Here is a 70973-nt window from a genome sequence, read left to right on the forward strand (position 1 = left end):
AGCTGTGGTTTTACTAGTGTCCTCTCCCAGAAAAAGAACCAATTATGATAGTATATTGATCTGACTCCAGGTAATTCTAAATTTGAATCCAATGAACTTCATAGGGTGATGAGTTAGTTACTTATCACTTGGAAGAGACATTAATAGGAATCCAAATTTGTAACACAGTTAATGTAAGGCCTTTGTTCCAATTTCGAGCCATGAAACAACTCCCTTTTTTTCTGGAGTTTTATGTGCCCCTACCAGGTTCACTTCATTTTTCCCAGGACATCTAATCTTATTTTCCCCAGATTAAGGAATAGTATTACAAGACCTGCCTGTGTATTGAAATCCTAACTCTAGTCACCAATGCTGGAAATTCCAACTCAGGCAGGAGCTCCAAATGAGATCACCCGTGATTATTCAGGCACTCTACTTGAGGAATTGCTTACTTACTGTTTATGTGAACAGAGCAGTGTTCCAATGGTGGGAAATAAAAAGACTGAAAAAGACCTATCACTAACTCTGGCCGAAGTTATGAATGACACCACCTCTTCCCTAGATGGAATACAGATCTGTCTCAACTTACTGGCACAAGTTGTGATGGACAATTGCATTGCTAGGATTATTTGTTGGCTAATCATGGTAGCATCTGTGTCATTGCTACTACTTCTTTCTCTACTTGGATTAATGAAACAGACATGGTAGAATAAGCTATACATCACCTTAAAGAAAGCACTTCTTTGCTCAATCAGATGATTGCCATAATGATAGAACAAAAAGATCAAGAAGATATCCTGGTACAGTTTACTACAGAGACAACTGAACAATCTCCAAGTGGTGAAGATCTGGATCTCTTGCCTTCTCTGAACTGGTCAATCTTTCTCAACAAAGAGAATGATCAAAAGGGAAGTCCTTGACAGTCTTAGTGTTTGTGACTTATTTGAATAATAATTGAATCATTTTCATGTTGATTTGTTTGAGGGTGTGTGCTTGTGTAATAAAGAATTTGGGCCAAGTGTGGTGGCTCACATCTGTAATCCCAGCACTTTGGGAGGCCGAGGTGGGTGAATCACCTGAGGTCAGGAGTTCAAGACCAGCCTGACCAACACGGAGAAACCCGTCTCTATTAAAAACAGAAAATTAGCCGGGCATGGTGGTGCATGCCTGTAATCCCAGCTACTCAGGAGGCTGAGGCAGGAGAATTGCTTGAACCCGGGAGGCAGAAGTTGCAGTGCCGAGATTGTGCATTGCACTCCAGCCTGGGCAACAAGAGTGAAACTCTGTCTCAAAATAAATAAAATAAAAATAAAGAACTTGGCTGGACTTTATCCCTAGTTCCTGGGAAATAACCTCTAGATCATTGGAATTTCCTGAGGGATAGAAGTGCCTTTTACTATTCATGGTGGGCCACATCTTGTGGGGGTTCAGTCAGGATGGTGGGGAAAATTATATGATGCAAATCTTCTTGGAAGGCCTGGAGGGCTTGCTCCAGTAATAAACTTGGCTGAAGGCAGCCTTGTCCTCTTAGTTAAATAAATTAAAGTAGAAAGAAAGGAATGTGGGGAGTTTACCTAACTAGTTTGTTTATTCATGTGGTCCTAAGACTAACCTTTGATTTACAGTGGGTGCTTAAGTGCTTTCTACTTGGGAAGTCCACAGTGTCAATTACCATCTAGTGGTGTTGACTCAAGCCTCTGTCAATTAATCTTTACTGAATAAATGCAAGTCTCACTAGCTGGTCAGGGCAGCGGTCCCAACCATTGATAGCACTCTGCTTGGAGTCTGTAAGCAGCCCAGACACTCAGCTGGACTGGCAAAGCAGAGTATCTGTGTGTCAGTGTACTTTATTCATCCATTGTTGGGTCAGGGTCTGCGGGGACAGACCCCCGCATTTTCTGATAGTTTATGCTAAAGAGGTGACTCACAGTTGGTCTCCACTTTATGCTAATGAGATAGCAGGATGGCTGCTGGTCGTGCCAGAAATACCAAGCATGTAATTAGAGTTGGGGCTTTCAGCCATGTAATATCAGCCAAACCTCTAGGGAGAGGAGGGTGAGCTGGTGATTGAGTTCAACTGTGAGGTCAATGATTCAATCATTCATGATTATGTAATAAAACCCCAATAAAAACTCTGGACACCAAAACTCATATGAGCTTCCATGGTAGGCATTTCTCTGTGCATTGTCACACATCAGTGTGCCAGCAGGGTAACATGCTGCTGGGGAGACAGAAGCTTTGCATTTGGGGTACTCCTATACTCTTCCCTATGCATCTCATCCTTGGGCTGGTTCTGGTTTGTATCCTTTTTCTATAATTGTCATCATAAATATAGTGCTCTCCTGAGTTCTGATATACATTCTAGAAAGTTATCAACCTGCAGGGATCATGAGAATTCCTGAATTTGTAGCCAATTGGTTATAAGTAAAGGTAGCCTGGGAACTCCCAAATTCATGGCTGTTATCTGAAGTGAGGGCAGTCTTGTGGGCTACTGTGTCCTTAACACATGAAATTTGGCTTAACTCTGGGTAATTGTTATCAGAAGTCATCACAGTGCTACAAAATAACACTGAATTTCTATGTAACCACACACACACACACACATACACACACACACACCCTAATCTATCCCTAAAAGATGGAACAGTGCTAATCTATATTTGAATTTGAAAAATAACTACAGTAAGCAATATTACATTTTTCTAAAGAAATATTTAATTGGTAGTCTTCTAGAAAGAAGGCTTTTCATATAGTACAAAAACATGCAGTCGGAAGCACTGAGAAAACTGGGCAACACAAGAGAAGCATGAGATGTGACACGAAGCAGCTGATGGTCTGTGTAAGTCAAAAATAAAATTCTAAGCACACAACCAACTGAACTGACCCTTCCGCTTGGCCAAGAGCATTCTAAAGTAAACCTGAAACACTAGCTCAGGCCATGATGGGAATGGGTGGTCAGACATACCTCATTATACCTTCCTGTCTTTGGAATTCAGGCACAGTGGACCAGCATTAACATTAAAACAGAGACCTTAAGACTGACAAAAACAGACTCTTTGTAGCAATAAGATAACATGACAGATAACAGGCCCTGAGAGAAATCTAAGTATTTTATCCTAAAACAAATTTCTCTTAAGTCTGATAAGAAACATTTACAATCTATTCTCTCTGAAGCCTGCTACCTTCTGGCTTCACCTCACAGTAAGAACCTTGGTCTCCACAATACCTTATCTTAACCCAGACATTCCCTTTTATTGATTCCAGATCTTTGGATAAACCCACTGCCAATCAGAAAATCTTTGAATCCACCTATAACCTGGAAGGCCCTCCCTCTGTCCCTGTCCCTTTCTCACCAGCTTCAAGTTGTCCTGCCTTTCTCTATCGAACCAATGTAAATCTTACATGTATTGATGTCTTACATTCCGCTAAAATGTAAAAATGCATGAAACCAAGCTGTAGCCTGACAGCACAATTGTCTCTTCCTCTCACGTATCCTTGCCATGTTAACCATACTCGTCAGTTTGAACCCAGTGTCCTGCCCTCCAAAAATCCTTTGCACTTCCCACAAGATAAATCCTCAGTCCCGTGTTTGGTATATAATGTCCTCTTCAGGCTGCCCCAACCTGCTGCTGCTCCTGACAAGAGCCACCTTGGGCACATGCTCTCAGGATCTCCTGGGGCTGTGTCAGACTTGTTTCTTAACAGACTTAAAAGAAATCTATTTTGGCGTAAAACACTTTGATTTCTCTCAGGACTTACTGTCATGTTGTTATTGCTACAAAGAGTCTGTTTTTGTTAGTCTTAAGGTCTCTGTTTTAAGGCAAATGCTGGTCAACTGTGCCTACAGGTCACTCATATTTATCTCAGAATAAATCTCCTAAAATATTCTACCATTTGACTTTTTCCGTTGTCATCTGGTTCAGGAAATAAGAAAGTGGTAAAGTGATAAAAAATTATTTAAATAGATCAAGACAGTGATAAGATTTACCACAAGTCTAAATATTGTCCATTTTTAAAAACTTACGCAAACAAATATGTTTATATTACAAATGGTAAGATATGACTTTATATCAGTTTTCAAGAGAACACCTCTCCAAGGAAGGGAAATTAACACAGGTTTCTGACTGATTATGTAGGCTTTAGGTAGGTAGAGAAGGTGCCCCAGGCTGATAGAATGGCTAAGGTAAAGGTTTACAGGCTGAGATGTGGAAAGGCATGTCTGAGGGATGACAAGAGAGCGTTTGTGTGCAATAGAGGCTTCTGTCAGGAGCAGCAGGAGGTTGGAGTAGCCTAAAGAGGGCATTATATACCACACACGGGGGTAAGGATTTATCCTTTAGGCAGTGCAAAGGATTTTTAGAGGGCAGGACACTGGGTTCAAACTGATGAGTATGGTTAATATGGCAAGGATACATGAGAAGAGGAGACAGATTTTGGATGAAGACCAGTTACAAAATTGTGACAGATGTCTAGGTATAAAGTGATCTGGGTAGGTACAGAAAAGGGCACTGGGAAAAAAGGGAGAGATGGAGCAAGAAAATATTTGCTATTTCTGCTCCTGTAAACCTTGGCTGTCCAGGAAGAAATTTCTGTGTGATTTTTAGGCTCCAAGACTTGCATCTTGACCTCAGCTGTCCAAGTACTTCCAGATCCAGATGCCTCCTGTGCATCCTACCTGCCCTGGCCAACCTTGTGGACTCTAGACCCAGCCTGTCTGCATGGGCCCACTTTGAGCTGGTTCCCTGAATTCTGGGCTCAACTTCCTCATCTGGACTTTAAATACTTACAGGATTTTCCTCAGTATAAGCTAATCCTTATTAGGCAAGTATCCTTTGGTCTATACCAGCTCCTGGTCTAGGCTTCTCCACCTGAGTTACAGAGCCAACATGGTAGGAACTTTAAAGAAGAGCCTGACAAGGTTCTGAGACCCAGTAAATGTAGGGGTAACTGTTATAGAAAGTAAGAAGTGATACCAAAAATGCACAGATGGCTTGAAGTAACAAACAAAACAGGAATATTTGTTTAGCAATGGTTGGTATATGTGTAAATTTGATTTTGAAAAACGATTTTATTGAGGTATATTTACCATAATATCTGCCCACATGAAGTGAACAATTCGATGATTTTTAGTGAAGTTACCAAATTGTTCAACCATCACCACCATCTAGTTTTAGAACATTTTCGTCACCCCAAAAAGATTCCTTGTAACATTTGCAGTTACTTTGTTTCTGAAGATCTGCCATTTCTGGACATTTCCTAAAATGGTACTAGAAAATACGTGGTCTCTGGCATCTGCCTTCTTTCACTTAGAATCATGTTTTTGAGATCTAGATTGTGTATAATACCCATATGTTAGTGTTTTTTTTTTTTTTTTTTTTTTTGAGACGGAGTCTCACTCTGTCTCCCAGGCTGGAGTGCAGTGGCGCCATCTTGGCTGACTGCAAGCTCCACCTCCCGGATTCACGCCATTCTCCTGCCTCAGCCTTCCCAGTAGCTGGGACTACAGGCGCCCGCCACCACGCCTGGTTAATTTTTTTGTATTTTTAGTAGAGACAGGGTTTCACCTGTTAGCCAGGATGGTCTCGATCTCCTGACCTTGCGATCTGCCGCCTCGGCCTCTCAAAGTGCTGGGATTACAGGCGTGAGCCACCGCGCCTGGCCTATTTTAGTAATTTTAATGTTTAAACAAGGTTTCATTTCATTTCAAAAATTCTAAATCTATTATCATAAAGATGTAATGAAAATTGCTTTTTGCTCAATCCTAAACCACTCCATTGCCTCACAAAGAAAGGTAACATGTGCTACAGAGAAAGAAGTGCATGCAGGTGTTGTACTGGAAAGGTCCAGTCTATTAATCTCCATACTACAGCTGTGAACCACAGGAAAGAGGCCCAGCCCAGTTAGGACTATAGGCCAAGGCATGTCACTTTCTGAACATCAGTTTTATTAGCTCTAAAATACGACTGGGCTAGATCATGGGTAGCTGTCTACCTTTCTCAGCCTCCATCTTCTGCGCCCACGCAGGACACCCTGCCCCGTCAGTAACAGCATGAGGAGGCAGTGCGTAAGTGTGGTTATACAAATGGCCCCACCAGGCAGAAAATCACCAGACAAGGTGATTTCTCAGCTTCTTTTCAGCTCTAGTTTTATACATCTCAAGTTGGAAAGGAACTTTCCTCACATTCATCATGTTCCCAAGGTTTCTCTTTGAGATGAATACTGAGGCTTGAACTATACTAGTGCATTTTCCTAGTTTCACTAAATTTGAAGAGTTGCTCTAGCACAAATTCTCTAATGTACAAATTCTCTAACGTGTTTTGGTGGAACATCCACCAAAGCCTTTCCCACACTCATCACATCACCAGAGTTTCCAGCTAGTAGGGAGAGTTCTAAGGGGTTTATAAAGCAATGAGGTTTGGCTGAAGGCTCTCCCACATTGCCCACATTCACAGGTTTTTCTCAGGTATGAATTTTCTGATGCTTAATAAGGGATGAGCTCTGACTGAAGGCCTTCCTCTATTTCCTTCTTTCATAGGGCCTCTCTCTAGTATGTGTTCTTGATGCTTAGTAAAGGAAGAGATACAACTGAAGATTTTTCCATACTTACCACACTAGTAGAATTTCTCTCCACTACAAGTTATCTGATTTTCTTAAAGAATCAGTATGTAACTGAAGGCTTGCCACACTCACTGCATTGATAAGGCTCCTCCCCAGTGTTGGCTGTCTGATGCTGAATAATATGCATCCTCTGATCGAAGCCTTCCCACATTCATTACATTCACGTGGTTTCTCACTAGTATGGATTCTCTCGTGTTTGGTAAGAGAGGGGAAGCCCACCCCCTCTTGACATTGATAGGGATTCTCTTTAGTAATTATTGCCTGATGTGGAAAAGATGTGGTCTTCCCACATACATTACACCTTTAGGATCTCTCTCTGATATGAATTCCTTAAGTTCTGGTGATGTCTGCACTCCAGCTGAAAGCCCGTCTATATTCACTGAATTTATAGGAGTTTTTTCCCAGCATGACTTCTCTGATGTTTAATAAGGGATGCAGTATGAGCAAAGGCCCTTCCACACTCATTACATTTGTAGGGTTTCTCTCCAGTGTGAAATCTGTAATGTTGAGTGAGAGATGAACTCTGGCTGAAGGCTCTCCCACATTTATTACATTTGTAAGGTTTCTCTCCAGTATGAAATCTGTAATGCACAATGAGTGATGAGCTCTGGCTGAAGGTTCTCCCACATTCCCTGCATTCATAGGGCTTTTCTCCAGTATGAGTCCTCTGATGCTTAATAAGGGATGAAGTGTGACCAAAAGCTCGTCCACATTCATTACATTTGTAGGGTTTCTCTCCAGTGTGAAATCTATAGTGCAGAACAAGAGACGAACTCTGGCTGAAGGCTCTCCCACATTCACTGCATTCATAGGGCTTTTCTCCAGTATGAGTTCTTTGATGTTTAATAAGGGATGAAATATGACCAAAGGCTCTTCCACAGTCACTGCATTCATAGGGCTTTTCTCCAGTGTGACATCGCTGATGGCGCCTAAGTTCTGACTGGAAGTGAAAGGACTTCCCACATTCATTACAGTTAAAAGATTTCTTCTCTGGATGGGTTCTCTGAGAGCTGTTTCCCCCTAAAGTCTGCCTGAATTCTGTATCACATTTATAAGATCCTTCTCCCATGAGAACGCTGTGTTGGTTAACAAGGACTGATCTTAAACCTAAGCTTCTCCCAAATCCATTCCATTTATAATCTCTGCTAAGGGTGGTGGCAGATTTGTGAGTGGTTGACATTTGTTTCAGGTATCTCTCCTGTTTTATCTGCTGCATCTCTAACTGGCCATCACAACTGCAGGCTGCTTTAAACTTGGAGAACTGCAGCACATCTTGAATATGTTTTTCCACTGATACTACCTGGAATAATTCTTCTTTGGAAATTCCCCAACTTGGCATTGATTCCTTGGATTTAGACCTTCTCTCCCAGTCTGTTAAAAAAAAAAAAAAAAAGAAGAAGACGACATTCTAGTATGTAGAATGTCCTATGTAGCAAGAAAACCAAGCTCCCAATAATGAATGTGAAATAATTAACCTTTAAAATAACACCTAAAAGGGACGTACAGATTTTTCCAATAATGGCTTATGTCTGAAGATGGTTTTGGAGTATCGAGAATGAGTTATGAGCAGATGACTGGAGATTAAGAAAATCTGAGATATATGTGTTTAGATTCCAGTACACAAGGTAAGTCCAAAGACTAAAGATGAGAGGAGGGTAGGAAGGGTGACAAGGAAATAGACTAAGTTTAAGGGATGGGGACAAAAATCAATAAACCAAGTATAGGATTGTAAGTCACCCAGGTACAGATTCTATATTCTCACAATTTCTTCAGGCCTACATAATTGTAACAGAATTCTACCCAGTCTTCCTACCTCCAGGTTTCCTGAAACCCTTCACTTTCTTCTTTTCCAAATGCCCATTTCCTTAAGGTCTTCCCAGTCTTAATCTTCCAAAGGCTCTCCAGTGCCTACAGGATAAACCCTTAATCTTTCACTATAGCTCTATAATACTTTACCAGGTCCTGTCCTCTTTTTCAGCAAGTGCCTTGAGCACAGAAACTGGCTGCCTTCCTGTTTCCCATATATCCACTGCCCCTCTCACCATTCTCTTTCTTTAAGACTTTGCATACCTTTCAGGGACAAGCTCATGTCCTCCACGAAGTATTCCTTTAACACCTTAGTGCACACCCTATATTATTATATATTATGCACATATACATATAACATGTATCATATTACTCTATATAATTATGATAGGAAGAGAAACTCTCCCCTAAAGATGCCTGTGTCCTAATCACAAGAACCTGTGAGTGGGTTACCTTATATGACAAAAGGGACTTTGCAGATGTGATTAACGGTACAGACCTGGAGATGGGGACCTGGATTATTTAAATAGGTCAAATCTAATCATGAGCGCTTAAAATCGGAGAGCATTTCCTGGCTGGGCAGAAAGATGTGTAAGCCATTGCTGGCTTTGAAGATGGAGGAGGGGCACTTTCAGCCAAGTAATCTGGCAGTCTCTAGAAGCTGGGAACATCCATCTGTTCATAGCCAGCAAGAAAACAAGGACCTCGGTTTTATAACTGCAAGGTATTGGTTCTGCCAACAACCCAAATGAAAAGAAAAAGGTGCCCAGCCACTCCAGAAAGGTACACAGCCCTGTGGACATCTTGGTTGGAACCATGTGATACACGTGCCAGACTTCTGACCTACGAACTATGACATGAGTTTGTGTTGTTTAAAGCCACCAAGTTTGTGCTACTCTGTTTCAGCCACAGTGGAAAATTAATAAAATAATAATAACAAGCACACTTTTGAAGAAGGAAATGACTGGTAATGCCTAACCAGTGGTCCCAGGGGCCAGTCAGAGTTTCTGAGTCAATAGGTCTTGTGTGGCTCCTGGGAACCCAAATGTTTAACAAGCTCCCTGGGACATTCTGAAACATAGCCATGCTCATATACCATTGTTAAATAAACAGATGACTAGATCCAGATGTCAGACCCTTGATCTCATTTCGGAAGGAAAAAAGATCAAGTAAGTACCAGTACAGAGGACATCAGCATCTTCCCTCTCTGTCATAACCCAGCCTATCCTCTCAGGAATTTAGCACCACTTTCTTGAGCTTCAGCTCTGGCCATGGGTAAGATTCTGGCTCATGGAAATGAACTGGCATAGACTGTCACGTGCCTCCAGTGTGCTTGGGTTATACATGGCAGTCAGGAAAGCTTTGAGTCAAGAATTCTGCCCCAAGGCATATAGCCTACCAGGTACTCTCAAGTCACCTAAGAATCAAAGGTCTCAAAGGGATGCTGTGAACAGCTGTCAAGGAGTAGTCTTTGTTCCTGGAACCACTTTTTTTGAGACTCAGCTTAATCAAGCTTGAAGTGTCCTCACCTGGATCTTCCTGACATCTGTCTGTCCTTGCCTGTAACCGCTTCATTTCTGGGGTGCTCAACTCTTCTGTTTGATCTCTCACTAACTCCCTTAACTCTGCTGATCTAGGATTGCCTGGCCCCATATGATTGTTAATCCATCTAACATTGACTATGAGACATCTATTGATGCTGCGTGGCACCAATAACCCAGAAGGCATGGGCAGAGATGGGAACCAAACAAAGCATAAAGACTAGAAAAGCAAAGGAACATCTCCTCTCCTGACACCAGAAATAATTACAAAATTCAACATACCAGAGTTGAGGGCTCCTGCCAAGTGACCTCATCTTCTGAAAGGACAGCACCCTGACCACAGGCTCTGGGCTACCTCCCACCCCAGCTGGGCCTTATCATATGCAATGCTCTCACTCACTCACCTGAGTGGGCTCCTGTTGAGATTTCTCTCTCCACCATGAAGGGCTCGCCCCTTTCCTCCAACTGGCAGATCACATATGGTTTGGATACTAGAAGCCCTGACGGTAGAGAAGGAAAAGGATTTTGGTTGTGTGTGCCAGTGGCCAAGTCTTTGGATATTCATCTTCAAGGTGGAGAAATACTGTAGGCATGGAAAGCCTACAGAGAACAGGCATTGTGAAAAGTCAGGAACACAGCCAGGTAACTTCCTATTTCAACTCCGTAAGTAGCTGGATGTTTCCTAGAACTAGGAACAGAAATACTGTATCATTGGGCCCCAAAGAGAATGTAAATGTCTGATTCCAGACTTCCCAAGGAAACCCAGGGCAAAACTCAGCCAACCGGCCCAAACACCACTAGCTCTTAAACATCAAGGAAATCAAGAAGTCCTGCTGGGCAGGCTTTGGGCTTTGGAGGCCTTGTGCTCACCCAGAAAGGCCAGGTTCCTGAAGTTCTCCAGCATAACCTCCCTGTAGAGGTCCTTCTGAGCAGGGTTCAGCTGCCCCCACTCCCACTGGGTGAATTCCACAGCCACATCTTCAAATGTCATCAGGTCCTGAAACACAGAAGACACTCCTGTACTCTGAAGGAGCACCCTCATGGCCCTGGGGAGAAAAGCAGGCAGGCATCTAAGGAGAACCTCAGGATGTGCAAGAAGGATTCTGAGTGCCCAGCAGCTATCCCAGTGCCCACAGAGTTGTGGGTTTTGTTATCTCAAAAATATTTTAAGCTGCTCCAGGGATTGTACCGTCCTTACTACTTGGTATCCCACCCAATGTCCACTTACATGCTTATCAGTATGAAAACTGCTAGGAAATATAACCAGGGTCTCAGGTGAATCAGGCCTACAGAGACATTCTTCTTAGGTGGAGGTAAATGTAATACATTTCCTCATTTGTCAAAAGGTTTTATTCTCAATCTAGTTACATTTAATTGGAATCAATTAGAATTAACAGATGAATATGCTTTGCATTCTCAAATGCACAAGGATCAACAGTTTTCTAATAAAGTATTTTTGAAACTTGTGACCTATGATTTTAACAACAATAAGGCCAAATCAAGTAATCTGGGGCTTATGATAATTTATCCTCCACCTGCCTGCCAGCACACAGTTCAGCAAAAGGAAATCACAAGTGGCTTTATGATGAAACAATAAGTTTTGTGAGTTTGACTAGCATGATACTTTCCCCCAAAGCCTAATCATTACTCAGTTCCTAAGTTTATAAAGCTGAGCATGAAACCCTGGATCCCACGTCACCATTATAAAGCATAATTATTGTATAGGTCCTGGCCAGAACTATCCTGTCACCTTCAATCTCAGTAATTAGAACACCTCCCATTTAGCTTATATTGTATGGCAATCCACTAAAGAGCAAAATAGGTGAAAGTACTATAAATTCCTGTTACTTTTACCCCAAAGTATTTAAAAATCACATCCCATCTAGATACTGATTCCACAGAAAAGCTGAAGTAACAATTTTATAATATAAAAATCATCCAAAATAATCAAACATGAAAAATTCACTACTATAGTGATCTCTTTTGATAGGTTATATTATTTGTCCAAAATATCCACTGGCCCTCCCTAAAGAATTGAGCTTCTGCCTCCCCCGGCCCCAGGTGGGGCGCTGTCATCTGCTTTCTCAAACTGAACGTGAAAGACATGAGCTACAGGTGAGCAAAAGCCTTCAGAGCCAGTGGGGGTTCTGCAGTTGTCCTTTCCTGTCTGCCTTGAGAATGGCAAATGATATGAGTGAAGATGTGGGCAAAGCCACAGATGTCACGTAACATGGGCAAGAGGGAGCCTTTCATGGCGTAAGTCTCTAAGGGTTTGCTGTTGCTATCATGGCATAACTAGCCTATACTGACTCCTTAAAAAACTGGTACTCAAAGTGGAGTTCTGCCATAACAAAAAGCCAAAAATAGATGACACCGGCATCCAGGCCAGGCAGTGAAGAAACTTATTCGCAAGGTGGCAACCCATGTAATTTGGTGGTGAACTGTTTGATGAAACTATTGCCTTCAATAACTTGAAAGATGAACAATGAAAGCATGAGCTTGCGATGTTATGAGAAGAGGCTGGAAACATAACATTAGTAGTGTGAGTTGGTTGTTATTGGCTGAGTTTGACAAAATATTACAAGAAAAAATGAGCTCAAGAGTTTGTGGTTTGCAAAACAAAAATGGAAGGCAATAGGAAATGTCCAGAAATGCTAGGACTTGCAGGGTTGGAGACAACCAATTCTCATTTCCAACTGGCCAAAGACAATATACATTAGCTTCTGCGTGACAACGGCTAATTAAAACTCAGTCCATTATCAGGGACCAAATCATGGATGTGGTTGTCAAACCTTTTTGTTTAAACCTCTGAGTAATTTCAAAAGGCTCCCAGTAAATCTCCCAGTAATCTCAAAAAGCTCCCAGTAAAGGCTTTCAGTAGGACCAAATTGTTGAGTGAAAAAAGTATAGATTTCCCAAGGAAATCCAAAAACTCCACAATTAAGGCCAAAGAAAGGGGCATATTTCAAAAAGAACTGTGGGTCACACCACTGACACATGGAGCCAACTGGAAACAAATTCATAAAAAGCTGATTAAGTTTTTTAGAGGTGCATTTAAAACAATCCTGGGCCACCAACCTACTCCAGCAGGATGAAAAAGCTGCTTTGCCCCCAAGAAAGCTTATTCTCCAGTATCATCTTCATATGACACCAAGGAGGTATCAAAAGGAAGGAACTTCCCAAGGGCAAAACCAACAGCCAAGGAAAACACTAGGCCGGGGAGCTCCACCCAGGGAGCAGAACCAGGGTGTAACCTGCAGACTTTCCCACTCCCAAGACCAAGGGTCCTCACAGTGTCTGTCCAGTGGAATTTCATGACTGTTATGGACCCAGGACTGACTCTTCCCATGCTTCCCTCTCCTGCAAAGGAGTGTCTACCATGGCCATCCTGTCCCCATTGCTCATTGTATACTGGATATATGGATTCAGGTAATTGTCCTTTTAGTTTGTAGGTATCCAGACCCACGGGATCTCCATCCAGACTATTGTGCCATCCAGGACTTCGATCATGATGCTCTGACTGGATGCAGCTCTTGGGTTATTTCTCTTGGAGGGCATTTTGTGTGCAGGAGAGAGGGAAGTGAACATCTATGGGTAAGAAAATATACAGTGATGGATGAATTATTTGCTTAACGTAATCCCTGCCCTTCCCTTTAGGATCCTCACTCTAGGAGGCTAATACTTCCCACTTCATTAACATTAGGCTTGGCCACGGGACCTGCAGCAGCCAAGGGGGTTGTGAGCAGAAGCCACATGTGCCGCTTCTGAGTGGAAGCCCAAAGAGCCATCCCCGGGTTCTCACACTGCTCTTTCCCTCTGATACAAGAAGAGCATATCCCAGAGGGAGTTGACCCTTCAACCTGAAGCTCAGAGAGAAGAGGGTGTGAAGTAGAGTCACAGTCAGCCCACTACTGACAAAGACAGCAGAAAGAAGAAAGACACTCTTTCTAACTGCGAGCCATTGAGATGTGGGGCTGTCATTACCACACTGAACCCACCTAAGTGCTCTGATAAACCTCTGAATGATGTACATCAGGGCCAAAAAAATTTAAATGCTATTTATAACTTTACTGATTAAATTCATTACTAGGGGGGTTCCCCCTTTTGGCTTGAAAGTTAAATGTCAGTGTCTATCATCAAGCCTGAATCCCATGCCTATCCTGGATGCTGGGAAACCCCGGAGGCTGGCATTTGTACCCCTCCACATCCAGCTCACTAGAGACAAACCTGAATCCCCCTTGAGGGCCAGTCACCACGATCCCTGATGCCAACAAGGATTAGGCAGTTACTATCTGCCAGCGGAACTGCCAGCGGACTCTAACAACAACATGAGGCGGCTCTATGATTGAGTGGTTAAGATCTCAGAGCCAGACAGTCTAGATGTAAAATTGGGGTCCCTTCCTCACTAACTAGATAACCATGAGCAAGTTACTTTCTCTCTCTGTGCCTTGACTTCTTCAGTTAACCTCTCCACACTTCGGTTACCATTCTTCAAAATGGTAACCATTTATGGGAATGTTTTAGAGACAAAATGAATTAGTATGTGTAAATTGTAGAGAATAGTTCCTGATACAGGTTTTGTTCTCCATAAATAATAACTATTTTCATCATCATTAACATTATTATAGTCTTCACGTTATTGCTGCCTGCTTAACATGTTACTGGTGGCAAACCAATGCATAGAGAGGTTAGGTGACTCATCCAAGGCCACACAGCCTGTAAATAGTAAAGTTAAGTGTGTCTCCTCCCTAATCCAGGGAGATAACATCTGAACAGGGACCCAGCCTCAAACAGCCTGCCCACCTGTCCATACCCTTAAAACCTGCTTGTCCCCAGTTCTCCATGAGTTTTCCCAACCTCTCCAGAACAGGCCAATTCCCCTTTTCGTGAACCTCGATGGAAAGGCCTGTCTGTGCCACTCCATTTGGCATCAAACCGTTCACATCCTGTTACTGGTGGCTGCGATGGGTGTCAGGGTCCTCTCCCACTGTGGCTGTGACACTCTTTCAAGGCCAGGGCTGTCATATTACCTGGTGGTCACCACAGTGCTCTTTCCCGAAATATGCCAGAGTAAGCCCAAACGATCTGAGTGGGTGCACAGCAAGAAGAGAACACCCCGGACAGGGCAGGGAGCCATCATTCACTTGGATGGGCTCAGCCTCCTGCAGAGACAGCATTGGGTCAGTTCCCTTAGTGAACAAAGAGGCTACTTTTTGGTGAAAAGTAGGCAAAGCTAACCATCGTTCAGGCATTTGAGGAAAAATTAAGAACACAACTCACCCAAGGTCTGGCTTTCAGGAATGAATTGGTTGTTCCCTCTTCTCCTGGGAATCTCTCTGGAGGAAGAGCAGGATTCTGAGAAGGGGAAGCTGGGAAAGCAGAAGGAGACATAAGGGAAGCTGACCCTGCCGGCACACACAGCTCTCAGACTTCCCAAGCTGAGACCCAGAACAGCTCTGAATGTCACCTCCATTGTCCTGAGGACCCCAGTGGATCAAAAGGATCTGAGAGGCAGCTTCTAGCCTTCAAACATTGAGAGAAGTGCCCCTGTACACAGCTGCATGAGGCTCCCACCTGTCCACAGCCCACATCAGTCTATAAGTGAGTGAAGTGTGACCAGTCTGGCCATACCACTGAAGTTATTTACTGGGCACACTGTATGCAGGACATCTCCTAGGACTTTTGGAAATATAAAGATGGAAAAGACCTTCAAGGAACTTTAAACCTAGCCTACAGGTTAACAATTACACAAGACCCAAGGCAAGGCCATGCAGGATTATGAGGCTTTAAAGGGAGGAAGTTACACCTCTCCCCTCATCCTTGGGAACCCAGCTCAGAGGCCACCTCTTTCTGAGAAGCTGCCCCTGGTGTTCCCAAGCTCTGTTAGGTCTCTGCAACACACTTGAGAGCTCCTTCATTATAAAGCTTTGCATCATACTGTTCATAAAAGCCTTAAAACAAACAAAAAAACTAACCGAAATCATGCCAGAGAAGTAGTTAAGGCTAACAACATGGGTGTAAGCATAGCACATGTCGGCATTCCTCAAGCTTCATGTGTGTGTGGATCCCTGAGGATCTTGTTAAACTCTGGCTCAAGACTTGCTAAGACCCTGTTTGAGGATGTGTGGGGCCCCAGAGTCTGCAATTCTAGAGAGCTTCTGGGCAATGCCTCTGCTGGTCCCAGAGCCACACTGATTAGCAAGGGTATAAAGGAAAAAAGAGGGGGTGGGAGGCCCACAGACTGGGCCCAGTTCTTCCACTGGCCAGTTATGTGTCCTTGAGCACGTGCACTGAAGGATGAACAGTCGGATTAAAATGCCCACCTGGTGAGAGACAGGACGTTCTAAACTTAGGACTGGCTTAAAACCTCCTAGGTCACCTGGATTGCCCTGCCCCCAAAGCTATTGGGGGAAGGGGCTCAGAGGAAGTGCCCACCATGTACACTGCTGACCTTAGACACCGCTGAGCTAGAACGACTGGAAGAACCTTATTAGTGAGGTGATTAAGGAGGTGGACGACAAGGCTCCAAATGGCCCTATTGTCCTCTGATCCCTGGCCAAGGGCCACTCCCTCTTGGGTTTGCTTGCCCTCTCCCTGCCGCAGCAGGAAGAGATCGGATCGTCTTCTGCTCTCCTCTCTCTCCTCTGGCCATTGGGACAATTTTCCGTGGCCATCCCCTCCACCTCCGCCACGGGCATCTAGAGACCCCTGCCAGACCCAGGAGACTGCGGCTTCAGCCTTCTGGGTCTGGAACGTTAGATGTCGCCACACGGAAGGCAGATGAAGTACAGCCTCACCCTTCAGTGGGATTCCCCGGCCTCTTCCCGGGGTCCTCCTGATATCGGGCCTGGTACTAGCTTCCCATGAGGGCTCCTGGCCCTCTGCACGCTCCAGAGCCAAACCTGATGCTGTGGAGTCCATAGCTGGGGCTAAGGAGCGGCGTCCTTTCACTAGGTCCAAATCTCTGTCTTTCGGCCACAGCCCTGTGGTCCTCCCGAGGGTTCAGGCAGCGGGACGCAGGCTGGGGCTGCCTGGGGGACACGAGGCATCCCTACTAGGCGCGGCGGGGCCAGCGGACCTGCAGGGCCCAGAGCAGGGCTGGCAAACCCGGGTGCGCCCGGCGCGGCGCACTGGCCCGGGGTCGTGCTCTTCCCTCGCCAAGTCCGGCTTCCTACCCCCGGCTTGGCTCCGCCTCAGGACGAGGCTCTGGAACCCAGCTCCCACGTGGATCCACACGCGCAGTGGGCTCAGACCACCAGGAGACACGGCCACAGCCACGCCAGCGACGCGAGGGCCCAGCGCTCTTCAGCTGCCCGGAGACAGCAGGGATTCGGTGAGAGCCTCACAGGAGCAGGGACCGACCCTATCAGCCCGGCTCGCCCCGCTGTCCCTGCCTAGCTCCGGCCTGCACAGTCCCTAGCAGGGGGCACTCGGAGGGACACGCCCAGCTCCGTCAGGGGCCGGGGCGCGGGCCCAGTACAGGTCTACGCGCCCGCAGTCTCCGAACGCTCACAGGACCAGGCCCCGCCCCGCGTCCGCCCCGCGCCAGCCCCGCCTCCCGAGGCCGTCCCGAGCTTGCGCAGACGCGGCCGCCGCCGGGCCCTTCAGAGCGAGCGCCGGTGGCGGGGTGCTGGCGCGGCGAGGCTGGAGAGGCGGGGCTCGCGGACGCCTGTAGGATCTCCGCTGGGAGGGGCCGTGCGCGCCGGCCACGCGCCGGCTTTCACCTCGCTCTCCCCCAAGGGCCGGGAGCTACAAGCATTTCCCCTCTCGCGCGTGACTTTGGTAGCTGAGCCTCATATCTCTCTCGTTTTTTGGGGGGAGGGGGGAGACAGTCTTGCTCTGTCGCCCAGGTTGGCGTGCAGGGGCGCGCTCTCGGCTCACCGCAACCTGTGTCTTCTGGGTACAAGCAATTCTCGTGTCTCAGCCTCCGTAGGAGCTGGGATTACAGGTTCCCGCCACCACGCCCAGCTAATTTGTTGTATTTTAGTGGAGACGGGGTTTCACTATGTTAGCCAGGCTGGTCTCGAATTCCGACCTCAGATGATCCTCCCGCCTCAGCCTCCCAAAGTGCTGTGATTACAGGTGTGAGCCACCGCCCCCAACCCGCATATCTCGATGTAAGGCTATTCAACAGAAGCCGCGGTCCTACCCTGGATCTGCTGAGTGAGGATTTCCAGGAGGCTCTCCTGGCCTGCCTAGGAGATACTGGGGACTCACTGCTAGATACTGCTTCTACAGACTGTCCCGTGCCTCTTGCCTTTCTCCGTCTGCCCTTGAATTCAGCGAAAGGTGATGGAGAACAAAAGAGGTCTTTGAACGCCCTCCTGCTACAGAAACAAATATCATTTAGGACCCAGAAGAAATGGAGAAACGGCCTGCTATGGTCTGAATGTATGTGTCCCCCTCAAATTCATATGTTGAAACCTAACTCCCAAGGTGATAGTATTAAGAAGTGGAGCCTTTGGAAGACTCTGTCCTCATGAATGAGATTAGTGCCCTTTAAAAACAGGCCTTAGACCGGGCGCGGTGGCTCACATCTGTAATCCCAGCACCTTGGGAGGCCAAGGCGAGCGGATCACTTGAGGTCAGGAGTTTGAGACCAGCCTGGCCAACATAGTGAAACCCTGTCTCTACCAAAAATATACTAAAAAATTAGCTGGGCGTGGTGGTGCACGCCTGTAATCCCAGCTACTCAGGAGGCTGAGACAGGAGAATTGCTTGAACCTGAGAGGCAGAAGTTGTAGTGAGCCAAGATCGTGCCACTGCACTCCAGCCTGGGCGACAGAGCAAGACTCCGTCTCAAAAAATAAACTAAATAAATAAATAAATAAAATAAAAATAAAAACGGGCCTTAAGCCCCCTTTGCTCCTCCTGCCATGTGAGGACACAGAAGGTGCCATCTATGAGAAACGTACCCTCACCAGCCCCTGAACTGGCTGGCACGTTGATACTGGATTTCTGAGCCTCCAAAACTGTGAACAACAAATTTGTGTTGTTTACAAATTACCCAGTTTAAGATACTCTGTTATAGCAGTGCCAATGCCTAAGACACAGTCTGAGTATTAAAACGGTGGTTTTCTGGAGGCAGTCCTCAACCAGAGAAGGGCCACTTGTGAGGACAGAGAGATTGGTTTATCAACCCTATTTAGTAGTTCAGGACACAATAACTTACAAAATCAAGGCAAAGACAAAATAACTTACAAAATCAAGGCAAAGACAAAATAACTTACAAAATCAAGGCAAAGAGACCATTCTCCTTTCCTGCTTTTGCAGTCTCTGTTTCACTTTTCTGCCAGCACTTCTAGTGGCACAGATGGCCAGGATGGCGCAGCAAGCAAAGCCCTCTTCCACGCAGGGGGACATTGTCTGGGAACCATGGCTGATATAGGAGCTTTTCCATCTTCGGTGCTCTGAACCAAAAAGGTGAGGGGATGGACAAATGAGAAAAGATTTTCATCTCATTGATGGCTCAACAGAACTAGAGATGGAACTACTTCAGATGAACTTGAGGGCCACTGCCTTTCCCTGATGCCCATCCTGTGGGCCTGCTGCAGTGTCTGAAATTCCCTACTCTTACATTGTGTCCTTTGGGACAGATCTTGATCCAGAGGCCCTTGTTTGTTACAATGCACATTCATTACCCCGGGAATATTCTCTCCTGCTCAGTGCTCTAGTGCACCATTTGATCTCAAAGCACTGTTGGTGGAGCTCCAGTCCTCACCTATACACTCTCCACCACCTTCAACATTCCTTTTACTGCTCCTTTGCAGTCAAATGCCTCTTCCACCCCAACCCGTGACCACTGCTCTGTTACCTTTCCTATATTTTTGACTTTTCCTGAATGTCACATAAATGGAATCATACAGTTTGTAAATTTTTAAGACTGGCGGCCGGGTGCAGTGGCTCACACCTGTCTCTACTAAACCCCGTCTCTACTAAAAATACAAAAATTAGCCGCGTGTGGTGGCGTGCGCCTGTAATCCCAGCTACCTAGGAGGCTAAGGCAGGAGAATCTCTGGAACCCGGGAGGCAGAGGCTGCAGTGGGCCGCGGTTGCGCCACTGCACTCCAGCCTGGGTGACAGAGCAAGACTCTGTCTCAAAAAAAAGAAAAGAAAACTGGCTTCTTGGCCGGGTGCAGTGGCTCATGCCTGTAATCCCAACACTTTGGGAGGCCGAGGTGGGCGGATCACCTGAGGTTGGGAGACCAGCGTGACCAACATGGAGAAAACCTGTCTCTAGTAAAAATACAAAATTAGCTGGGCGTGGTGGCACACGCCTGTAATCCCAGGTACTCGGGAGGCTGAGGCAGAAGAATCACTTGAACTCGGGAGGCGGAGGTTGTGGCGAGTCGAGATCATGCCATTGCACTCCAGCTTGGGCAACAAGAGCAAAACTCTGTCTCCAAAAAAAAAAAAAAAAGCCATGCAGCTTCTGTCTTGTTCACTGGGACCCTCTTAGAGCCCTGAAATGAGGTGCAAGAAGCCTGACTGCCCCGAGGCCACCGTGTTGTGAGGGAGTCCAAGCACAAAGAGAGGCTACATGCAGGGACTCTGGCCGACAGTCCCAGCTGAGCCTAGCCACGGGTGCCAATCTGGGTGCCAGATATAGTCCTCCCAATTTAGGATCCAGAAATTGTGAAGCAGAAACAAGCTGTGTTAGGCCATTTTGCACTGCTATAAAGAAATACCTGAAACTGGGTAATTTATAAAGAAAAGAGGTTTCCTTGGCTCTTGGTTCTGCTGGCTGTACAGGAAGCATGGCAATGGCATCTGTTTGGCTACTGGGGAGGCCTCAGGGAGCTTTCACTCACTGTGGAAGGTGAAGTGGGAGCTTGCACTTTGCATGGTGAAAGCGGGAACAAAACAGAGTTGGGGAGGGCAGGAAGGTGTCACACACATAAACAACCAGATCTCAGGAGTACTCACTATTGCAAGGAAAGCACCAAGCCATGAGGGATCTGCCCCCATCACCCAAATACCTCCCACCAGGCCCCATCTCCAACACTGGAGTTTACATCTCAACATGAGATTTGGAGGGGATATCCAAATGATATCCCTGTGTGCCCATCCCTGTTGTGCCCATCCAAGTTCCCGACCCACAGAACGTGTTGGCCTAATAAAATTGTTTTCAGCCACTAAGTTTGGAGTGGTTAAACAGCATCAGATGGCCATAACATCCTGCAATTTGGCAGAGCCTACAAGCTTCTGGGCCCAAGAGATACCTGTTTTACTCTAAAAAGATGGACGTATGTCACTTCTTGGCTGCTTAGCTTCCATATGCTTCTCCTAACTCTTTTGAGAAAATCAGTTAAAATTCTCTTAATCTTCCCAGTAACATGGCCGATTAGATGGCCTAAACAGCCCTCTTAATAAAAAAACTAAAAATGCTGAAAAATTGCAAACATCTTTATAAACACACTGATGAGCAGGCATGAAAGTGAGGAATTTGTAAACATTTAAAAAAAATAAAGTGAAATGGGCCAGGCGCAGTGGCTCATGCCTATAATCCTAGCACTCTGGGAGGCCGAAGAGGGTGGATTGCTTGACCCCGAGTTTGAAACCAGCCTGGGCAAAATGGTAAAACCCCATCTCTACAAAAAAATACAAAAAGTAGCCAGGCATGGTGGTGCATGCCTGTAGTCCCAGCTACTCTTGAGGCTGAGATGGGAGGACTACGTGAGCCCAGGAGGTGGAGGTTGCAGTGAGCTGAGAGCATGCCACTGCATTCCAGCCTGGCTGACACAGCCAGAGCCTGTCTCAAAAAATAAATAAATAAAGTGAGAGCTAGAATTCTGAGAATCGAGCAACAAACCTGACTTTTAGACTGCTAAATCCTAGAGCACATAAACTTCCACTTTGGCAGCTACCTGGAAGCAGTAAAGACAAAGCCTAGGGCTTGCCAGTGGGTGGGGAATATTCTAGAAGGAAACACTTTCAGGACCCCAGTTTCCACCCTCAGTATAAGGCTAAATAATAAAAACCACCACACCGAAGGGAACAAAAAGAAAATATTTCTCTTGTGGATGTTGTGACTTTAATCAAGCTCTAATCTCCTAGGAAGGTCCAAACCCCTTAGTACAACACAAAGGCAGCCACAACCTGGCCTTATCTCAAGACAGTTATTGGCCCCTAAACCTCATCCACAAGGCATTCATTTTGCTACTAATTCTTTTCACTTTTATCCTCTAAACTATGCCTTTGCATATACTATTCTCTGTTTAGATCACACTTTTTTTTCTTAAGTATTTAAGTATACCAGTGAAAGGAATCCTTTCCCACCTCTCCCGGCCATAGTTAATAGCTTCCTCCATTGTACGCTCATAGTATGTTGAATGTGACATAATTATAGAACATACTGCCTCTATTGTGATTTTACATTCTGATTTTTTCCATTGGCCCAAGAGTTCATCTGGGGCAGTAACTTACTCATATTTGTAATTGTGCCTTGCTTATGGTGAGCAATTTGGATTTTTTGAATCAAAGTGTAGTCTTACGGAGATGGAGAGTAGAAGGATGGTTAACAGACTGGGAAGGGTTAGCGGGGTGGGGAAGTGGGGATAGTTAATGGGTACAAAAAATAGAATAAGAAATAGTATAACTAGTATTTGATAGCACATCGGAGTAACTACAGCCAATAATATTGTACATTTTAAAGTAACTAAAAGAACATAACTGGATTGTTTGTAACACAAAGGACAAATGCTTGAGATGATGGATATCCCATTTGTCCTGATGAGATTATTACGTATTGCATGCCTGTGTCAAAATATCTCAGGTGGCCCATAAATGTTTACACCTACTGTGTACCCACAAAAAACTTAAAAAAAAAACCAAACCACTAATAAATTAACCTGGAAAAATGTAGTTTTGTTCGTGAAGTAGGATTTTATCATATTCTTTGTAATTTTCAGTCTTCCCTGAGATGTAGCTCAGTGGTTCCTAGCTTTAGCTGCATATTATAGTCACCTGCAGCTCTTTTCAAACTGTCGCTCCACAGCTGGGCCTCAGGCATCAATGTCTAAAGCTCTCCGGGTGATTCCAGCTTGCAGCCAGGGCCCTTCCAGCAACTCCAAGGCCGGCTGGTGTGCGCTGAAGCTGTCGGGAGTCGGACCAGCCGCACAGTTAATACATATGCGTCCTAGGCTCCTCTCTCCTTCCAACACAAATATGTACACAAACCCTGCCTGGAACCGCAGCCCTGTTCTCAGAATCAAATTCCTGAAAGTGGGCAAGCGGAAGCGGAAATAAGCCCTCTCCCAACGCCAGCTGACTCGATTTCGACTCGGTCTTCCCCAGGGCTGGGCACGGGGCACCATGATCAGAGAGACACATTCCCTGTGGGCGGCGCTCCCATCGGATGACTGGAGGGACGCGACACTACAGGCAGGCAGTACTTCAGGGTGACCATAAGTCTCCCAAACACCCACAACGGTTCGCTCTCCCAGCTAAGGCGACAGCGCTGCCATTTTGGATCCTGTTCAGCCACGCGGAGCCGGCGTTTGCACAGATTTTCGGACGTCATATTAAAGCGCACCGGGCGCCGAGACTTCTGGGAGATGAAGTCCTTCCGAAGGCCACGCATTGATTGGGAGCGCGGTCGCCAGGACCCTTTGCGCAGGCGCGTTGGTTTCCCGACCTGAAGAGGCGCCGTCTTCCTGGGTCCCGAGCACTCTGTGCCGGAGGTGAGGGTTGTGGGTGTGTGTCTTCAAGGAGCGGAGTGAGCGCAGCAGCCGAGAGAGGGGACATGAGAACTTTGGGAAGGTGCTGTGGGAGCAAAACGGGGTGACACGGGCGAGGCCAGCCTGCAGAGCGTGTGTCGCGACGTCTCGGTGCGGACGGAAAGTTGTGCACCCACCCCCGTGTGTGCGTGTGTCCCGTGGGGTCTGAGCACCCATTGTATGTCGGTCCCGGACTTTAAGGTTGGAGGTTTGCAGTCTTCCTCCGCCTCTCCCGTTTCTTCTTCCCATAATGGGTGCTTAATTAACGTGGGTGGAATTGACACCAAATCTAGGATGCTGCCGCTCCCTCTTTCCCAGACAGCGCCTCAGATTGCCTCATTTAGCTCCCTGCCCTGGGCCTCCGCACTAGTGCTGGAGGGCTTCATGGAGGAGGTGGGATTTGACGTGAAAAAAAACAAAACAACAAAACAAAAACCACGAAAGAAGCAGCTAAGCGTTAGGCAGATTTGAGCTGGAGACAGTTTTTACAGAAATGCAAGAACAGTGGTAGACAAGGTTGAAGAAAAGGTACGCTGGGAGCCAGGGCCCGGGACTCAAAGAATCAGGACAAGACTCAGTAGGCAAGGTGGCTTGTATAGGTGTGATCCAGGGACGACACGAATGAAACTATTTGGGGACAGTTATTCTACAGGTCACATTCAGGACTAGAGAGGGGAAAGGACCAGTAGCAGAGAGCCAGTTGGGGAAAGGACCAGTAGCAGAGAGCCAGTTAGGAATGTATGGTAGTTTTGAAGTAAGATGTTGTGGACCTGAATTATGGTGGTGGTAGTGAAAGGGAAGGATACAGATGACACTGCAAAAGAAGAGTCAAAAGGGCCTGGTGACTAGATTTGGGAGGAAAGAGAGTGAGGTAAGAGTTTGAATTTGGGACACCTGGGAGTATAATAAAACATCTGATACAAATGTAAAGCCAGGAAGAGGCGTTGATGTGGGGAATTGCCTAAAGGAAGATAGTTTTGAGGTGATGGTGGAACGCCTAATTCAAGGTTTGCAGTCATTTGGAAATGCAGGATGAGTTTGGAAGAATGCAATACAGATGTATTGTAAAATTACAATACAATTACAGGACATGGACATTTGTAGAGTTTGAAAATGGAGCCCTGAATGGCAAAAACGAAGAAAGTACAAAGACTGAGCTATGGGCAGCATCCATATTTCCAAGGCAAAAGTGGGGAAAAAGAGTCACAGAAAGACAGCAATTTTAGTGGTTGGAAGAAAGGCTAGTGCAGTATCGTAGCAGTTACAGTAACCACTCGAATAAGCAGAAGCTTGTCAGAACAGTGGAAAGCTACAGAGAAATAGATAATATGGTCGAGCACGGTGGCTCACGCCTGTAATCCCAGCACTTTGGGAGGCCGAGGCGGGTGGATCACGAGGTCAGGAGATCGAGACCATCCTGGCTAACACGGTGAAACCCTGTCTGTACTAAAAAATACAAAAAATTAGCCGGGTGTGGTGGTGGGCACCTGTAGTCCCAGCTACTCCGGAGGCTGAGGCAGGAGAATGGCATAAACCCGAGAGGCGAAGCTTGCAGTGAGCCAAGATCACGCCACTGCGCTCCAGCCTGGGTGACAGAGCGAGACTCCGTCTCAAAAAAAAAAAAAAGAAAGAAAGAAATAGAGATAATAAAATCAGAAACGCATTGGTAGGCCAGGTGCGGTAGCTCATGCCTGTAATCCCAGCACTTTGGGAAGCCGAGGTGGGCAGATCACTTGAGGTCGTCAGGAGTTCAAGACCAGCCTGGCCAACATGGTGAAACCCCATCTCTACAAAAATACAAAAATTAGCTGGGCATGATGGCGGGTGCCTGTAATCCCAGCTACTTGGGAGGCTGAGGTGGGAGAATCACTTGAGCCTGAGAGGCGGAGGTTGCAGTGAGCCGAGATGATGCCATTGCACTTCAGCCTGGGCGACAAGAGTGAAACTCCATTTAAAAAAAAAAAAAAAGGTAGTTTTCAAGCATGCCATTTCAGGTGTGTGAGGGACAAAAGCTGAAAAACGGGCTGGAGAAGAGTAAGTGGTAACAGTGTGGAGTCAGTAGGTTTGTATTACTCTCCAAAAAGTTTGATCATGAAAGGAAAACCTAAATGAGAACTGTTTTGCTAGAAGGAGGTCATGGGATTCAGTGAAAATAGTTTCAGGTAGAGGAGGCTTGTATGTCTTTGAAGATGTCGAAAGAAAGTACTACTGGGGTGGAAAATGCTGAAAAAAAAAAAAAAAAAAGACTGGGGGCTGGGCGTGGTGGCTCATGCCTGTAATCCCAGCACTTTGGGAGGCCGAGGCAGGCAGATCATGAGGTCAATAGATTGAAACCATCCTGGCCAAAATGGTGAAACCCTGTCTCTACTGAAAATACAAAAATTAGCTGGGCATGGTGGCGCGTGTCTGTAGTCCCAGCTACTCAGGAGGCTGAGGCAGGAGAATCGCTTGAACCGGGGAGGCAGAGGTTGCAGTGAGCCAAGATTGCGCCATTGCACTCCAGCCTGGGCGACAGAGCCAGACTCCGTCTCAAAAAAAAAAAAAAAAAAATACTGGGAAGTGCAGGGACAAATTCTGAGAGGAAGCAATGTGAAAAACAGTGGAACACAGGGTATAGGACACAAAGGTAAAGTCGTGGAGACAGACATTTCTGTCTTGTTGACCTCACACATCTCGCTGCCCTAGCACATAACAGCTACTTGGTACATATTCATCGAATAGTGCGATGAGTCGATGGATTACATTGGGCAGTAGAAAGGAAGAGAACTTTTATTTGTTGAATGAACTGTATGATAAATGCTTTATATTAATGGTCTCACCATTTATAACTATGCTGTGAGTTAGGTAGTAAACAACTGTTGGCTTAAGTAACTCATCCAAGGCTTCATGGTTAATAATTCCATGCCTGTGGAATGCTTTCTACCGTATAACCCTGCTTCCCTTGAAACTCATTCCTGGGAATCTTTGGTGTGGTAGAAGACAAAAGTTATGCAGAAATTGAATGGTACTCATGGAGGTTTGGAATAGCTATGTAGCTAAGATGGGAGCAGTAAAAGCTTTCTGGACGATGTCAAGGGCTCATTTGAAGATATAGACTGAATTTAGATACTCTGTGATACTCTGAGATCCAGGGATAGGAAAAGAGAACACAGAAGTGGAGGTGGTTCTTGGCTAGCAGTAACTGCCTGTGAGTTTGGTGGATTTGAGAAGTCTTCAGTGTCAGTGAGCTTACTGAAGTGATTGCTGGTGGAGTCTAAACCTAATGGGGAGAGAAGTCTACTTGACAGGGAACCTATGGATGAAGAGCACTGTGGGAACATCCACTGCTTGTTTAATAGCTGGGGAGCTTATATGCTCACCACCATTTGTAATTCGTTCAGTGCTCAGTTTGATTAAAGTTGTAATCTAATAAACAAAACTTTGAAAATTGTCTTTAAACATTTAACTGAGCAGTTTCGACTCAGTTTTGGATATGGTTTGATTTGTTCAAAAAGCTCCAGTGCTTTAGATAAACATATACAAATACTTTGACTCCAAAGTTATTACTACACTTAACATTTAAACCTACTCTGAAATAGCAACAACTCGGCCAGGCGCAGTGGCTCATGCTTGTAATCCCAGCACTTTGGGAGGCCGAGGTGGGTGGATCACCTGAGGTCAGGAGTTCAAGACCAACCTGGCCAAGATGGTGAAACCCTCTACAAAAATACAAAAATTAGCCAGGCATGGTGGCAAGCACCTGTAATCCCAGCTACTCAGGAGGCTGAGGCAGGAGAATTGCTTGAACCCGGGAGGCAGAGGTTGCAGTGAGCCGAGATCATGCCATTGCACTCCAGCCCGGGCAACAGAGCAAGACCCTGTCTCAAAAAAACAAAACAAAAAAATGCAACAACTCAGTGTAATTAATATTTTCAGTATGTCTGCCTTCCTAGAATTATAACATTACTTATTACATTACATTAGCTTTTACTAACTTTACTTGACACATTATTCTAAATGTGTTACATGTATTACCCTATTTAAGCATCAAGATAACTGCAAGAGATAGTACTTCTGTTATTCCACTTTTGCAAACAGGCAGACTGAGACAGGTTAAGAAACTTTCCTGAGGTAGCACCGGTAGGAAGAGGCAGAGGTGGATTTTGATTTCAGGTAGTCTGTCTCCAGAGCCTGTACTCCCAATGACTACACTTTCCTGTATCTCTAAATGCTAATTTTGACTTCTTTCTAGGGCCTAAGAATAATATTTGGATACCCTCTTGGGATGGATGAATCTTAACAGACCAAAAAGGAAAAGAATACTCTTAGACAACACATGTTGCATGCTCTGGTTATCAATTGACATGTCTTTGTTTCTGTTTGTGTTTGTATCTGCCTCCTCCCAGCAAGATTCAAACCCTAATCTCTTCCCGTTAGGTGGGGGGTGTTTTTTTGTTTACATGTTTTTTGCTTATACTTAGCTAAACTTGTTTTTCCAATAAGTTTTTGCTTTTCACATAGTTTTTGCAAACTGGTATTCACACTCAAGGTAATATTCTTTTAAAATTTTGCTTGGCCAGTGTGAACCCATTGTTAAATAACCCTGAGCTGTCTGGCAACTTTTAACTCTAAGCTATAGTGATTTATTTTCATGAAAAGATAGCATAGGTAACAGACCAATAGACTAGAACAGAAAATCCCCAAATATCCAAGAATATGATAGACCTTTTATAGAATAGAGTTAAATGCTACCAAACAGACCAGTAAATATTTATTGATCTGGTCTTTTGACATTTTTGAAAACTTAATTGTTCCTTATTTCTGTCTTTGATTCATAAGTCTAGCTGTAGGGAGACATCTCCTAAGGGAGAAAGGATGAAGTCTGCACAGTTACTATGCCTCTTTGGAACCAGAGGTTGGTTCATTGTTAGTAGAGCCCATTTCTCTTTCTACTTGATACTTACGTGTAGCCCCAGTACTGATTAGTCCTCCCTGTTTGGGGTATGTAGTTCTGTATCTAGAATTACCTGGTTTATTCCCATTCCAAATTTGTTTTTACATACTTGTATGAGTAGATACAAGTATATATCCCAAGGGTACATCTATACTTTATGAATAGTCATACAATTAATAGAAAAAAGTACCTTTTTATATAAGTAAATTTTTAAACATTGCCTTCCTTGTATTACAACTTTTATGGCATACTTTATATTAACTTTTCTATTTTGAGTATGAAACTCATAGTCCTTCAAAGTTCAAATTATTTTATTTAGCACTAGTGATTTTTATTATTTATCTGGCTAGTGGGAGCCAGAGTCATCTGAGTTTTCATATTCAAAGATGGGGGGTCGGCTCAAATTCTGAATGTCCAAAACTGTACTCATTGGTTTTCCCTTCAGTCCTCCTCTGTTCCTTATCTCCATGAACGGCATCGTTATCCATGCTGCATTGGTAACTGGGGCATCATCTTTGCCCACATCACCTTCAGCCTCTTCTTCCAGCCAGTGTATTGTCTGTTCTTCTTCTTCTTCTTCTTTTTTTTTTCCTGGAGACAGAATCTTGCTCTGTCACCCAGGCTAGAGTGCAGTGGCGTGATCTCGGCTCACTGCAACCTTTGCCTCCCGGGTTTGAGCGATTCTCCTGCCTCAGCCTCCGGAGTAGCTGGGATTACAGGTGCCCACCACTGTGCCTGGCTAATTTTTGTATTTTTAGTAGAAATGGGGTTTCACCATCTTGGCCGGGCTGGTCTTGAACTCCTGACCTCGTGATCCACCCTCCTCGGCCTCCCAAAGTGCTGAGGTTACAGGCATGAGCCACCACGCCCAGCCTGTCTGTTCTTCTTAATAGCTTGACAGCAGTTTCCTCCATTTCTGCTTTCACAGCTTTCATTCAGTTTGTCATCTTTCTTATTTAATTATAACACTCTCATCAATGGTCTACTCACCTCCATTCTTTCCTTCCTGTAATGCCATCACACCATAGCCACTCAGTGTGGCGTGGCCACCTGTGTTGGGGTCCCCAGGATCACCCCAGGTTCAGGGATTCACTAGAAGGACTCAAGACTCGACCCGTAGTTGTACTTCTGGCTAAGAGTATGATGATGACCCTGCAAGGATAGGCAGCCAGATCATAAGGGGAAAAGACAAGCTGGGTAGAGGAATCCGTATATAGGCTTGCTTCTATTCTGTTTCTCCCATGAGGGTGTCACATGGAGCACACTCCTTCCCCCAGCAATGAAAATGCAGCAACAAGTGTGATGTCTCTGCTCAAGGAAGCTCATTGGAGACTTAGAGCCCATGTTTTTTATTGAGGGCTAGTCACATAGGCTCTGTCTGCCTAACACATACCAAAATCCCAGACCCTCCAATAGGAGAGCACATGTTCACCATAAACCACATTGTTTGCACAAATAGTTTAGGCATAGTAGACCCCCGTTATCTCTTAGGGAACTGGGGAACCCTCTCAAAATCGAAGTTTCCAGCTGCCAGCGAAGGGCCAGCATGCAAGCAGAACTTTCTAGGAATAGCAGTCTCAGGTCTGCTATAACTTTTCTGCACACCACCCTTCTTTCCTTCCTGTTATTTTTTTCTGTACACCAAAATAAGGACATACTCTTGTTGAAAAAAATATATAAAGAATGGTAAGAAAATAAAAATAACTTATAACTCACCACTCAAATTTCATTTACATTTTAATATGTGTTCTTCCATTTTCTATACATAATGTGCATGTACAAATATGTAATTTTAAAAGTGTGCATTCTTCACTTAGTATGTTTTGAATTTCTTTGTGGTTTTTTTTTTTTATTTAGATGGAGTCTTACTCTGTCACCCAGGCTGGAGTGCAGTGGCGTGATCTCAGCTCACTGCAACTTCTGCCTTCCGGATTCAAGCAATTCTCCTGCCTCAGCCTCCAGAGTAACTGGGACTACAGCCACGTGCCATCATGCCTGGCTAATTTTTGTATTTTTAGTAGAGACGGGATTTCACCATGTTGGCCAAGCTGGTCTCGAACTCCTAACCTCAAGTGATCCACACGCCTCGGCCTCCCAAAGTGCTGAGATTACAGGTGTGAGCCACTGCGCCTGGCCGTTCTTTGTGGGTTTTTTTCAGTTGTTGATTTTTTTTTTTTTTTTTATAAGAAACAAAGCATTACAGATAAAGCTGAAGTATCCTGGGTATCCTTCCCCAGTCTTATTTCCCTCTCTTCTCAGATATGTACACATTTGGTGCTTACTGTCCCATGTGTTAATAGATTTTTGTAGGTATTATCTACCTGTTTTTAAATTTTATGTAAATATTATACAGTAAGTCATTCTATAACTTATTTTTTTCCCAGTAATTATGTTTTTGCAATTTATCTCTGTTAACATGAGATAATGTATGATATTCATATATGTATATATATTCACAAATCCTTTATCTGATTAATGGACATTGAAGTTGTTTGCAGTTTATCACTAGTGATCTTCTCCCCAGTGACTTGTAATGCCACCTCAGTCATACATCAGGCTTCCCTAATGTTTGGATGTGTTTTGGGATTTTCTGTTCTAGTCTATTGGTCTGTAATTGATGTGGCTATCTTTTCATGAAAATAAATCACGATAGCATGAAAGTTAAAACCTCCCAGGCAGACATGGATTCAAGTTCTACCTCAGATCTTACAAAGCCTTAATTCCCTAATCTGTAGAATAGTGCCTGCCTTACTGATTTATGAGGATGGAGTTAAATTAGCCTTATAAAAAGCACTTAGCACAATACCTGGCAAATAGAAAATACTCAATAATGCTAGTTGTTATTAAGATGATGGGTTTTTTTGTTTTGGTTTGGTTTGTTTGAGATGGAGTCTCGCTCTGTCGCCAGGCTGGAGTGCAGTGGCACGATCTTGGCTCACTGCAACCTCCGCCTCCCAGGGTCAACCAATTCTCCTGCCTCAGCCTCCCAAGTAGCTGGGACTACAGGCACACGCCACCACGCCCAGCTAATTTTTTTTGTATTTTTAGTAGAGACGGGGTTTCACCATTTTGGCCAGGATGGTCTCCAACTCTTGACCTCATGATCTGCCTGTCTCAGCCTCCCAAAGGGCTGGGATTACAGGCGTGAGCCACCGTGCCAGGCCAAGATGATGTTTAATAGTGTTCCATTGTATGTATGGACTGGGCCATAAATTATTTAACCAAGTCTCCAGATATTTAAGATATTTCAAATTTTTGCTGCCTTATTGAAAAGATTAAATGAGATAATACATATAAAGTGCTTAGGAAGTACCCTGGAACATAGCTGTCAATAAGGGTTAGTGTTAATGATGAGTCATAAAAAGCTGTGTATATATTATTACTTATTTCCTAGTATAACTTCCTAGGAGAGAATTGCTGGGTCAAACAGTATGTTTCAAGGCCCTTGCTATAAGTCACAGTGATTTTTCTAAAGCACAGATGTGATGACATGTCCACACTCAAATCCTTCAGTAATCTCTATGCTTGTGGAGAAAGGGCCGTGCAAAGCTCTCCTCGATGAAACTGGCCTCTGCCTACCTCTTTTCCCTCATCTTCCCCACAGCACTGCTCACAGCCTAGACTTCTACCATTCTAAGCTAATTTTTGTTGTTAATCCTTTCCATGTAAAGACCTGCCTCCTTCTTTTTGAAAAACTTGAGGTTTTTTTCTCAAGATTTAGAATGTTCTAGCTCCTCCCACAAATGAAAACTTAGCTTAGATCCCACTCCTGTCAAGAAAGCTGCAGTGTTCCTCCTTCCATCCCTCCCTGCTGGGTTAGGTGAGCCTCTGAGGTGCTCTCATGGATTGCTGTGCATATCGCTTTGCTGCTCTTAACACATCCTGGAGTGAAATATTATTTCATTTACTTGTTTGTTCTCTGTGCTAAGCTATAGCTTCTGGAGGACAAAGACAGTGTCTGACAGTTTTTCTGTGCTTGATATAAGTAGTTGGTGCTGAATAAATGCTGGTTGAGTAGAAGGATGAGTGAGTCACAAGAAGCAGTGACCATATCCCCTTATGGTCAGTGCACCACAAATATGCCTTTTCCTCCTCCTCACCAGGATCACACCATCTCCCAGCCACCATAAATCCCAGAAATGTGGGATTTAATGCTCTTGTTTTATTTTTATATTTTTTTATTTTTATAGAGACAGAGGTCTTGCTATGTTGCCCAGGCTGGTCTCGAGAACTCCTGGCCTCAAGTGATCCTTCCACCTCGGCCTCCCAAAGTGCTGGGATTACAGACATGCGCCACCGTGCCTGGTCTGTTGTTTTAATTAGACTCTTGATTGTGAAAAACTGAGACTTAGCTAATCCCAGTAAAGGGAATTAGTGATAAGATCTTGCACAGAGCCCAAGAGGGTTAGAGTATTATGGCAATCTATGAATAAATAAGGCTGGTTTGCATGGAAATTGGAGCCCATGGATGGTGCTAGGCAAGATGAGGGCTTCCCCAGGAATTCTTAGGTCTTTGCATCAGTGTTTCACCACTGATGGCACTGTGCTGGGCTTCCCCCTGCCTGCCTCTGGTCCCGTGGTCTATTATGACCTTTTCTCTACCTTTTACCTCCCATGTGTCCACGGGTTCTGCTGCTGGTAACTTTGGTTCCCCGATCCTTGTGGCTACTTCGGGACCTCATGATATCCTTTCAGCTCGTCACCCACTTGTCCTGACATTTCTTAGTTCACATTCCCAAGGAAGGATGTCATCTTTTCAAGCCAGATCACATCTCAGTCTACTAGTCATGTATGCATTACCCACCTGTGGCCTAATCAGTGTGGCTCCGGGAATGAGACACAGGGTCACATGGTACAAAACCTGGCTGCCCAAGGGATGCTCCTTTAGCAAGGGCTACGAGTGGGGTATTTTTCCTTTGAAGAGACTGGATTGTCTTTGATATGTCTTGTCTATTTAGTCATTTACAAAATTGCTTATGTCTTTTGCCCAGTAATCATTCAGGGCAATATTGAATGTGAATTTATACGTACTGTGTGAATCTTACACAGTTTTTGACTCTCAGGAATAGAACTCTGCCTCTAGCATCGTGGTAAAAACCACCACCACATTGTGGTCTAACTCTCAATTCCATGGTTGTTGGCTCTAATTCTGGGGTGGTCTGGGATTGTTCCTGGCCTTGCTTTACTTGGACCCCCTTTTGTAAGGTATTGAGAATGACATATCCCCCTGGGATATGTGCTTCATGGGTCAAAAGACTATGCGACAGGACTGGTCTTTCTCCTACCTTCTTTCTCATCCCCCACTTCTGCTTCATTAGGACTCTGCCCTTGTCTGCAAGGACAGCACACAGGAGAGAATGGCTGCTGTGTCTCCGACCACCAGATGCCAGGTGAGGTGGACTTTGTGTTTCCGAAATACTCATTCGTCTCCAGAATGTAACCACTTTTCTTTCTGTATCCTGGAGCCTCTTTGAGCAGACCCAGCCAGGCAGTTGAAGGACTCCATAGGGAGTATTTCTTTCCTATTTGACTTGAGGTATCCTTTAGTGACCTTTTCTTGCTGTGAGCATGTGCCCATTAGCTTGTCACCAGGCTTACAACTCCTGGAGCCTTCACTGTGAGTGATTTTGCCTAGAAGCCAATGGTAGAGTCTGATTGGAAGGTTTGGGGAATAGTGGGCTGGTTCTGGTCCTGACTGTCCCTTTGGTACATTCATGTGTGGACTGAGAGGAGGCCCCAGTGTTCCGGGGAGTGTGGGGCTAGGCTGGAGCGTGTGATACACACTGTAGAGCACCTCTGTGGGGTGCTAAGAGCCCTGAAGAGAGTCTCCTGTGCTAGAGACTGTGTGGCTTGCTCCATTCCTGCCCGAGGGCAGAGTCTTAAATTCTGCATCCTGGCCTAGAACTTTGCAGACACACTGGAGACTCATCTGAGGTTTTAGAACTAGAGGTAAAGAGATGCAATCTTACAGAATCACAGAGCATTAGAATGAAATGAGAGGGATCCTACAGATGATCTAATCAACACCATTATTCTAAGGATTTGTAAAAAAAAAAAAAGACAATTGGTGAAATTTGAGTAAGATTGTAGATTAGACAATAGTATAAGATCAATGCTATTTTCTCCGTTTTTTATAGTTATATTGTGATTATAACAACAGTACGACCTTGTTTTTACAAAATACACACTGAAATATTTAGGATTAAAGACACATGATGTTGACAAGTTAGTCAAGAGGCCTAGGAAAAAGATAGGAGAATGTGTATCTAGAGAGAGACAGAAAAATAAAGTAAATGTGGAAAATGTTGACAGTTGAGGAAGCCAGGTGAAGGGTACACAGGAATTTTTTTTGTGCTGTTTTTAGAAGTCTGAAAAAAGAGTCTGATATTCAGAAGCTCAGCTGTAAGTATAGTGGTGTGAGATTCTGACCAAGAACTTCATGTCTTGGGTGATGAGGCCACTTTTCCCAAATGCTTTAAAGTTCTACTCAGTCGGAACTGTTTTTCTTCCCTCCCACCATGCGTCCTCCAGGGCTGTCATCTTTGACATTTTTGGTCTGGTCCAAGTAAAGAGAAGGGTTAAGAGTAAGGGAGAATGTGATTGTATTTTCAGGAATCAGTGACATTCGAAGATGTGGCCGTGGTTTTCACAGATGAAGAGTGGAGTCATCTGGTCCCCACACAGAGGGACCTCTACAAGGAGGTGATGCTGGAGAACTATAACAGCATTGTGTCACTGGGTAAGGGGAGCCTCCATGAGGAGGTACAGTCTGTACTATGCTAATGTGGGGCTGAGAGGGCTGAGGAATTAATACCGTTCTCCTCCCCGCTGAGTTCTGAGCCACCTGAGAGAGAAAGTAAGAGTTGAAAGATGTGGCATCAGAGTACAGCAACGGCGGGCTCAATACCCCAGCATTGGGCAGACATGCCTCCCCAGCCATGGGCAGTGCTGGACGACCATAGGCTCTCTCACTCAGCAGCCAGCCCTGGCAAAATGCAGGGAGGGCCAGGGAGGGCCAGCGAGGGCTGAGGGACGGAGCTGAAGGTGTGTTAGAGACAGGGAGCTGGCTCTCCAGAGGGGCAGGCAGAAGACACTGAGTTCCATATGCCCAGTTCTTCTCCCAATTCCCCAGTCAGGTAACTCAGCTCACCCAGAGGAGTGTGCGCTGGGGCAGGGGGCCATCTTGTCGGAATTCAGGGTTGTGCCTCTGAGGTCACCAGATATAGGTTTGATTTTGAATATTTGTCTTAGGTACAGTCTTAGATGCTCACAGAAGACACTTTGTAATTATAGAGACTTGTGTGACAAAGAGAAAGTTAAGTCACTGCTGATTCTGGTGTTAGTGAAAAGTAAAGTTGGGCTCCTGGAGGTTATGAGAACCTCTCAGGAGCTTCACGAGAGGCTGAGAGAGTGCCCAGATTGAGAAGCCGGCTTAAAATAAGCAGCAGATGGCAGTAAAAGGAGTCACATTGCAGATTTCCTACCAGGCAGGTCAAAAAGTAAGGCTAACACCCCCCAGATTAACTTAATCAGGCCAATTGTCTCCCAAACAGAATGGAATATTCAGGAGGCATCAAAGGAGCATTTGTTACAGGCTTTAGTAGATGGCATATTGAGGAAAATAGAACCCCTGAGGTCAGGGACAGACAGCCACAGGGAGATGCTGGGTGTGGCCATTTTGTCAACAGAGAATCCACAGAAAACCTGGTAGACAATCCTTGGGCCCAATAAGAAAGTGCCTGTTTCCCAAGTTGGGGCCTCAACGAAAGGGAAGTTTAGAGCCCAAGCCTATTTCCAGGATCTATTTTTTAATATAACCAAAAATGGATAGATTTGCTTCAGGGAATTTATCCTAAGGAAATAATAGGACTAGCAGTCCATGGTGTATGCAGATGTTCATCACACTATTGTTTGTTAATAGCAAAACGTTAAAAATGGTCTAAATTTCTATCATAAGGGAATTCGTTAAATAAATTATGTTATCCATACAATGTCATATCCCATAGCCATTACAATGGTGAAGTCGATCAGTGCTGATTGAAATAAAATAGTATTTTAAATTTATTATGTGAAAAAAAATCAAGTTTACAAATCAGCATCATTTCATTATCCAGGTTTGTTTTTTTTTGGGTTTTTTTTGAGACAGAGTCTCACTCTGTTGCCTAGGTTGGAGTGCAATGATGCAATCTCAGCACACTGCAACCTCCGTCTCCAGGGTTCAAGCAATTGTCGTGCCTCAGTCTCCCAAGTAGCTGGGATTACAGCCATGGGCCACCGCGCCCTGCTAATTTTTGTATTTTTAGTAGAGACGGGATTTCACCATGTTGGCCAGGCTGGTCTTGAACTCCTGACCTCAGGTGATCCACTCATCTCGGCCTCCCAAAGTGCTGGGATTACTGGCGGGACCAGTGTGCCCAGCCTCATTATCCAGTTTTTAACAGAATGTATCTATGGGTATCTTTGGATATCTGAATAGAAAGAAAGAAAATACACTGTACGCAAGGTGATTTTTTCTTTTTGCTTGTATACACTTCTAATTTTCCTAGAATGAACCAGATGGACTTGTTTCAATGAAAGCATAATGCTCAAGGCAAACAAATAAACAAAAATGGGCAGTTTGGATACACTTTTTACTCAAGGTGACTTAATTTCATTCTCATCTCCCCTAAGCCAACGACCTTCATCCTACCATTGCTAACACTGGGAACTTCCCATTCACTTCACAGGGAAGAATACACACACACGAATCCACACGGGTTCTCTCAACCTTCTGACCTTGTGTGCCACTTGCTCCTTTTATAGCCTGAGTCCTGGCCTCCGTCCAGAGGTTCCTCTGCTTTGGACTCTGCATTCTTGGCTTGTGTGTTCTGCCTTTTGCATTTTCTCTCTAAAAGACTTAGATGCTGTGGCCAGGCACAGTGGCTCATGCCTGTAATCCCAGCTCTTTGGGAGGCCGAGGCAGGTGGATCACCTGAGGTCAGGAGTTCGAAACCAGCATGGCCATGATGGCAAAGCCCCATCTCTACTAAAAATACAAAAACTAGCCAGGTGTGGTGGCACCCGCCTGTAATTCCAGCTACTTGGGAGGCTGAGGCAGGAGAATCACTTGAACCTGGAAGATGGAGGTTGCAGTGAGCCGAGATCAGGCCACAGCATTCCAGCCTGGGCGACAGAGTGAGATGCTGTCTCAACAACAAAAAAGTCTTAGAGGCTGGGATTGAGCTTTGGGAGAGTGATATTATTTTTATCACACACAGCCACCTGCTTTGTTTCTTTCTCTTTGAGCAGGCCTTCCAGTTCCTCAACCTGATGTGATTTTCCAATTGAAGAGAGGGGACAAGCCGTGGATGGTAGATCTTCATGGGTCTGAGGAGAGAGAATGGCCAGAGAGTGTCTCTCTAGGTAACTGAGTGTGAACAAGACAGAATGGAATTTTGTTTGGCTTTTTGTTATTTGGGTGATGGGGGAAATAACAGATATCATCTTTCTCTCAAATTCAAGTCTTCTGCTTTATTATTTATTGTATACCACCCAATAGCTTTCATTTTTTTCCCTCGACACCTTAACGTGTTATTCATCTATATTCACCAAGTGTTACTTTCTCATGTCTGTAACGTTGTGCACTCACACTTTGCTATTTCTTTTTTTTTTGAGACAGAGTCTCGCTCTGTTGCCCAGGCTGGAGTGCAATGGCACTATCTCAGCTCACTGTAACCTCCACCTCTCAGGTTCAAGCAATTCTCCCTGCCTCAGCCTCCCAAGTAGCTGGGATTACAGGCACCCACTACCACGCCTGGATAATTTTTGCATTTTAGTAGAGACGGGGTTTCGCCATGATGGCCATGCTGGTCTCGAACTCCTGACCTCAGGTGATCCGCCCACCTTGGCTTCCCAAAGTGCTAGGATTACAGGTGTGAGCCACCGTGCCTGGCCACACTTTGCTATTTCTATTGAGTGCCATCCTGTCCATTCGGCATGCTCTCCTGATTGTCCTGGCCATGCTCCCACTGGACATTCTCCTGTTTTCTGAGGTGTCCACCATCCATTCTGTTCCCTGCCACCTTCTTCACTCCCAGGTCTTAGTCCCTCCCTGCAGTGTAAGACTATCTGTGGGAGCAAGCAATGCAGTGACCATACATTACTTTCAGACTCATCGGAGCATCTCTTCTTTCTGTAATATTTCCTAGCCCAGGAAAAAAACTGCATCTATTTTCTGTTTGTTCCAGACTGGGAAACTAAGCCTGAGATTCATGATGCTTCAAACGAAAAATCAGAAGGATCATTGAGGGAATGCCTTGGAAGGCAAAGTCCTCTGTGTCCTAAATTTGAAGTTCATACACCCGATGGCAGGATGGGAACAGAAAAGCAAAGCCCTTCAGGGGAGACTCATAAGAAATCCCTCTCCCAGGACAAAGGCTTGCGGCGAGGGTCAGCCCTGCCCAGGGAAATTCTCACTAAAGAGAGACACCAGGAATGCAGTGACTGTGGGAAGACCTTTTTTGACCACTCATCCCTCACCCGCCATCAGAGGACTCACACTGGGGAGAAGCCCTACGACTGCCGCGAGTGTGGGAAAGCCTTCAGCCACAGGAGCAGCCTCAGCAGACATCTGATGTCACACACTGGGGAGAGCCCCTATGAGTGCAGCGTGTGCGCAAAAGCCTTCTTTGACCGCTCGTCCCTAACTGTCCATCAGCGAATTCACACTGGAGAGAAACCCTTTCAGTGCAATGAGTGTGGAAAAGCCTTTTTTGACCGTTCATCCCTTACTCGACACCAGAGAATTCACACTGGAGAAAGTCCTTATGAATGTCATCAGTGTGGGAAAGCCTTTAGCCAGAAAAGCATTCTTACTCGCCATCAGCTAATCCACACTGGCAGGAAGCCTTATGAGTGTAACGAGTGCGGGAAAGCTTTCTATGGTGTCTCGTCACTGAATAGACATCAGAAAGCTCATGCTGGGGACCCTCGCTATCAGTGTAATGAGTGTGGCAAAGCTTTCTTTGACCGCTCATCCCTTACACAGCATCAGAAGATCCACACTGGAGACAAGCCATATGAATGCAGTGAGTGTGGGAAAGCCTTCAGCCAGCGGTGCCGGCTCACGCGGCATCAGCGCGTCCACACGGGAGAGAAGCCCTTTGAATGCAGTGTGTGTGGGAAAGTTTTCAGTTCAAAATCTTCTGTTATTCAGCATCAACGGCGTTATGCCAAACAGGGAATAGACTGAGTCGGTCAAAAGCTTGGGTAGGACAAGAACTTCCATACAAATTTGAGATAGATCTCCCCTATCTTAAAGCTGCCATTTGCTCATTCTACCCGCTCTGGCTGCCGCTGTCCTGTCCCGCCTCTGTGCCAGAGTGTTTAATAAGCGCTCCCTTCCTGCTGTGTTATAGAACTGTAGGGAAGGCCATGGAGATGACTCTAAAGATACAAAATTTTGAAGAGGTTTGTCAGACCATAGGATAGATGTTAGGAGGAGGCACACCTCTTGTCTGAGAACCTAGGCCCCAGCTATCACTGCACTTTAAGAAACTGGAGGCTGCAACAGGAGGCAAAGGCAGAATGATATCAGAGCAGTACTGTTTTTTTTTCAGAACAGTTGTTTTGATGGCTGTTAGTCCCCCTCTCTTGGAGCTTTTTGGGGCACTAATCTTGATCTCTTGTGTCCCAGCTTTTAGATCTCTTACTTCCACTGCTAGTAGCTAGCACTTACTGAGCACCTGCGATGAGGTAAAGACTCAGCTAAGGGTTTTACAGGAAGTAGATTAATTGATCCTGTCACCAACCATATGAAATAGGCACTGTTACCATCTGCATCTCCAGATGAGCACCCTGAGGTTTAGAGAGATTCAATCACTTGCCCAAGGTGAACCAGCTGGTAAAAAGTGATGCCAGGTCTTGAAGACAGGTCCACCTTCAAAGTCTATTCTCTTTACCATTATGCTCGATGGTTTGTTTCTTTTATAATTTATGTATATGTATTATCCTCTCAACTAGATTGTAAGCACTTGGAGGTGTGACTTACAGGTCTTTGTATCTCACACAGTGCCTTGCTAATAGGTGCTCAATAAATATTTATATGAGTGAATGACTTTTCTACTTACCAAATTCTCTCCATTCAAAACACCTCTTGGATTTGCATACTTTCTCTGAATTGACAGCCCAGCCTATACTTTTATCATCCCCAGCTCCCACTCCTGGCAGCAGTGCTTCCTAATTCCAATTCTTCCTGCTTTATTGAAGAGGGATGTGCTAAGCTGTGGTACAGTAACAAGCCCACAGAGAGCTATGTCTCCCTTAAAACCTGATGAGAACTACTCTGTCTTATTCTATCCTCATTATTTGGAACATCTGGCTTCCAAAGTCACCACAAGGGAGGAAGAGAAAGCTAGAGGAATTTGTAGGATATTTTCTTAGACCCAGGCTTACATCACTTCTGTCCACATCTAATAAGCCAGAACCCAGCACCTAGAAGCTAGGAAAGTAAACAAGCACCTCGAAAGTTGGTTAATATCAAGAGCCTCTATCGCAGTTACATTTTGCATATTACTGTTAAGCCAGTCTTTGCAAATGACCCCTTCCTGCCCATCACTGCCTTCCTCAAGACCTAAAATAGCTCCCTATTTAGTGAAAAATTATGTGAATATTTAAGGTCTGCCTTAACATGATCCCCATTGCCGAACTTTACCTCCTGACTCCAAAAACTCTTCTCTTCCCTGGGCCCAGTCCTGTTTTTTTTTATTTATTTATTTTTTTGAGACAGAGTCTCACTCTGTTGCCCAGGCTGGGGTGCAGCTCACTGCAAGCTCCGCCTGCCAGGTTCACGCCATTCTCCTGCCTCAGCCTCCCAAATAGCTGGGACTACAGGTGCCCGCCAACACGCCTGGCTAATTTTTTGTATTTTTAGTAGAGACGGGGTTTCACCGTGTTAGCTGGGATGGTCTCAATCTCCTGACCTCGTGATCCTCCCGCCTCGGCCTCCCAAAGTGCTGGGATTACAGACATGAGCCACCCCGCCCGGCCTATATTTTTATTTTATTAAAGGTTAGGCACTAGATGACCTTGATTCTAGGCATCTGCATTCTCTTGCTCTTTGCTTAGGGTGAAGCTCAGAAAAGGACTTGGTTGTGAAAGGCTGTCTGGAATTAGATTGTCCTACGTGATTCCCAGTGAATTGAGATGGATTTCCTCTGGAAGTTCAAGTCAGATTCAAGAAGCTGAATTACACAGACCCTCCCCAACCTACTAACAACCCTATTACTCTGTCCACCCTAGAGCAGACAAACAGCAGGGAAGACTTGATCTGTGGACTTTTGAAAGCAACTTGAGGAAAAACACGCAACAGAATCTATAGGTGTGGACTATATGTGATATTGCTAAATAATGTCAAGTAGGAAATAAAAGAGACTTGACAAACTTGGCTGATGACTGTCTCTGGGAGTTCCGAATTTTTACTGCCTTGTTAAAAGTAAATTGAGGGTCAGGTATTTCTCTAATACATTCTACCATTTTCAGCAAGATGAGATTGGAACAAATTTAGGATTCCAATGGACCTCTTTTTACTCTATTATCTTCAGAAAAGATACCAATGGACTTTTGAGCACATTAGTAATGGAGACAGAGTGGGGTATGGATTTGATAGTTTTCCCTTTGTTTCCCATTTAAATTTGGTTATCAGAGCTTTTTTTTTTTTTTTTTTTTTTTTTTTTTTTTTTTTAATGTGGATACTGTTCCACTTCCTTCTAAAAATAGGAAATGGCCATTTTACCTTTTAATTAATATCTCCCAATATGGCATGTAGTAGTGGAGACCTTAAATTTTGAGGTATTGGCTTCACCTAATGGCCATTAGTAGGATCAAATCTTGGAATTAGAAATTGATCAAATTGGAAGAATATCAGCATTCTTAACGTATAAAGCAAAAATGACTCGATAGTGTTTGCAGGGGTTTGAGCCTCAAATAAATGAAGTAATATCACTGATGTCAAGCTTTAAAAGGAGTTTCAAAGAAATAATATTACTGATGACAAGTTTTTGTTTTTTGTTTGTTTCATTTGAGACAGAGTCTCGCACTGTCGCCCAGGCTGGAGTGCAGTGGCATGATCTCGGCTACTGCAACCTCCGCCTCCCAGGTTCAAGCAGTTCTCCCACCTCAGCCTCCCCAGTAGCTGGGAATACAGGTGCCTGCCACCATGCCCGGCTAATTTTTTGTATTTTTAATAGAGACGAGGTTTCACTATGTTGGTCAGGTTGGTTTTGAATGCCTGACCTGGTGATCCACCCACCACCGCCTTCCAAAGTGCTGGGGTTACAGGTGTGAGCCACTGCGCCTGGCCAAACTCTAAGTTTTAAGAGAGAATTGAGTGCTTGCCACACAAAGACACAGAAGCATTCCATGAATCAAAAGAAAGGTTGGCAATGCTAGAGAATCTGGCGATGGAAAGAATATGGCAGATGGCAGAAAGCTGGGCACCGCAGCCTGGCACAGACAGTTGTCAGGCCCACCAATCCCAGAAATGCATCTGGGGTGTCACGATGCCAGGGTGGCCAGCGGGAGGGTTGGCCCGCTTCTGGACTCAGGCACACCCACCCCCTCCTCCCCAGGCCTGCATTTCTAAGAATAACCCCCTCTGCAAGTCTTACATAATAAATCACACAGAGCTGAAGAAGGAAGCAAAGATACCAGGTGCCAGCCATTAGACAAGATAAATATGTTCATTTTCAATAACCAGCTATAACCGATTCCTCAGGAAGTCTAAGAGATTGACTGCAGTGGATGTCAAGTTCCTAAGTGGTCTATGTTAGTGAGGCAAGACTCCTGTGGTAAAAAGAAAGTTAAAGTAGGTATGTTGAGTTGGGTGATGGGGATCCTAGTGAGGGGGCTTCTCTGAAATGCTTTTACAAGGGTTTGAGTGGATTGGGAAATGTATATACAGATTGACCATTATAATTTGAAATCCAAAATGCTCCAAAATGTGAAGCTTCTTGAGTGCTGAGCTAAAGCCACAAGTGGAAAATTCCACATCTGATCTCATGTGATGGGTCACAGAAGATCAAGATTTAACGGGCGTGAAGACCGGACGAGAGGAGAATGAGTAGATGGAGATAGAGAGGTCAGAGAAATGCCAGGGGACAGCCGTGTCACAGAAGTCAAAAGATTTTCAAGAAAGAGGGAATGGTCGAAAAGCACTCAAAATTGCCAAGTAATCAAGGAAGACAAAGCCTGAGAAGGCTCCACTGGAGTTTATCAGTGACATTTAGCAGTGATATTTACGGAGTTAGAAAGATGATGATATATTGCGAAATGATAAAAGCAGGTTACAAAGTGTTTGGAACTTGAATACATTTATAATATAGTTCCACATATATGCATAGAAAAAGAAGGACCAACACCAAGATATTACCCCTAATTATCTTTGACTAGAAAGCTTATATACTTTTCTTTTTCTTTTTTTCTTTTTTCTTTTTTTTTTTTTTTTTGAGATGGAGTCTTGCTCTGTCGCCCAGGCTGGAGTGCAGTGGCACGATCTCAGCTCACTGCAACCTTCGCCACCCAGGTTCAAGCAATTCTCCTGCCTCAGCTTTCCCAGTAGCTGGGATTACAGGCATGTGCCACTACACCCAGCTAATTTTTGGTATTTTTTTTAGTAGAGACGGGGTTTCACCATGTTGACCAGGATGGTCATGAACTCCTGACCTCAGGTGATCCACCGGCCTTAGCCTCCCTAAATGCTGGGATTGTAGGCATGAAGCACCGTGCCAGGCCAGTTTATACACTTTTCTTTGTCTCTCTTTTTTTTTAATTTTATTATTATTATACTTTAAGTTTTAGGGTACATGTGCACAACGTGCAGGTTTGTTACATATGTATACATGTGCCATGTTGGTGTGCTGCACCCACTAACTCATCATTTAGCATTAGGTATATCTCCTAATGCTACCCCTTCCCCCTCACCCCACCCCACAGCAGGCCCTGGTGTGTGATGTTCCCCTTCCTGTGTCCATGTGTTCTCATTGTTCAATTCTCACCTATGAGTGAGAACATGCGGTGTTTGGTTTTTTGTCCTTGCAATAATTTGCTGAGAATGATGGTTTCCAGCTTCATCCATGTCCCTACAAAGGACATGAACTCATCATTTTTTATGGCTGCATAGTATTCCATCTCTTTTTTTGTTTTTTTGAAACATAGTCGCACTCTCTCACCAGGCTGGAGTGCAATGGCGCGATCTCAGCTCACTGCAACCTCTGCCTCCCAGGTTCAAGTGATTCTCTTGCCTCAGCCTCCCAAGTAGCTGGGACTACAGATGCGCACCACCACGTCCAGCTAATTTTTTGTGTTTTTAGTAGAGACAGGGCTTCACTGTGTTGGCCAGCATGGTCTCAATCTCTTGACCTCATGATCTGCCTGCCTCGGCCTCCCAAAGTGCTGGGATTACAGATGTGAGCCACCGTGCCTGGCCTATCTCCTTTTTATACTTCCTAGTTGTCTCCAGTGAACATAGAATGTTTTAAAATATTTTTAAAACTGCAAATAAAATGAGGAAGCACATTTTAAAATATATGGAGTAATGAACACCAAATTTAGTACAGTGGTTACCTCATGGAGGGGAAGAGAGGAGATGAGGGAGGGGCTTCAATCTTAGTGTTAATGTTTATTTCTTAAATTAGGTGGTGGGTCCATAGGTGTTTGCTTTAGTCTTTATGCTTCTTGTATGTCTTATGCATTTCATAATGCATTTAGAAACTAAATACAGAAAATGAAGGCTTTATACATTTCACTATTTTACTTTTCTTTTTTTTTTTTCTTTTTTGAGACAAAGTCTCGCTCTTGTCCCCCAGGCTGGAGTGCAGTGGTGCAATCTTGGCTCACTGCAACCTCTGCCTCCCGGGTTCAAGCGATTTTCTTGTCTCAGCCTCCTGGATAGCTGGGATTACAGGCGCCCGCCACCACGCCCAGCTAATTTTTGTATTTTTAGTAGAGACAGGGTTTCACCATGTTGGCCAGGCTGGTCTTGAACTCCTGACCTCAGGTGATCTGCCCGCCTCAGCCTCCCAAAGTGCTGGGATTACAAGTGTGAGCCACCGCGCCCAGCCTATTTTGCATTTTTAAAAGCCAAAGCCATCATAATTTATCTTTTTAAGGATTTCTAAAAAACTGTTTATTGATGTTTATAGTTGTGTTTTATATTATCTAAAACTCTTCCAGTTGAATTTGTATTTTCATCAAAATCAACAAAATTGCACAGAAATATAATTAACGGATACAAATTCATTATTTTTAAAGCTATAAACGAAAATGGCTTCATGGGGTTGTTCCTGAGGTGTGGAACCTTCTCCATATTCCACTGCTCTAAGCCAAGAACTTTCCCTCAACCCACAAGAACACCAGGTCCATATGGAGGACATTCCCAGATATTCATCAGGAAAAGAACACGTGAACCACTTCAAAGAGACCTAACTCAGATTTTCTAGAAAGTTGCCCTGACTTCCCTTCAGAGAGCTGTGTATGTGATTCTGGAAAGTAGCAAATGCTTTCTGGACAGTTGCATGTTCCCCCCTAGAAAGTAAGGCACTGCTACTAAACCCTGAGGTGGCAATGGGTTTCTATCCTAAACAGCCATTTCTCATTCTGTTCTTTGTGAACAGGGCTTTTATTTCCTAAACCTGATGTGATTTTCCAGTTGAATGGAGGTGGAGAGCCATGGAAACTTGATATTCAGGAAGGTGAAGTGAGAGAGGGTGCAGGAAGTACTTCTGTAGGCATGTGTGGATGGGCAGATGGGATTTAGTGGAAGGTTCACATAGAGACCACTCCTTGGTCTCATAGGCCTATGGAGATGGTCATGGCCATACTGGGCCTTTGCCGCAAAAACTTGTGCTCCAGATAGCCACGTGGCTTTCTTGTCACCTTTTCCAAGTCTTTGCTCAGATGTGCCCCCTTCTCAGCCAGGCTTTCCTTGGCTATCCTGTCTAAAAACAGAACTCTCAGCCAGGCACGGTGGCTCACACCTGTAATCCCAGCACTTTGGGAGGCCGAGGCAGGTGGATCACTTGAGATCAGGAGTTCAAGACCAGCCTGGCCAACATGGTGAAACTCTGTCTCTACTAAAAAAATACAAAATTAGCCGGGCATGGTGGCTCATGCCTGTAATCCCAGCTACTTGGGAGGCTGAAGCAGGAGAATCACGTGAAGCTGGGAGCTGAGATCATGCCATTGCACTCTAGCCTAGGCGACAGAGTGAGACTCCATCTCAAAAATTAAAAAATAAAATAAAATAAAACATAACTCTCACCATCCCTTCCACACTTTCCAGCCCTTGCACTCCCAGCTGTCTTCCCAGCTCTGTCTTCCCGACGTTTTTACTTTTTAATTTTGTTTACTGTCTGTACACACCTACCCCTAATTAAAATGTCAACACCACCAGAGATGTTTTGTTTTATGTTCTCGCCTACTGTCTCAAAACACTACCTAGTACATAGAACACACACAGATACTGTCAGATGAGTGAGAAAGCGGAGCTGTCCACAGCAAGGCCTTTCCTGTTTGTTTTTCTTGGGGGTGGTAGTGGTGAGGGGTGAGGGTGGGAGAGAAGAGGGTTGAGACATACCTTTATTTCAACTCTGATAACACTTTCTCGTCTTTCCTGCTTATTTATTTATTTATTTATTTTGAGATGAAGTCTTACCCTGTCACCCAGGCTGGAGTGCAGTGGCACAATCTCGGCTCCCTGCAACCTCCACCTCTTGGGTTCAAGCGATTCTCCTGCCTCAGCCTCCCAAGTAACTGGGACTACAGGCACCTGCCACCACGCTCGGCTAATTTTTGTATTTTTAGTAGAGACAGGGTTTCACTGTGTTGACCAGGCTGGTCTTGAACTCCTGACCTCAGGTGATCTGCCAGCCTCAGCCTCCCAAAGTGCTGGGATTACAGGTGTCAGCCACCATGCCCGGCCTCTCCTGCTTATCTTTTACCATAAGACCTTCCTTTTCCTTCTAGATCCTCTCAGTAGTCACAGGCAGCTACTTTCCTAGGAGCTAGCCTGTCTCCCTACTTATTCCCTGATGTTTACACTCCTCTACCTGTAGCAAGCTGCCCTGGTCATTCCCTCTTCTATAGTTCTATGCATATCTCCTATTTTTCTTCATATACCTCTTTTCGAAATGCTCTTCTTTTGGCTGTTCACATGATTAACTTCTTTCTTTCAGATCTTAGTTTAAACATCAATTCTAGATGACCACTCTTAAGGATCTCTCTGAAGCCCCTACTCCAACTCCCACTCATTATTTCCTTCACTGCACTCATCACCATCTGTTATATTTTGTTTGTTTCTTTGTCATCTGTGTAGTAGAATATAAGCATCATGAGGGCAGGGACTCTGGCTGTCTTAGGCATTCGTGTTTCAGTGACTTACTGTGCCCAGCACTTAACAGGCACACTAAATGATAAATAGCTAATGCATGAATAACTGAAACGTGTTTAGTGGGCTAAATGCCCACTTTCCACTTCTAATCTCTATTTCTCTTTTCCTTTGCTATTTTTCTCTCTGTGCCTGTTGTTTTTCTTTTAAGGAGCTACCAGTCAATCAGCCAGTATTTTGTATTTGTTCTTAACACATACAATACTTTCTTCTTAACTAGCACTCAAAACTTTGATCTCTATTTGCTATTTATTTTAGACCAGAAGACTAGATCAAAGAGCCAGGACTCCACTCAAAGGCAGGATGTTTCTAAAAAAATAAAATCACTAAATACATTTATGAAAAACTCTGAAAAGATTGTCCACTGGGTCCTGCACTTATCCCTGAAAAGCCTGAGCACAGAAAGAAGAAAAACCATTCAGGGAAACGCTGAAGAAATCTGCCCCCAAGGAGAAGGACTGAGGCAAAGATCTGCTCCTGCCAAGAAAACCAACAGTAAGGGGAGGAACTTTGAATGCAGCATGTGTGGGAATACCCCATATAACCACGTATTCGTCACCCACCATCAGAGGACCCACAGTGGAGGAAAGCCCCATGACTGTCAAGAATGCAGAAAAGCCTTTAGCTATAGGAGTCTTAAGAAAAACCTGATGTCAGCCGGTGGTTCATGCCTGTAATCCCAGCACTTTGGGAGGATCACTTGCGCCTATGAGTTTGAGACCAGCTTGAGCAACATAGTGAGACCTTGTCTCTATAACATTAATTAAAATCAAAAAAAGAAACACCTGATGTCACACACTGGGAGGAGCCCCTTTGAATGCAATGAAAACTTTCTACAACTGATTAACCCTTACTGGGCATCAGTGAACTCATACTGGAGAAAGTCCTTATGAATGCACAGAGTGTGGAGAATCCTTCAGCGGGAAAGGTATTGCGGCTGGCCACAGCAAACCCGCCCTGGAGAGTGGCCCTAGGAATGCAGGGGTAGGGCAGAGCTCTGTTGGACCATTCATCCCTCGTTCGACACAGGACAGTGCACACTGTAGAGACGCATTCCGAAGATAATGAGTGTGGGAAGGTTTTCTTTACGGCTCGTCCCTTAATCAGCAACAGAAAATTCATAGTGGAGACAAGCCCTATGAATGCACTGAATGTAGGAAAGCCTTCCTCCAGAAAAGACGGCTCATTCACCATCAGAGAGTGCACCCTGGAGAGAAGCTCCATGAGTGCAGCATGTGTGGGAAAGTTTTCAGTCGCAAGTCCTCTATCATCCAACATCAGTGATGTTTATGCCAAACAGGCTTTGGGATACCATGGAGGTGCTTCAGCCAGACAAGCAGTCCCCAGAGAGACTTAGCATGTTTTTGTTCAAGGTAATGACGATTTATGTTTGAGCACCTTCTATCAACTGCTTATCCTTATGCCTCTATTTGGTACCACAGTCTTAATAAATAGTCTCAATTAACCATCCCATACACTTCGTTGGGATATCTCAAATTTGAGATGATGCCTGGAGGATCCCCAAATTGGTCAGAAGCTCTCCAATCAATATGCTTTGCAGGTGTTTGAAGGAGACCCTAAGATAGGCAACACACATATTATTTATTTATTTATCGCAAGGCTGAATGCGCAGGAGAACAAGAACTCCTTCATATCTGTGCATTGCTGTGTTCCCAGTGTGGTGCCTGGCACTGATCACGTATTTTCTGTCTTTTTTTTTTTTTTTTTTGAGTTGAAGTCTTGCTCTGTCGCCCAGGCTGGAGTGCAATGGCGCGATCTCAACTCACTGCAACCTCCCCCCTCCCGGGTTCAAGTGATTCTCCCTGTCTCAGCCTCCTGAGTAGCTAGGACTACAGGCGCCCGCCATCATGTCTGGTTAACTATTGTATTTTTACTAGAGATGAGGTTTCACCATATTGGCCAGGCTGGTCTCAAACTCCCGACATCATGATCCACCTGCCTCAGCCTCCCAAAGTGCTGGGATTATAGGCGTGAACCACCGTGCCCAGCCTCATCATGCATTTTCTAAACGAATGAATACCTGAGAACTTGGGCCAAAAATCAAACGCACTTATACAACTAGAAACTTTAGTAAGAAAATAAACATCAAAGAAAATGTGGAACTTATACACAATGGAGTAGTATTCAGCCATAAAAAACAATGAGATCCTGTCATTTGCAACAACATGGATAGAACTGGAGGTTATTATGCTAAGTGAAATAAGTCAGGCACAGAAAGACAAACATCACCTGCTCTCACTTATTTGTGGGATCTAAAAAACAATTGAACTCATGGACATAGAGAGTAGAAGGATGGTTACCAAAGGCTGGGAAGAGTAGTAGGGGGTGGGCGGGAGGTGGGGATGGTTAATGGGTACAAAAAAAATAAAAGAATGGGCCGGGCGCAGTGGCTCACGCCTGTAATCCCAGCACTTTGGGAGGCTGAGGCGGGCGGATCACGAGGTCAGGAGATCAAGACCATCCTGGCTAACATGGTGAAACCCTGTCTCTACTAAAAATACAAAAAAAAAAAAAAAAAAAAATTAGCCAGGCATGGTGGCACGTGCCTATAGTCCCAGCTACTCTGGAGGCTGAGGCAGGAGAATCACTTGAACCCAGGAGGTGGAGGTTGCAGCGAGTCAAGATCAATGCCACTGCACTCCAGCCTGGGTGACAGAGTGAGACTCCATCTCAAAAAAAAAAAAAAAAAAATGAATAAGACCTACTATTTGATAGCACAACAGGATGGCTGTAGTCAGTAATAATTTAACTGTAGATTTTAAAATAACTAAAATAGTATAACTAGATTGTTTGTGACACAAACGATAAATGCTTGAGGGGACAGGTACCTCATTTTCCATGATGCGATTGTTACACATTGCAATGCCATATCAAAGCATCTTATGTACTCTATATACACCTACTATGTTTCCACGACAATTAAAAATAATTTTTTTTGAGATGGAGTCTCACTCTGTCACCCAGGCTGGAGTGCAATGGCGCGATCTCAGCTCACTGCAACCTCCGCCTCTCGGGTCCAAGCGATTCTCCTGTCTCAGCCTTCCGAGTAGCTGGGATTACAGGTGCCCGCCACCACGACCGGTTAATTTTTGTATTTTTTTAGTAGAGATGGGGTTTCACCATATTGGTCAGGCTGGTCTTGAATTCCTGACCTCAGGCAATCCACCCACCTTGGCCTCCCAAAGTGCTGGGATTACAGGCGTGAGCCACCATGCCTCGCCAAAAATAATTTTTTTTTAAAAAAAGATAAGAAACACTGGCCGGGCGTGGTAGCTCTCGCCTGTAATCCTAGCACTTTGGGAGGCCGAGGCGGGCGGATCATGAGGTCAGGAGATCGAGACCATCCTGGCTAACACGGTGAAACCCCATCTCTACTAAAAATACAAAAAATTAGCCAGGTGTGGTAGCGGGTGCCTGTAGTCCCAGCTACTCAGGAGGCTGAGGCGGGAGAATGGTGTAAACCCAGGAGGTGGAGCTTGCAGTGAGCCGAGATCGAGCCACTGCATTCCAGCCTGGGTGACAGAGCGAGACTCCATCTCAAAAAAATAATGATTAAAAAAAAAAAGATAAGAAACATCAACCTTCTATGTACTTAGGGCTGCCAATGCCTTCACTATAGCTGTGCTGTGAGCTCTTCATCCGCTCCTCTTGTCTCTTCTTGGAGCTCTGATTCTGGTTATGTGTTTCCCTTTACTTGTGGTCTTCTGGCCCTAGACCTGACCTCTGCATTCTGGAAGACAAACTCATCACCCAACTATCCTCGTTTCTACAGTGGTGGTGGTTGTTTCATCTTTGTTTAATTTTATTGATAACCAAGCTTCCTTAATCTGGCTCTGCCATTCCACAGCACCCTGGATATAGCCCCTTCCCTTTCTCTCTTCTTTTTTTTTCTTGAGATGGAGTCTTGCTCTGTCACACAGGCTGGAGTGCAATGGCGCGATCTCAGCTCACCACAACCTCCACCTCCCAGGTTCAAGCAATTCTCCTGCCTCAGCCTCCCGAGTAGCTGGGACTACAGGCGCGTGCCACCACATCCAGCTAATTTTAGTAGAGGCGGGGTTTCACCATGTTGGCCAGGATGGTCTCTATCTCTTGACCTCATGATCCACCTGCCTTGGCCTCCCAAAGTGTTGGGATTATAGGCATGAGCCACCGTGCCTTTCCTTTCCCTTTCTCATCATATATTCACTTGTAGCTGTGGAAGGGAAACATGTTCATCCCAAAAAGTTCAGAGTCCTTTGCAGCATCCAGGCGCAGCTGTGGCAGCTGGGTGCGGTCCCAGGCTGAAGAGGTTAGCCACTGTGAAAATGGCTACAGGAAATGGGGCTGTGTCTAATCTCAAAGAACACCACAAAGCCAAAGTTAACTCCAGACACTGCTCGTCCACAAATGGTCATCCCTCAGTACCAAAGCAACAGACATGAGGATGTGACTGAAGGCCAGGCCTATGAGACATGGTGTCCTCCTTCTTGCCCTCAACATCAGTACCCATGAAGCCAAAACACAGACTGTCCTGTCCACACCTACACAATAGAGACTTAGATCAGCTTCCTCACATCTATGGTTTTAAGAATTCTTGCTTAGGAGTAAAGCAGTAATTTCAGACAGCAGCTGAGAGAGCGTGAGCACCAGGATGAGGAGGAGGATAGGCTCTAGCTATCCAGGCATTAAAAAGCATAATTATTTTCATTTCTTGTACCATATTGGCACTCCTGTGGATGAAGGATAGAGAATTAGCATGGACCTCCCTTCTTTCATCCTGTAAATGAGCAGGAATGTGGAACTTCAGGCAGGATAAATGGAGTGATGGTGAACCCCAGTAGCAGAGGCCTCAAAAAATCAGTCCTCATAATGATCAAATATCTGGCCCCTGGTGTGGTACCCAGCCTGTTGAACATGCCAGAGGTGCCATATAAAGATGTGGATTCCTCTCCATCATACTTGCGTACAAAACCTGTGCAGAGTCTGCAGAAGATGCAAAAGACCATCTACTCTAAGATCGGAGGTTCAGTGTTTCGAGCCACTTTATAGATGCTCATGATAAAGTAGCTTGCAAGAGCTGAAGTGTTGACAATGAGCATTGAGTAACGCTTACTGCGGCAGAAGCTGTTCATTGTCTAGCCAGAAGTCATTCTTCACCTCCTTAATGATAGGAACTCTGGTTCTATTCTGAGCAGCAGAGCACCCAACTATATTTCTTGGCTTCTTTTGCAGCTAGGTATAGCTAATCAGGCCAATGAAATATTGATATATCAAATATCAGGTGAATGTTACGCTGATAAAATTCAAATTTTTTGGATAGGACTTCTGGAAGGGTACTTAAAAAAAAGAGTGACAGCTAGGACACTCCCTTTTGGCCTTGCCTTTTCCTTCTTTCTACCTGGAATGTGGATTCAATGGCTGGAACCCCAACAGCCACCTTGTGACTTTGAGGACATAAGCCATGCCTTAAGGATGGCAGAGGAGAAAAACAAGATGCCTGATTCCCCGATAATCTTACGGAGGCTTCATATCAGCCCTGGATTGCCTACTTCTGGACTTGAATGTGGGAGAATAAAACCTGATGTAATTAACCATTGTACTTACAGCCAAAGAAAGTTCCTGTTAAACTTTCCAAACAATACATAGATTCCACAGAAAAAGAGCTAACTCTTCCATCCTCATATTGGGACCAGAAGGGAGGTGAGCTGTACCTCACTGTGCGGCTGGCCTGACCTCAGAAGCTTTATGGTCAGCTCCAGAGCACTGACGCCTCTAGGATTGTAGCTCATAAGGGCAGAATAATAGTCACAGAGGAGGTGTGGACCTTCCCAGTCCCCATAGCCCAGCATCATTCTTTGCAAATCCCTCATAAGTATCTGATAGTTCAATCCCAGCATCTTTCAAACATCCTTTGGCTGGTTCTCTTCAGGCCAACTTCTCTGCCACTCTTACTAAAAATATATCCATTCATTCATATAAAACTATCTTTTCAAAGTACACACAGAATGAATTATAAACAAAATATACAACCACACTATTCACAGTTGGCTAACTGGTTGCCAAGAGTCACTTCAATATGGAGTTCTTGACTATTATTACACCTGGCTGTGGAGACGCCTCATGACCCTCCAGGTCTACTACTTATCTCATTTTGTTGTTTGGAGGTGGTGAAAGGGACATCCCAAGCATACTCTTGGTGCAAGAGAATGACATGATATAGGCTGGAAGGTGTTTCTCATCTAAAGGTCTACTTGCTTTCCTCACAACATGGGTGGCCATTCCTGCTATTTCTTTCCTAATAACCCCCAACAGCTACCCTGCTAGGAAATGGGAGTTTTCTGTAACTCCCTTGAAAAGGCATATCAGTAAGTCTATCTGACGGAAGCATGGATGGAAATAAGATCTCCTCTATTTGTTACGACTTTATGAGTTTCAAAGAATCCATAATACTCCTTTAGCTATTGTGGGGGAACAAGCCAAGCAGATATCAGCAAACCAAAGACAAGCTAAAACCAACCCTGAATGTCCTGTGTCTGGGCAAAGTGGGTGTGGACCACTGTATCACTTGGCTTGACAGAAACTGCCCAGATAGACCTACATGTCCCAGATACCTTTGCATTCTTCAGTCTTCATGGTTGCTCCTTTCAAATACCAGATAAAATACCAGATCAGCATTTATCAGGTTCCAGACGTCCATCTGGTTATTGCTTGTGATGTCAGCAGCTGTCTTGGCCTCATTCTGTGGCTCTTTTCTGGACTGCTGTTTGCAACAGCTCCTCTACCATCAGCGCAACTTCATCAGTCAGAGATGGCCAGAAATTTCACAAGTAAATTCCTGCTATACTAGAGTTCTTTAGGGATCTGGCCACGACACTAAGGCTCCTTGAGCAACTCTAAGACAGTAAGGGATTTGCTTCCTTGAAGTTCCTGGTGGTAGGATCAGAGCCCCTCTGTCATTCTCCCCCAGGGGCTTGTCTCCAGGTTCCTCCTTCCTTGATCCAGGCCTGTGCCTCTGCCTTCATCATTTGATCCTAGCCACTGCTCCTGCTCCACTATGAGTCACTGGTCCTCGCCCACAGTTGTCCCTTGCAACAATGCTGCCATTAGAGGGACCAGGGGTCATAGGCAGCCATGCTCGCAGTCTTAACCCAAATTCCCTAGGAAATAGAGCTTGAGGCAAGGATTAAGAGCTGGTGCTTTATGAGGTGCAAACCTAGGGCAACATGAGTGAGGAAAAGGAAGTGAAGCAGGAAAGGATGGGAAGAAATGCAAGACGATCTGTTTGCCTGTCAACTTCTACTTCACCAGCTGGGAAAGAGAGATTATTCAGCACGTGCATCTACTTGGCTCTGTAAGAAGTCCACATTCCAGTGTACATGGAGCAACCATGCCTCGAAGCAATAATGGGTAAAGGCAAGCCAAAGGAATTAATCTCATCAGCTTCCTCCATCTCTCAGATGCCCCCGCCCTTCAGATGGCATCACCCAGCCACTCCTAGGGAAGCCAGCCCCCACGACCCACTGTATGGCCCTTCAATAAGGCTGGAAGTGGTGTGAGGGGTTCGAAACCTGAGTGTGCAGCTCTTTAGCCTTCGGCTGGCAGGAGGAGAGCCTGGCACTCCCAGGTAGATAACTGTCCAGCCGCAGGTGGTGCAAATGGAAGAGCGGAGTGGGTTCACAGGCTCTGGCAGCTGAGGTGGAGCAAATGGCCGAGGGTCTGTGCAGAGGCCTAAGGGATGTGACGAGGCACAAGACACATGCCCGATCAACTCCCTCTGCTGCTTCACTCCAAGCCTGACTTCCTGCCTCAGGTCTGCCTGCCTCTCACACTATCTGAGGACTTTGGCACCTCTCTCTGTTATGTTGAATCTCATGTACCCCAAATCTTCACCCGTTTGCCACCCAAATCCTTCCTTCACATTTTTGGCTTTGCCCTCTTCCATGATGATGAACAGATTCCGTATTCATTTCTCTTAACGTCAGCTTTCACATCAAAGTAAATGGTCTTTTATGGCACTACTGCTGCTTAAGAAAGGCAAGGATGCTTTCCTGACAGGATGTCAGACCTATTAGAAGGAAATAGATGTTCTCATAAGTTTTGAAGAACTCAGGGTTAATCTACCTGTAAGAGACAATGAGGACTCATGGGTTTTTTATTACAAGGTGTTCCAATTCCACCCTACTGCTGTGTGACACCAATTTATGTGCTGCAGTGGGAGAGGGGTGCCACTGCTGTTCAAGGCCACATTATTCTAAAGTAGTGCCCATGTCCGTGTGTGAAGAAAGTCCAAATTTTCCAGAAGCACACAAATTAAAGCCAAGAAAAGCAATGAGAACCATATTAGTTTCAGGTACTTTTACCTTCTCTGCATCATACAGAGAAGAGTATACTCTCCTTCAGTTACTGATCATGTAAGTACCAGTAAATACTCTGGGAATATTCCTTCCCCGTGGAGCCTGATCCCTGGTGCATGCACACTGGGGGACACTCAAGAAATAAAATTAATAATTATAATACTAGAAAGAGATAGGTGCTATGGAAAAGAAATAAAGTAATGAAGGATAAAAAGGCTTCACAGAGACAGTGAACAGAGGCTTGGCGCTGGTGAGAGAACAAGCCTGGTGGCCATCTGGGGGAAGGATTATGCAGGCTGAGGAAGAGGCAGAGGGCTCCAGAGTGGAAGCTTCACCTGATTGAAGAAGGACAAGAAGGTCAGCGTGGCTGCAACAAAGCAAGCAAGGGGAAAGTGGTAGAAGAGATCAGAGAGCTAGTGGGGGTGGGTGGTGCAGGTTATGAAGGGGCTGTGGGCCATCGTAAAGACTTTTGGCTTTTATTCTGAGATGAGGGATCCACTATGTTGAGAATAGAAGGTGCAGGACAAGAGTAGAAGGGGTGGGACTAGTTAGCAGGCATTTGCAGTGATCCACCCAAAAGATGATGATTTGAACCAGGGGGCTGGTGGTGGTGAAATGTCATTGGATTCTGTATGTATTTTGAGAGTAGAGCCGGCCAGGCACGGTGGCTCACGCCTAAAATCCTAGCACTTTGAGAGGCCGAGATGGGTGGATCACGAGGTCAGGAGATCAAGACCATCCTGGCTAACTTGGTGAAACCCCATCTCTCCTGAAAATACAAAAAATTAGCTGGGCGTGGTGATATGCGCCTGTAGTCCCAGCTACTTGGGAGGCTGAGGCAGGAGAATCTCTTAAACCCAGGAGGCGGAGGTTGCAGTGAGCCGAGATCACACCATTGCACTCCTGCCTGAGCAACAGAGCGAGACTCCGTTTCAAAAAAAAAAAGAGAGTAGAGCCAATGGAACTGGATGTGTGGCATGAGATAAAGAAAATGATGACTCCAAGGTATCTGAACTGAGCAACCAAAGGATCAAGTTGCCATTTACTGAGGTGGGGAAACTGCAGAGGGAAGAGGCTTGGCAGTGGAGGAGGGGGAACAGCAGAGGTTCACTTTCGAACATGCTACATTAAAGATGTTTATGAAACATCAGGTCAAGAGGTGGAGGAGACAGCTCAAGGTCAGGGGAAAAGCCCAGGCTGGAGATATAAATTGGGAGCTGACCACATTTGGGTGGTATTTAGAGCATGTGGGTGGAACAAGATCATCTAAGAGTAGGCACTGCTATCCTAGTGTTGACAGAAGAAGAGAGGCCCAAGGCCTGAGCTCTGGGGCATTTCAACATTTGGTTGATTCTCAGATGAGCAGCTTCAGCATTATCTGGGAAGTTGGTGGAAACACAAACTCTCAGGAACCACCTCGGACCACCCAAATGGGGGTGGAGTTCAGCACTGTGTTTTAACAAGACTTTCAGATGATTCTGATTACCATATAATTGTGTGCCACAAAATAGCATTTCGGTCAATAGCAGACCACATATATGATGGTGGTTCCAAACAATTACAATGAAGCTGAAAAATTCCTATTGCCTAGTAATGTTGTAGTCATTAGGGCAATACATTACTCATGCTTGTGGCGATGCTGGTGTAAACAGGCCTACTGCGCTGTCAGTTGTATAAAAGTACAGCAATACAATTATGTATAGTACATAATACTTGCTAATGATAATAAACAACTATGTTACTGGTTTATGTACTTATTATACTATACCTTTTATCGTTATTTTAGAGTATACTCAATATACTCCTACTTATAAGAAAAAAAGTTAACTGTAAAACAGCCTCAGAGAGGTCCTTCGGGAGATATCCCGGAAGCAGGCATTGCTATCCTAGGAGATGACAGCTCCACGCCTGTTACTGCCCTTGAAGACCTCTCACTGGGACAAGATGTGAAGGTGGAAGACAGTGATATTGATGACCCTGACCTTGCATAGGCCTAGGCTAATGTGTTTGCGTCTTAGTTCTTAGTTTTCTTTTCTTTTCTTTTTTTTTTTCAGACGGAGTCTTGCTCTGTTGCCCAGGCTGGAGTGCAGTGGCGCGATCTCAGCTCACTGCAACCTCCATCTCCTGAGTTCAAGAGATTCTCCTGTCTCACAGTCTCCGCAGTAAACTGGGATTACAGGCAAGCACCACCATGCGTAGCTAATTTTTGTATTTTTAGTAGAGACATGGGGTTTCGCCATGTTGGCCAGGCTGGTCATGAACTCCTGACAGGTGGTCTGCCCACCACCGCGCCTGGCCAGAAAAGGTAACTTGTTGAAGGACGATTCTTTTTATAAATTTAATGTAGCCTAAGTGTGCAATAGTTATAAAATCTACAGTAGTGTAATGTCATAGGCCTTCACATTCACTCACCATTCACTGACACACCCAGAGCTGAAACCGACCCAATAGTCCCACAGACAAGTTTTTTTTTTGATAAACATAGAATGTGTCCCTTCTAGTCTTTTGTTGTTGTTGTTTTGTTTTGTTTTTTGAGACGCAGTCTTGCTCTGTCACCCAGGCTGGAGTGCAATGGTGTGATCTCGGCTCACTGCAAGCTCTGCCTCCCGGGTTCATGCCATTCTCCTGCCTCAGCCTCCCGAGTAGCTGGGACTACAGGCACCCCCTACCAAGCCCGGCTAATTTTTTTTTTTTTTTTTTTAGTAGAGATGGGGTTTCACCATGTTGGCCAGGATGGTCTTGATCTCCTGACCTTGTGATCCGCCCGCCTCAGCCTCCCAACATGCTGGGATTACAGGCATGAGCCACCACGCCTGGCCTTCCCTTCTAGTCTTAAAGCTTGAAACTTAAATTTATCTGAGTTCTTTCCACAGGAAAGAACCCCAGGCCTCTCAAAAATATCAAAGAATGGGCTGGGCACAGTGGCTCATGCCTGTAATCCCTCCCTGCACTTTGGGAGGCCGAGGTGGGTGGATCACCTGAGGTCACGAGTTCGAGACCAGCCTGGCCAACATGATGAAACCCCGTCTCTACTAAAAATACAAAAAATTAGCTGGGTGTGGTGGCGGGCACCTATAATCCCAGCTACTCAGGAGGCTGAGGCAGGAGAATTGCTTGAACCTGGGAGGCAGAGATTGCAGTGAGCCAAGATCGCGCCACTGCACTCCAGCCTGGGCAACAAGAGCTAAACTTCATTCTCCAAAAAAAAAAAAAAAGTATCAAAGAACAGAAACTCACCAGATCACCACATCCAGACAGTGAGACACCAGGCCTCTCATGCATCATGATTGCTAACCTACCCCTCCTGAATTCCTATTTTCCCACACATTGTTACATTTCTTCCCTGCTATATAAACACCTCACTTTAGTGGGTCAGGGAGATGGATTTGATACTGATCTCCCATCTTCACAGCTGCAGCACCCAATAATCGTCTCAGTCATTGGCTTCCTGTGTGGTGAGATTATGGTCTCAGTCATCGGCTTCTTGTGCTGTGAGTGGCAGGACCTAGACCTACAAGAAAAGAGTTAACTGTAAAACAGCCTCAGAGAGATCTTTCGGGTGGAAACCTGGAAGCAGGCATTGCTATCCTAGGAGATGAAAGTGTTTTGGTAACAGAGTAACTTCCAGTCTTGCAAGCTCCAATCATGGTAAGTGCCCTATACAGGGGTACCATATCTTTTATATTTTGTTGTATCCTTTCTATATTATGTTTAGATACACAAATAACATTGTGTTACAATGACCTACAGTATTCACCACATAACCTGCTGTACATGTTTACAGCTTTGGAGCAATAGGCTATACCATATAGCCTGGGTGTGCAGTAGGTGGTACAGTCTAGGTTTTCATAAATACATTCTATGACGTTCACACAAGAACAAAATCACCTAAGAATGCATTTCTCCGAGGGTATCCTGGTTGTTAAGTGATGCATGACTGTTGTTTGGAAAACACTGGCTTAGAGGTGAGTAGAAGAGGAAATACCTAATGAGATTAAGAAAGAGTGACCAGTCAAGGAGGAAGAAAACCAGGGAGTATTTCCAGGACCAGGGAGTAGCCAAGTGTTATCACCTGCTGTTAATAAAGTGAGATGAGGACTGACAATTGATGTGGTAACAAAGGAGGGATAACTGTGATGGGGACGGTTAGCAACAAGAAGAAAGGGGTACTCCAGACATATTGAAACCAGCCAATAGTCCCATAGACTTTATTTTGGATAAACATAGAAAGTGACTCTTTGGTGGTTTTTGTTGTTGTTGTTGTTTGTTTTTTGTTTTTTTGAGACGGAGTCTTGCTCTGTTGCCCAAGTTGGAGTGCACTGGCACGATCTCTGCTCACTGCAACCTCCCCCTCATGGGTTCAAGCGATTCTCCTGCCTCAGCCTCCCGAGTAGCTGGGATTACAGGCGTGCACCACCACGCCCGGCTAATTTTTCTATTTTTAGTAGAGATGAGGTTTCACCATGTTGGCCAGGCTGGTCTCAAACTCCTGACCTCAAGTGATCCACCCACCTCGGCCTCCCAAAGTGCTAGGTATGATAATAGGCATGATCCACCACGCCTGGCAGACTCTCTGGTCTTAAAACTTGAAGCTTATACTTGTTTTATCATAGTTCCTTCCTCAGGAAAGACCCTCAAGCCTCTCAAAACAGTATCAAAAGATGATTCTGAGAGAGCATTTGATGAAAAAAAAAAAGTATCAAAGAACTGAAACACCAGATGATGGCATCCAGACAAGGATACACCAGACCCCTCATTCATCATGATTGCTTCCTTATTCCTCCCTAGTTCCTGTTTTCCCCCACACAGTTACATTTCTTCCCTGCTATATAGACCCCTGGTTTTAGTAGGTCAGGGAGATGGATTTACAGCTGGTCTCCCATCTCCTTGGTTGTAGCACTTGATTAAAGCCTTCTTCCTTGGCAATACTCCTCTCAGTGATTGGCTTTTTTGTGCAGCAAGCTGCAGGGCCTAGACCTTATCCCTGGGGTTTCTGTAGCAACATCAGCGAGTGGTGTCTTTCATATGAAGCATCTTCTGAAGGAAACTGCCCAACCCATATCTCCTGCGGAAGGAAGGGTGGGGAGACTCCCTTTGGCTGTCATTTGAGCTGGCAGGGTTGTGTCTCTACCACATGTCCTTTATCCCCACCCTAGCTTCCTGGATCAAATGCAGCCAATCTATGGACCAGTTAGAGGTAAGTGTGGTTATCTGTGCAGAAGAAACCCAAAATAATACTGGCTTATACAAAATAGAAGTTTGCATCTCTCTCATGCTATAGCCCAAGCTCTGTTCCAACAAATTACCCAGGGCTCCGTTCCTTCTATCTTGTTGGTTTACCATCCCTAGGGTGTTAACCTAGTTCACATGGCCCATGATGATTTACTACGTTCCAGTCAGCAAGGGACTGGGGGTGCTGGGGAGGGCAAAGGGCAGGAATAATGAGAAGCTTTGGAAAGCCTTGAGCCTATCTAAAAATTGGAGATTCTGCTGGAGAAAGGTCAATTGGACATTGTGGCTTGTATCCAAACAAGGACATAGCTAATTAAATTTTCTCTTGGGAATCTGAACTGGACAGAAACCTGGCACTTTGGTAAGTGAAAACACGCACTAGCCTGAAGACCCGCCCACCCCTAGAGCTCCTGGGGAGTCTGCAATGTTGTACCCAGGCGAGTTGGAGAAAAACGCCACACTTTGAGAGGAATTAAGAGTCCTTTATTAAGCCAGCGGCCAAACAGACGGCTAATGCTCAAAATTCTCTTGGCCCCTAGGAAGGCGGTTGATTAACTTTTATACCTAGGTTTAGGAAGGGGAGGGGAACTCAAATGCAATAATTCTACAGAAGTAAAAACATGCAAGAATCAAAAAACAAATGGTTGCAAAGAGATAAACAATTTAAAAGACAAATGGTTGCAAGAAGAGCAATGGTACCAGGTGCAAGACTTTAAATCTTTCATTATAATTAGATATACGGGGTATGCCGGACCCGAACTCAAGGCTTTATGTTGTTATCTCTTTGAGAAAAATCCTGTGAACGTCATACATTGTTGGTGCTAGTACCTTATCAGTTAATTGGACTCCTTTGAAATGCTGAGGACCTGCTTACACAGGTCAACTCCTTGCGGAAGGGGGTTGGGTAAAGAGCCCTTAGTGTCTTTTAAATTAAGGGGTCAATTGGAGTTTGTCCGGCTTTCCCAGCTAAAGAGAGTCTTATTTACATGAGAAGCAAGGCTAGGTGATTAAAGAGACAAGCAGGATAAAATTCAAAGTAACGAGTTAGAGTAAAAACAAGGTGAGGCATTTCAGCAAGACCCCCAGGCTCCAGCCTCCTTGGGGCAGCAAGACTAGTTTACTGGTTCTTCTTGGAGACCTGGCTGTTTTTGGGGTTGAGGTGATTTCGGGATTGAAAGTCCATTTTTCTTTATTCCAAGGTGCAATATGGAACAAACATTCCTGGTTACTTAAACTGAGATCACCTCAGTGCTGGCCACGAAGGGCCGATTCATGGAGGCGCAGCAGCGGGGACACCGCCGGGCGCCTCCCCTCCGATAGAGCACCGCAGCCCCGGAAGGATCCTGCGTGGGTCAGGGGCGCCGCCTTCCGCCGTCACAGTAGAGAAGATGCGAAAAGTCCCAGCCGGGCGGGGTTTGGCGCGGCCACCGACCAGAGTCCGCACCGAGGGAGGAGCGGCCCTTCGAGAGCCGCTGGCAGGGTTTAGCCAGCTGGTCAGCGCTCCTCCAGGTCGGTCAGGAGCGTGCGCCGGCAAGAAACGCAGCCCCCGGTGCAAGTGGCCGCAGGGTCTTCTGGGAAGCGGTGTTGCGAGTGAGGGCCACCAGCGGCGCCCCGCGGAGGATTCTGGGAGTGGTAGTTCGGCCACATGGTTGGCCAGCGCTAGGCGTCCCCGCCGGCTGTTAGATGCCTTTGTCGTCGGGGTCGGCTTCCTCAGTGTCTGGCTGGAGGTTGAACCCAGGGTAGAGGAGGGCTGAACGCATCCCCTTTTAATCTGAGTGCCCAGGAGGAGGGTGGCGGGAGGACCCCCCCGGGTGGGGGCGCCAGGCCGCCCACGCGTGCGTTCCCGGCCTCTTGGGGGACCCGAGCCGCGGACCTCCGGCCCCTTCCCCTGCCGCGGTTGCCTCCAGCGTGGGCCGGAGGAAGGAGTCTCCATGGAACCTGGGGGCAGAGGTGAGGATTTGGGAGTGATGCGGCCTTGGTGCCCGCTGCAGAGGGAGAAAGGCTGCCTCTGACTGGGGCAGGCTCAAGAAGGAGTAGCGTCACGAGCCCCTTCCTACTAGCCGGTCTCACTTGGGGTTTTGAGGGACAGCCCGCCACTTCCATTGCCCTCCTGGTCTGTAGGGCGCTGGATGCCTCCCTTGCCCAAGGGAAAATATCAACACATCTGACAATTTGGCTTTTGATAATGACTTCTTTTTTGATCTCAGAGGAGCCCCATAAGGCAGTAGGAAGGGACTATCCGACCCTTTTGGAAGGTAGGGAAAGCAGGGATTTGAGAAGTCATGGAATTTGTTTACAATCCTGTTTTGTTTTTGGTGGTGGTGGTTTTTTTTCCATAAGACACATCACTTTTCTGAGTCAGGCGGTGTTGTATTAATATCTGAAAAGTCAGTGTTCAAAAAGAATTTAGTCTTCGTTTATCCTGTGAGTCTGGAATACAACAGAGATGAATCACTGAGGCGTGGACATACAAAGACTTTGAGTATTATTTTGACTAAATAATACGCATGCAAGATAAAAATATGTTTAATTTATATGTCCAGATGCTCATAGGAGTTCTACTGGAGTTTAAGGGCAGAGGAGAACAGGAGGAGCCTAGAGGCAGCAATGGTCAAGGTGTCTTGATTAAAAGATATGCGATTGTCCTTTGGTTCCCAGTGTTGACTCTTCTTAGATGACAACTAGCTGGTGTGTGGCACTTCCTGCTAGTTTATTGCAAGGACACAGTAATCATCATGGCTCCTGTCTCCACTTTTAGGATCACTTTTTGAGGACTCAGACCTTCTCCATGCTGGAAACTCAAAAGAAAATGACGTGACTGCTGTGCTGCTGACCCCTGGGTCCCAAGTAAGTTTAGATTTCTTCTTTCTTTTCCTTCTGTTCTCAGAGCAAGGATATCTTTCCTTCCATTGTTTATGGAATTGCTCAGCCCTGATGCCTAGACCACTGGGTTCATCCTGATAAACTGATGTCTGATGACCCCAAAGGAAGTGCTCTTCAGTTGTGCAGAACTTTCTTCCCAGCGTTGCTTTCTCTCTACCCACTGAGTGTTTGCTGCACACACATTGAGTACTGTAATTGGCCTTGGTGAGATGCAAAGAAGTAAAAGCCACTTGCTCCTGCATCGTGGAGTTTACTAAGGCAGTGAGAGATATATAAATAAAATAGTTAAACACGAAGAAATAGATATCTTTTAAACGTAGAAATGATTGGTCCAGACAAGTCATAAAAGTCTCTGAAAGAGATTTTTTTTATCATCTGTTTGGGAGAAGTGTGGGATAAAAACTGTACTTTGAAAAACAAGAGAGAGTGGGTAGTTGAAGGGTGGAATAAGGGAATATTACAAGACAGAACAGCTTTGGCCAAAAAATAAAAAAAAAAAGTCTTCAAATGATGAGTGAGTTGGAGGTCTTCCGAGGATGTGTGGATGTGTGAGTCACTGTGGGTTGACCTAGACTGTGGTGAGGGAAGCTTGGCTGTGTTGTACCCAGACCCCAGGACAATCTACACTCGGTCTTATTCCAGAGGCAAATGAAGGCCCCATGGTTTTTAGAGGCCCAGCAAGATGAAACATGCCATAGCTGATTGGAGAGAGAAGATTAGTAAAGATGCTTCTGTAAGATTTGGCCAAGACAGTAGGAGATTGGCAGACCCTTTGGTTCAGGTGCTGCGACTCTTTGTTTCCGTCACACCAGGCCTAACAGCATGCAGGTACTGATGATCCTTATAAAACCATGGGAGAAAATGCCAGTATTGATTTTGATCTGTGAATTTGCAGATCGCTTTCAGAAAGATGAGAGGAGAGAAAGTCAGTAGCACCTGCTGACAGTGTCTGATTGGCCTGCCTGTGAGTTGATTGCTGAGGTTTTCTTAGGGAACTGAAGTCTGAAAGCAACTGCCTGTTAGTCTGTTAGTGTTAGCATTGTTTGTACAGAACGAAGATGGTGCACGTTATATTACTTGTGCTGATCACTCCTGAGGCATATGACCTTAAGTGGCCATAAACTTAGAAGTGTGGGATTTCTTACTTAAAGTGTTAAAAGAGTATATTTTGGGCAGAGGATTTTCTGAGTAGGTAGTTCTTTTGACTTTATGTCATTATGTGCTTTGTTTTACCAGTCATTTTTGAAAGACTATGAAATATACATTAGAAAGCTGAATATAAACAAAATTAACCGTTCAATTCATATATGTGTATATATATATTTTTTTTTCCAAGGGGCTGTGGCCCAAGTGGTAGTTTAAAGAGCGGTAAAACTGATTCATTTGCTAACCCAAGGGATGGTTTATTTTACTGTAAGCTAAATTGTAGTTGCATAGAAATTTTAAAAATAGAATTTGAAAAATTATTAGACATTTGTCTTATCAGCAGTAACAGATTCAAAAGAGCATTACCTGCCCTGCTCCCTTATTTCAATATTTTAGTAAACAAACTAAACTTTGTGCCTGTCATCGAGATGAAGGTTAGGCTAAATACTCCTGCAGTGTTTTCAATGTTTAATACGCTTCTGTTCTCCTCCCCACTTCTGTTCCCATGCACACGTTTATAGAACACCCCATTTAAACTTGTTTCTATTAATTCTTATTCCTTCCTTCCTTTCTTTCATTCAAATATTCAACAAATATTTACAGAGTTTCTGCTCTGTGCCAAGTACTAGGCTGCTTCAGTGAGCAAAAATAGACCTGGCCTCTGCTCCTGTGGAGCTTATGTTAGCCACAAGATCCCCTCTATGTGTACAACCCAAGGGAATGGAAGGAACATGTGTTCTAACTAGAGAGTCGGGGAAGGCTTCCCTTGAAGTAACACCTGAGCTGAGATCTGAAGGGAGAGAAGGATTCACATTGCTGAAAGGATGGGGCAGGGGGCAGAATATTCAGGAATAGGAAGCAGGATGTGTAAAGGGGCTAAAGGGAGTAGGACACACACTTCAAGCAGATGAAAGAATGCCACTAACTGGGGGATGGGGGCAGATTGATCAGGTCGTTGTGAAAAGTGACGGGAACACTCTGGGGACTTTCATAATAATTTGGGCTTCAGATACTGTTTTACAAATAAGTCTATATTCTGTGACATGTAGGAAACGTCTTAATTTTTAATATATATATGGGACTGATTTCATTCTTAGGAAAACTAGAGAAAAAATACTTCAATTTCTTGAACCCCGTATGTTTTAAAAACTATACCATAAGGAAAATATTTAATTCACAATTACATTTTTCTCTCCTTTTTCCTGTATAAATAGTAGCAAATGCTGTAGTTCTGTAATTTATTGATACATAAACTAAAAAGTTCATACCTTCAAGTTTTACATTGAAGGTGCTTTCCTTCCTACTTGCAGGTAATATGCATTTCTGCTGCCTGGAGGCAAAGAGTGAGTCTGTGGACTACATATTCACCAGAGAATCTTAGTACTGGAAAGGGTGGCCAAGGCCATGTTGTCTGTCCTTTTTTTATCCTTTCTGTCTTCCTCCTCCTGTGCTGTCAGTTTTATTCCTCTTCAGAGGCCTCTGTAAGGAGGCTCGTTGGTGAGCACCAATGTGTTTGGTTTTTCAGGAATTGATCAGGGATATGGCCGAGGCTCTCACCCAGTGGAGGCAGCTGAACTCTCCTCAGGGAGATGTGCCTGAGAAGCCTAGGAATCTGGTCTTGCTGGGTAAGGATGGCTCCCCCAATGCCTGTGAATTTACCCAGTGTGGTACCTTGGCCTCCTCAGTTCCTAGGAGCTCCAACGTCCTTATATTCAATGATTCTTAATTCTAGTAGGGCCTGAGACAGGCAATTTCTGCCTTTTGTTTCTGGATATAGTTTTAACACTCCTGGAATTAGACATAAACACCTTTATTTTATGGACCTGTAGCATCCTTCTTCTCAACTCCTTGACCAAGGATGTGGAGACAAAGTGCTAATGAAAACAACTCTTAAGAGAATGGTTGCTTATTCTTTAAATAGGGGGAGGTAAAACTGATAAGGGCCTCAAACCCCTATCAATCTTCCTACCTCGTGAGCACTGTTGAGGAAGAAATGGAGAACTGACTTCACTCTCTCCCTCTCTTACCATGTTCCTAAAGACCAGGGAATGAACACTGAGGTCTTCACCAGACTCCTTTTTCTTTCCCTATGAATAGGGCTTCCAATTTCCACACCTGATGTAATCTCTCAGTTGGAGCATGAGGAGGAGCTGGAGAGAGAAGTCTCAAAGGCAGCCAGTCAAAAGCGTGAGTGTTGGAAACAGTGCGAGTAAAACCCAGATTGTCAATGCAAATGCTTGTGGAGGAGGAGCCTGTCCAGATTTTGCTAGACCCATGGAAAAGTTGAAGTCCCTGTCTCACCGCTGTGCCGCATCCTAGCTCTGTGGATGGTGATCTGTTTATAAAGTTATAATTTGATTTTTTAGAAAGTAAATACTTTCTACTCTTTCAAACCAATTCTTTTTCCCAAATAAGGTAAAATGAAACCAACATTTTAATGTTTGTTAATAACTTGCTTGGGTTCAAGGCTCTAAAGCAGGATTTTTTACATGTGTTATTTTATCTTTGCCGGATGCCATTTTTTTGAGTCTCAGATCAATGACTGTAAATTCATCTCTGGGTTTTCCCTTGCCACCTTCTCTGTCTAAGCAGAGGCAGCATAGCATGATGGTTAAGACTGCAGACTTTGGAACTAAGCTTCCTTGGTTTAAAGCTGATCTTAGCTACTCATTAGCTTTGTGACCTTTAACAGATGACTTGTGTTCTCTGTGACTTAAATTAAAATGGGGATAATGATAGCACAGAGCTTATACTGTTTTGGTGACAATCAAAGGAAATAATCCAAGGGAAATGTTTTAAACAGTACCTGGCTATATGGTAAGCAAAGGTAGCTATTAAGTCCTAGTAGCTTTTTTGAAAGATGTTATGGATTTGACCCTGTTACTTCTGTCAAACTGGATTACTGCAAAAGACTATTGGCTAATTATACTTTCTTTTACTCTTACCCTTGTAAAATTGAGGCAGCATAATACTGCTAGATTCCCCAATGAGTTGCTTACTCTGCCAGTTCTCTATTCCTCTACCTGCTTTCAGAGCCGTTGTTAGTCTACCTGCCTAACTTTTTTGCCTTCTCTGTTCTTCACCTTGAACTCTTAACATCAGATAGGCAAGTCCCTCACTATCCTCCACTAACCGTGTGTTCTTCATGAACATTTGGGGCTTTAATTTTTTTCACTCCCCTTAGCTGGAAGTCCATTTGCTTTTAACCTATTCTACCTATTTGTCCTTTAAAATCCCAGGCACTTCCCTGAATATATCTAGTTGAGAACACTGTATTGTATTAATTTATTTCATGTAGAGACATGATTGAAATGAGTATTAAAGAGCATTTAAGCTTAGAAGTATTTAAACATTTTTAGCAATGAAGCTTTTCCCCCTCAAATTATTACTAGGAAGTCCGGGAACTTGGGGTAGATATCTTGAGAGGTTGGGGACTCATCTGAACACATGGAGTTTTGACCTTCCCCTCCCAACACACTGCTGTTTTTCTCTTTCTTTCCTTTCTCTCTTTTTTCTTTCTTCTTGGTTCTGTTTTACTCTTTCCAGTTTGCTGAGTCTAGGGTGATGGTAAGCAATCAGAGGTGATTAGTTGCTTTCCAGTTAATAAGCTTTGTGGTCATCTGAGTTTGTAGACCTGGACCATGTTGAATGCTAGCTTCTAGAATTTGTGTCTTATCTTGAGACAGTAGAACCAACAGATTTTTGTGAAAGGGAGATGGTTTTGAGCAATTAGTCTTTTAGCAGTGGTTGGGCCATATTGGAGTAGGAAAAGATTGGTGGCAAGATTAGCTAAAGATGGTCATTCTTGAGGCATGAAATGATAAGGCTCTGGTCAGATGGGTACAGTGAGTCTTTGGAAGACCATCTTTCTCTGATCCTAGCCCTGTCTCCTCTAGATCCTTTTTTAAAAAAATCTGCTATTTCTCCATATCACCTCTTCTTAGTCTCATTCTGTTATTTTTTGTTATTTCCCATCCTGCTGCATAGAGGAATGTTGAGTACCTGCACACACTCTCCTTTTATGCAGTCGTACTTCTTTGTCCAGTCATCTTTTTTTTGTTGTGTTCTCTCAAGATTGAAAGACTATTTTTGAGAGCTTTCAAGTTCATGTGTCCCCTGTAAATATTCCTAACAAAGAATGAAACAAACATGTCTCATTAATTTCCTACCACAGCAGTTATTTTTCTCTCAGTGTAGGAAATGACACACATGTGTATTTTTGCTTATTTCAGACTGGGAAACAATACCAGAAAGCAAGGAGCTAACTCCAGAGAAGGATATTTCTGAAGAAGAATCGGCTCCTGGGGTGTTAATTGTAAGATTTTCAAAGGAAAGTTCTAGTGAATGTGAGGATTCTTTAGAGAGTCAGCAGGAAAACCATGAGAAACATTTAATACAAGAGGCTGTCACTCAGAAATCTTCTAGGGAGAGAAGCTACCAATTTGATGAATTTAGAAGAAATTGCACTCAGAGGTCCTTACTTGTTCAGCAGCAAGGAGAGAGACTATATCATTGTGATTCATTTAAAAATAACTTAAAACAAAATTCAGATATAATTAGGCATGAGAGAATTTGTGCAGGAAAGAAACCTTGGAAATGCAATGAGTGTGAGAAAGCCTTCAGTTACTACTCAGCTTTTGTCTTGCATCAGAGAATTCACACCGGAGAAAAACCCTATGAATGTAATGAATGTGGTAAAGCCTTTAGCCAGAGCATACACCTTACTCTGCACCAGAGAATTCATACTGGGGAGAAACCCTATGAATGTCATGAGTGTGGGAAAGCCTTCAGTCACCGCTCAGCCCTTATTCGGCATCATATAATTCACACTGGAGAAAAACCCTATGAGTGCAATGAGTGTGGGAAGGCCTTTAATCAGAGTTCATACCTCACTCAACATCAGCGAATTCATACTGGAGAGAAACCTTATGAGTGTAATGAATGTGGGAAGGCCTTCAGCCAAAGCACATTCCTTACCCAGCATCAGGTCATTCACACTGGAGAGAAACCTTATAAGTGTAACGAATGTGGCAAAGCCTTTAGTGATCGGTCAGGTCTTATTCAGCACCAGAGAACTCATACTGGGGAGCGGCCTTATGAGTGTAACGAATGTGGGAAAGCCTTTGGCTACTGCTCAGCCCTGACTCAGCACCAGAGGACTCACACTGGGGAGAAACCCTATAAATGCAATGATTGTGCCAAAGCCTTCAGTGACCGCTCAGCCCTTATTCGTCATCAGAGAACACACACTGGAGAGAAACCTTACAAATGTAAAGATTGTGGAAAAGCATTCAGCCAGAGCTCATCTCTTACAAAGCATCAGAAAACTCACACTGGAGA

General features: G+C 44.8%; 3 protein-coding genes across 7 annotated transcripts in view; 2 read left to right on the forward strand and 1 right to left on the reverse strand.

Annotated features, from left to right (window-relative positions):
* Window positions 1-5642: 5642 nt before the first annotated feature.
* ZNF514 (zinc finger protein 514) lies at window positions 5643-17487 on the reverse strand. 2 transcript variants are annotated; one of them, XM_002811634.6, is made up of 5 exons: window positions 16742-17487; window positions 15225-15313; window positions 10815-10941; window positions 10349-10444; window positions 5643-7968 (listed from the first exon to the last, which is right to left on the reverse strand). In XM_002811634.6, the coding sequence occupies exons 1-5, from the start codon at window positions 16863-16865 to the stop codon at window positions 6983-6985; spliced, it is 1422 nt and encodes a 473-aa protein (XP_002811680.2). In that variant the 5' UTR covers window positions 16866-17487; the 3' UTR covers window positions 5643-6982. The 2 variants fall into 2 exon arrangements, with proteins under 2 accessions (XP_002811680.2, XP_063569577.1); XM_063713507.1 differs by having other exon boundaries at window positions 16847-17486.
* A 5335-nt stretch (window positions 17488-22822) lies between these two features.
* Window positions 22823-42014, forward strand: ZNF2 (zinc finger protein 2). Of its 4 annotated transcripts, none has more exons than XM_054545758.2 (5): window positions 22823-24533; window positions 33914-33985; window positions 35208-35334; window positions 37884-37997; window positions 38822-42014. In XM_054545758.2, exons 1-5 carry the CDS (start codon window positions 24471-24473, stop codon window positions 39823-39825), a joined length of 1380 nt encoding a protein of 459 aa, XP_054401733.1. In that variant the 5' UTR covers window positions 22823-24470; the 3' UTR covers window positions 39826-42014.
* Window positions 42015-62843: 20829 nt separating this feature from the next.
* The window catches only part of ZNF892 (zinc finger protein 892), a 15636-nt gene continuing 7506 nt past the window's right edge, over window positions 62844-70973 (forward strand). Inside the window, exons 1-5 of the mRNA XM_054547806.2 lie at window positions 62844-63113; window positions 64363-64451; window positions 67159-67258; window positions 67731-67820; window positions 69866-70973. The exon at window positions 69866-70973 is cut by the window's right edge and continues 7506 nt beyond it. Of these exons, the coding sequence (XP_054403781.1) occupies window positions 62993-63113; window positions 64363-64451; window positions 67159-67258; window positions 67731-67820; window positions 69866-70973 (1508 nt within the window). The 5' untranslated portion in view covers window positions 62844-62992. The remainder of the gene's footprint in view (window positions 63114-64362; window positions 64452-67158; window positions 67259-67730; window positions 67821-69865) is intronic.

The sequence above is a fragment of the Pongo abelii genome, chromosome 12 (assembly GCF_028885655.2).
Source record: "Pongo abelii isolate AG06213 chromosome 12, NHGRI_mPonAbe1-v2.0_pri, whole genome shotgun sequence".
NCBI classification, from domain to species: Eukaryota; Metazoa; Chordata; class Mammalia; order Primates; family Hominidae; genus Pongo; species Pongo abelii.

Coding starts and splice junctions, on each gene's coding strand:
- ZNF2 (XM_054545758.2), top strand. CDS start 24,471: ATGACACTGCAAAAGAAGAGTCAAAAGGGCCTGGTGACTAGATTTGGG. Junction 35,335..37,883: donor TAACAGCATTGTGTCACTGG/GTAAGGGGAGCC, acceptor CTCTTTGAGCAG/GCCTTCCAGTTCCTCAACCT. Junction 37,998..38,821: donor GCCAGAGAGTGTCTCTCTAG/GTAACTGAGTGT, acceptor TGTTTGTTCCAG/ACTGGGAAACTAAGCCTGAG.
- ZNF514 (XM_002811634.6), bottom strand. CDS start 16,865: ATGGACTCCACAGCATCAGGTTTGGCTCTGGAGCGTGCAGAGGGCCAG. Junction 15,314..16,741: donor CCGGGGAATCCCACTGAAGG/GTGAGGCTGTAC, acceptor CTGCTTTCCCAG/CTTCCCCTTCTCAGAATCCT. Junction 10,445..10,814: donor CAGGAACCTGGCCTTTCTGG/GTGAGCACAAGG, acceptor CTCTACCGTCAG/GGCTTCTAGTATCCAAACCA.